Source organism: Littorina saxatilis, linkage group LG8, assembly GCF_037325665.1.
Source record: "Littorina saxatilis isolate snail1 linkage group LG8, US_GU_Lsax_2.0, whole genome shotgun sequence".
Lineage (NCBI taxonomy): Eukaryota > Metazoa > Mollusca > Gastropoda > Littorinimorpha > Littorinidae > Littorina > Littorina saxatilis.
In genome coordinates this window covers 54790222-54861136 of record NC_090252.1, presented here as the reverse complement: position 1 = coordinate 54861136, position 70915 = coordinate 54790222, and the positions used below count along the sequence as shown (strand labels likewise).

At 41.6% G+C, this 70915-nt stretch overlaps 1 long non-coding RNA gene across 1 annotated transcript; it reads right to left on the bottom strand.

Annotated features, from left to right (window-relative positions):
• Positions 1–11577: 11577 nt before the first annotated feature.
• On the bottom strand, positions 11578–38039 carry LOC138972382 (uncharacterized). Its single transcript, XR_011457587.1, has 3 exons — positions 37826–38039; positions 31515–31589; positions 11578–11833 (listed from the first exon to the last, which is right to left on the bottom strand). It is a non-coding gene; the product is annotated as an uncharacterized lncRNA (long non-coding RNA).
• Positions 38040–70915: the final 32876 nt, after the last annotated feature.

Here is a 70915-nt window from a genome sequence, read left to right as displayed (position 1 = left end):
AACAGTGCTGACACAAAGCGCAGAAAATATATATACACGTTATTTTAGGCGCTAGGTAGGGGGTGAGGTGGGGCGGGATGGGGTGGGTGGGGAGATGCTGGAGGGGAAATCACTTGCGCTGAAAGAGGTGTGTTTTGAGATTTGTCTTGAATGTAGTGAGAGAATCTGTGTGTCTGAGAGGCAGTGGTAATCTATTCCAGGTCACAGGGGCTTGATAGGCGAAGGACCTCTCGCCACATGTCTTTGTTTGCACTGTGGGGAGTCGGAAGAGTCGAGTGTCGGCGGCGGAGCGAAGCTGACGAGAGGGGGTGTAGAGATTGAGGAGTTCTGACAAGTATTCTGGGGCAGAACCAGAAACGACGGCAAAAGAAAGAGAGGAGAGTTTGTATTCGATCCTTTTAGTGATTGGCAGCCAGTGTAGAGAGTGAAGAAGGGGTGTGGCGTGTTCATACTTGGAAGATTTGAAGACCAGGCGGGCAGCGTTATTTTGGATCCTTTGAAGTCTATCTAAAAGGTACTTAGGGAGACCGGCCAGAAGAGAATTGCAATAATCTATCTTTGAGAGGACTAAAGAACACACTAACGTTTTGGTTGCATCAGCGGTGAGGTAGTGACGGACTGAACTAATCTTGCGCAGCTCTAGATAGGCGGACTTGCAGATGTTAGAGATGTGTTTTTGGAAAGAGAGAGTTGGATCGAGAGTGACGCCAAGGCTGCGGACAGCCGGAGAGAAAGAGATAGGTAGTTCGTTGACAGTGAGAGAGGCAGGAAGAGAAGGGTGATTGAGAAATTTCTTGGGACAGGCCAGCATAACTTCGGTTTTGTCACTATTTAACTGGAGTTTGTTTAAAGACATCCAATCACTGAGGTCCGCAATGCAATCCTGTGTCCGAGATACCAGATCGTCAACTTCAGCAAGGGGGGCAGACTGATGAAGCTGTGTATCATCAGCGAAACTCTCGTGCGACAACGCATAGCGACTGATAACATCGGACACAGGGGAGGCATATAGAACGAAAAGTATGGGGCCAAGCACGGACCCTTGCGGGACACCGTATTGGAGAGCTGAAGGTTGAGATTTGATGCCGTTGACACAAACGGTCTGCGTCCGGTTAGTAAGGTACGAACGAACCCAGGAAAGGGCCAGATCATGAACACCAAATGAGTGCTGAAGCCTGTGGAGCAGAATTTCGTGGTCTATCGTATCGAATGCGCTAGACAAGTCCAGTAGTGTTAGAATGGAGACCTGATTTTCGTCAAAGCTAAGAAGGATGTCGTTTACAATCTTCAGAAGTGCTGTCTCAGTACTATGGTTTTTCCTGTATGCAGACTGATGGGTGTTGAGAAGGTGGTTTTGCTCTAGGTGAGTGAGAAGTTGTGAAAGGACAATTTTTTCAGTGATTTTTGAAAGGAATGACAAGTTTGAAACGGGCCTAAAGTTTTTCAAGGAATTCTTGTCAAGTGAAGGTTTTTTGATGAGGGGCCCAACTATTGCAGGTTTGAATTCATCTGGGAATGAGCCGGAAGTCAGAGAGTCGTTGATGACGTGAGTGAGGTATGGAAGAAGGTCATCAATACAATCTCACAGCAGAGAGGACGGAATGGGGTCAAGCTCGCACGTTTTCGGACTAGCGCCTAAACACACCTTTTTTACAAACTCGCTGGTGACAGGCTCAAAACGCTGCAGGGCTGGACCACAATACATCCTATCGGCAACCGGTGAAGGCGGGACAACAGCAGAATCAAGCTTCTCGCGAATAAGCGCGATCTTCGCAGTGAAAAAGTCAGCGAACTTCTGGGAAAGCTCATGTACAGAGAACATAGTGGGAAGAGGGGAACAAGTCACCTTGCCTAAGATGTCATTGGTGACACTAAACAGCTGTTTGACTGAGGTGCATGCGAGTATTTTGGATGAGAAGAATGCAGACTTAGCATGGTCGACGATGGCGATGACCCCGTTTCTGGCCGCCATACATACATACATCAGGCAAGAAATTAGCGATTTTTAATGGTTGTTTAATCGGTGTCGGATGTCTGTAGGGAGTTTAAGGCACGGGAGGTAAAAAAGCTCAACCTACATTCTGTAACTACATGGCATAAATTGTACTTCTTTATTCTATGTAAATCGTGTTAACTAAAGAGTTTTGGATAACACACTAAATTCCGTTTTTCCTTCAGTTAAACTTAAAACCGTCAAAAACGGTATGCACCCGATTATTTCAGTGAATGTACAATAAATATGGCGCACATTGTCAATCACAGTTACATTCTATCTTCTTACTTTATATTGACGGGCATTTTGGCGGTTCAAATGCAACTCTTATGAAAACCAGCACTGCCTGAAAATGTAAGGAAAAGCAATTAAAGGCGTTGTTTCACCAAAAGAGACTCGGCACACAGTTATCGTCTCGCGCATACATTTCTTAACAGGTATCTTGATATAATTTGCACCTACGCTTGGAGCAGGCATTTTTCTATATATTAACGTGCATGTTAAGTCCATTACACTCCGCCCTTACCTGTCTTAGTGCCTCTCAAAAGCCTTTCATGACATAACTTTGACTTACAAAATTAGGGGGTGTGCTTCGGAAATGAACTCTCACACTTAGCGTTCATAAGCTATCTCATCAGATGTGCTAAAACTAAAAGCCCAATGAATGCACTTCCCCCTGATATGTATTTCATTATATTGTGGCTTACAAAACGTCTTTTATGAGATTTGACATTATCCAGAAAAATGAAAATGACGTGACGAAATTCAATTTCTGAAATGCAAGGCCTCCTGGTGCTCCTATGTGGTGCACGCAAACAATCTTTTTACTTGCTGTTTAACACCTTCCAATTACTTGATAGTTCACTCAAAAATATTTACTCTGCTGCCTGCGGTTAAGCTGATATTACCGATTTTTGCAACAAAGTGTTTTTTTCTGAAGTGCATTTTTCAAAAAAACTGGGCTACTTTGCCTTAAAATTGCGTATAGCTGCTGCCACTTTTGGGTACCAAGAAAAGTTGTTTCAAAGACTATATGCATTTGTCTGTCAAATGAAACCAAATTTGCTCGGGAGTACCTCCCGTGCCTTAAAATCGGCCTTAGAGCCATGTTTATTACTCGTCTAATAGGCTACACTTACGTGAGCCAAAAACTACTGGACGGATTGTGATGAAACTTGTTTCAGACATTTTTGAGAGCATTTGCTTGAAATATATTTCGCCGAGTTTGGATAGACGTCATATTTGACCGTTAGCAAAAATTGAGGCGGCACTGTCACGGCCACATTTTTTCTTTAACTTTATTGACATTTTTGTTACATGATTTTTGACTTGGCTCGGACTATGGGATTGCATTTCAGCTTATGAACATTTCACTCAAAATCAACAGATTTTTTTTATTTCTGAAAAAATCGATATTTCAATCACAAAGGTGACATAATTGTATTCTGTATTGCCCCCTGTCTCCAAAAATACACAGTTTTGTTGTGTTGGATTGAAAAATGGGCTTAAAATGAAGAAAACCCTGTAATAGCAACTTTCTTTATTGTGAGATTAAAACACAAACAAAATGGTGTTTTTTATAATGAAAACGTGGGAGTAATGGGATAAAAAGCTTACACACCTCGTCCTGAATATCATGCATATTTTCCCTAGGGTCGATTTTCAGGTATTACCGAGCAAGAGGCATACCAGTCACATGTTTCCGAGATTGCGCAGTTCAATGCATTTGATATTGTGCAGTGCCCAAGCCACCACTCCTGTGTATCATCCAGAAAGCTGAAGAGTGACAAACCTTGACCTACATTCAGAGTGTTGGACTGATTATCTTACGATAACATAATCTTGAAACCAAATTTCAAAGCAGACCAATTATTCTAATCCAGAACTTGTTGTCTTCTAAATCATACTGCAGAGATCACATTCCCAGTGCTGTGATGGTTATTCACCACACACACTCAAGGTCCAACGGCAACCCTGAAGTGATAGTCATGAGTTCACTACAGAGCCTTGTTTGAGGAGAGGGGTGTGTGTGTGTGTGTGTGTGTGTGTGTGTGTGTGTGTGTGTGTGTGTGTGTGTGTGTGTGTGTGTGTGTGTGTGTGTGTGTGTGTGAAGGTTAATGTAGATCAAAGTGGGTTCACATTACGTACTGTTTTTTTTTAGACGGAACCAGTGAATAGTGGGTTTAGGCATCATAATTATGAAGTATTGCTTGTTTTAGTACATGGGGATTTTATTTGGAAAATCTTCATGTTTTTTATTGTGGTTTTTTTTCATCAAAAATGAATTTAAAAAAAGGGATGTGATGGCAGAGGAAGTTTCAAAGCGCTCAGATGCATCTCTGCAAAGTGTATTTGAGTCCAAATAGAAAAACCGAAGTTGAAAATGTTATTTGTATGATTTTGTTTGAGATACCCTAGGCATTCACTTTACTTTTTCCCATTGATTTCACATGAAATCATTAATTTGCTTGTCTGTTGATCAGTCAGAGGATTTATTTACTTATTTCAATTACAAACGGTTTGTCAGCAGGTTCATTAAAATTGATTCTAATTATCCTAGAATCATTTAATTATTTATTTGGCATACTTTGCAAGCAGATTTTATTCCGAAATTGTAGGCGGAAAACTTTGATTTTTTATTTAAACGGTTCACTAGTCCGAGGGTTCACTAGTCCGAGGGTCCACTAGTCCGAGGGTTCACTATAGACGCTTTAACAAAGGATATTCAATTTGATTTGTTTTTATTTTGTGTGTGTATGTGTGCGTGGATGTGCGTGTGCGTGCGTGCGTGTGTTTTTCAGTGCTGTGGGAACCAAATCGAAGAATTTTCTCATAAAAACACTGAGTTGTTTTCATTCAAAAAGATAATGTGGTGTTTTATATTTTGACTGAAGAAATCTCAGACTATTTTCCCAAAGAAACTTAGTTATTTATATTTTGACTGAAGAAAGGATATTAAATTTATCAGGATACCGCCCCGACTGGACAATTACGTGATCGACCTGCCTACAGTTTTTAGTCATACTAGTGGTACCCGTGCTACGCACTTTGTGTGCTGCGCATGCGATGTCATTTTGTTGGTTATGTGCTTGTGAAAATGTTGTTTGCACCCCTCCCCTCCCCCCCCCCCGCACATTATCCCGCATATAATGAATTATATTCTCTTGGTGAAAAATAAAATGTTAACCCTTACACCGGTGCAATTCTGTAACACATGTTACATAGCCACTGGTGAATTAACAGAGAGAAAAATAACAAAAAACAGTCATATAGGTTTTCGCATCAATGGGAGGTAATCGGAACTGACCAAAAAGACTGCGCGACCGCACGCGACTATACAAACAAACAAAATAAAATACAGCAGGTATGACGTTTGCATGAATCCATGATTACGTCTACATGAACAACAGTGATAAAAGTGCGCATCTCTTCCCAGCCGTGCAGCGCTTTGAAAGTTGGAAGCATTAAAATTTAAACGGGTAAAAAGCCATCGTGAAGATACGAAAAAAAGTATGACGTCTAAAATACTTAATGATTCAAACGCATAGTATAACATATGTAATTGACAACAGAAAATATATACATGGTTCACACACACAATCGAGTGCACACATCCATCCATGCTTATTTAAAGTCATGTACACACACACACACATACATACATACATGGCATCAAGCAACACACAATTAAATGACACATATGGAATATGGAAAACGTATAATGGACATGAACATGGCAAGTAATTTACACCGTTATCTACTATAAAATTGATGATATATATATACCACTCACTTGCTATTCGCCTAAAAGCTTGCGGTGTGCTGTGACACATATAAGAAACCAGAAGAAAAAAGGACTTTACTTTGGCGAAAAGAGCATATGCTGCTTATTTTTGTACATAACTGCTATAACTGTATTTTTTCCGAACACTTACATGTAAAAAACATAGAGATATATCTTACCATTTCACTAAGACAGCCAAAATAACGGTCAAATTAAGGGGAGATCATGATGACGTACATGTCTATGGTTGAACCGGGGGAAAATATTTAGTCGCTGGAACCTATAAGGTATAACACATGTTACATAGCCACTGGTGAATTAACAGAGAGAAAAATAACAAAAAACAGTCATATAGGTTTTCGCATCAATGGGAGGTAATCGGAACTGACCAAAAAGACTGCGCGACCGCACGCGACTATACAAACAAACAAAATAAAATACAGCAGGTATGACGTTTGCATGAATCCATGATTACGTCTACATGAACAACAGTGATAAAAGTGCGCATCTCTTCCCAGCCGTGCAGCGCTTTGAAAGTTGGAAGCATTAAAATTTAAACGGGTAAAAAGCCATCGTGAAGATACGAAAAAAAGTATGACGTCTAAAATACTTAATGATTCAAACGCATAGTATAACATATGTAATTGACAACATTGACAACAGAAAATATATACATGGTTCACACACACAATCGAGTGCACACATCCATCCATGCTTATTTAAAGTCATGTACACACACACACACATACATACATACATACATGGCATCAAGCAACACACAATTAAATGACACATATGGAATATGGAAAACGTATAATGGACATGAACATGGCAAGTAATTTACACCGTTACCTACTATAAAATTGATGATATATATATACCACTCACTTGCTATTCGCCTAAAAGCTTGCGGTGTGCTGTGACACATATAAGAAACCAGAAGAAAAAAGGACTTTACTTTGGCGAAAAGAGCATATGCTGCTTATTTTTGTACATAACTGCTATAACTGTATTTTTTCCGAACACTTACATGTAAAAAACATAGAGATATATCTTACCATTTCACTAAGACAGCCAAAATAACGGTCAAATTAAGGGGAGATCATGATGACGTACATGTCTATGGTTGCACCGGGGAAAAATATTTAGTCGCTGGAACCTATAAGGTATAACACATGTTACATAGCCACTGGTGAATTAACAGAGAGAAAAATAACAAAAAACAGTCATATAGGTTTTCGCATCAATGGGAGGTAATCGGAACTGACCAAAAAGACTGCGCGACCGCACGCGACTATACAAACAAACAAAATAAAATACAGCAGGTATGACGTTTGCATGAATCCATGATTACGTCTACATGAACAACAGTGATAAAAGTGCGCATCTCTTCCCAGCCGTGCAGCGCTTTGAAAGTTGGAAGCATTAAAATTTAAACGGGTAAAAAGCCATCGTGAAGATACGAAAAAAAGTATGACGTCTAAAATACTTAATGATTCAAACGCATAGTATAACATATCTAATTGACAACATTGACAACAGAAAATATATACATGGTTCACACACACAATCGAGTGCACACATCCATCCATGCTTATTTAAAGTCATGTACACACACACACACATACATACATGGCATCAAGCAACACACAATTAAATGACACATATGGAATATTGAAAACGTATAACGGACATGAACATGGTAAGTATTTTACACCGTTATCTACTATAAAATTGATGATATATATATACCACTCACTTGCTATTCGCCTAAAAGCTTGCGGTGTGCTGTGACACATATAAGAAACCAGAAGAAAAAAGGACTTTACTTTGGCGAAAAGAGCATATGCTGCTTATTTTTGTACATAGCTGCTATAACTGTATTTTTTCCGAACACTTACATGTAAAAACATAGAGATATATCTTACCATTTCACTAAGACAGCCAAAATAACGGTCAAATTAAGGGGAGATCATGATGACGTACATGTCTATGGTTGAACCGGGGGAAAATATTTAGTCGCTGGAACCTATAAGGTTATACGGCGACTTATCAGGTGATAATGTTTCGAACTATTTAGTAAACAAATCTATGGAATATTTTGGAGTTCCATTAACAGATAAACAGATCTATCTATCTTCTTATTATTTTAGGTTCGTCTGGGGTAGAGAAATAAAACACACAGCTAGGTTCGTCTGAGGTGCGGTCGCGTGTTTAGTCGAACCGAAAGTTGAAGAAGAACCAATCACAGATCTCTTTCGCCGCGATGTCAAAGTTCAGGTCAAAGTTCACTGTTGTCTGCTCAAATTTGCGAGACAAACCTCTTCAAACTTTGTTCGTGGACAAAATTGGAAGTCGGGACCTAGCGGAATCGATTTCCTGGGTCACGTTGGCATAGCAACCGAAGGAGAAGGCACAAATCCGCGCGGTTTGGTCACAGGAATCGAAAAACCACCGAAAATCCTACCAGTATTATATAGTAGATATTATTATATAGCACCTCGGGTTACCTTTTGCCCGTGAGGGTCAATTAGTTATCCCACCGACCTGAATTATAGAGAGGATCGAGCCTGGGTTGTGCCACAGCCTCACACAAAATTTCATTGAAATCGGTTCTTAAACATCGGATATCTATTTGCGGACAGACACACACACACACACACACACATACACACACACACACACACACACACACACACACACACACACACACACACACACACACACATACACAGTGAAACCTATATACCGCCTTTTAAGGGGCGGTATAATAACTGGAAAATCAAACGTCTATAATAGTAAACCCTCGAACTAGTGAACCCTCGGACTAGTGAACCCTCGGACAAGTGAACCCTCGGACTAGTGGGACGTTCCCGTTTTTTTTAGTACCTTGAAAGAGATATATAGTATCGTTGGAATTAAAGGTATGGCTTGAAACTGTTGTTTTATGTTAAATTGTTGTGGATATGACTATGCGTGTGTGTCCTGGCAAGAGGTGCCCTGCATGTGACATGCAGAAAACATCTACCATATGCATGTGTCCCAAATGAGGTTTTCATATGATAGTGTCACTTGTAATGTGGCATATATATGGTTTTCATGTGGCAATGACACTTTGATATGGCATTCACGTGGTATTCATGTGACAATGTAACTTGTGATGTGTCAAACATGTGGTTTTGACATGTCATTTAAACAAAAAAGCCAAATGGCTGCCACTCTAAAACCATTTGCAATTTCTCTATGGCTGCCATATGGTTTTTCCATATGATTTCAACATGCCATGTCATATGTTTTCTATATGCCCCGCATATTGCTTTGCTGCCTGGGTACATGGCTTGCTGTGTCGTACCAGATTTACACTCGTTGCTTTTTCAAATAGTGAACAGCTCGCTTTCGCTCGCAGTTCAATATTTAAAACAAGTCGCGTAAGGCGAAAATACAACATTTAGTCAAGTAGCTGTCGAACTCACAGAATGAAACTGAACGCAATGCAACGCAGCAAGACCGTATACTCGTAGCATCGTCAGTCCACCGCGCACGGCAAAGGCAGTGAAATTGACAAGAAGAGCGGGGTAGTACTTGCGCTGAGAAGGATAGCACGCTTTTCTGTACCTCTCTTCGTTTTAACTTTCTGAGCGTGTTTTTAATCCAAACATATTATATCTATATGTTTTTGGAATCAGGAACCGACAAGGAATAAGATAAAGGTGTTTTTAAATTGATTTGGACAATTTAATTTTGATAATAATTTTTTATATTTTTAATTTTCAGAGCTTGTTTTTAATCAAATATAACATATTTATATATTTTTGGAATCAGAAAATGATAAAGTATAAGATGTACGTAAATTTGGATCGTTTTATAAAAAAAATAATTGTTTTACAATTTTCAAATTTTTAATGACCAAACTCACTCATTAGTTTTTAAGCCACCAAGCTGAAATGCAATACCAAACCCCGGCCTTTGTCGAAGATTACTTGACCAAAATTTCAACCAATTTGGTTGAAAAATGAGAGCGTGACAGTGCCGCCTCAACTTTCACGAAACGCCGGATATGACGTCATCAAAGACATTTATCAAAAAAATGAAAAAAAACATCTGGGGATTTCATACCCAGGAACTCTCATGTCAAATTTCATAAAGATCGGTCCAGTAGTTTAGTCTGAATCGCTCTACACACACACGCAGACAGACAGACAGACACAAACACACACACACACATACACCACGACCCTCGTCTCGATTCCCCCCTCTACGTTAAAATATTTAGTCAAAACTTGACTAAATATTTAAAAAAAACACTCGTGTAAATCTGGTACGACACAGCAAGCCATGTAGTATTCTCTATTTTTGTCATGATACCCATAAACAAGTCGCGTAAGGCGAAAATACAATATTTAGTCAAGTAGCTGTCGAACTCACAGAATGAAACGCAATGCCATTTTACTCGTAGCATCGTCAGGCCACCGCTCATGGCAAAGGCAGTGAAATTGACAAGAAGAGCGGGGTAGTAGTTGCGCTAAGAAGGATAGCACGCTTTTCTGTACATCACTTTGTTTTAACTTTCTGAGCGTGTTTTTAATCTAAACATATCACATTTTTGGAATCAGGAACCGACAAGAAATAAGATGAAAGTGTTTTTAAATTGATTTGGACAATTTAATTTTGATAATAATTTTTATATATTTAATTTTCAGAGCTTGTTTTTAATCCAAATATAACATATTTATATGTTTTTGGAATCAGCAAATGATGGAGAATAAGATAAACGTAAATTTGGATTGTTTTATAAATTTTTATTTTTTTTTACAATTTTCAGATTTTTAATGACCAAAGTCATTAATTAATTTTTAAGCCACCAAGCTGAAATGCAATACCGAACCCCGGGCTTCGTCGAAGATTACTTGACCAAAATTTCAACCAATTTGGTTGAAAAATGAGGGCGTGACAGTGCCGCCTCAACTTTCACGAAAAGCCGGATATGACGTCATCAAAGACATTTATCAAAAAAATGAAAAAAACGTTCGGGGATTTCATACCCAGGAACTCTCATGTCAAATTTCATAAAGATCGGTCCAGTAGTTTAGTCTGAATCGCTCTACACACACACACACACACAGACACACACACACACAGACACACGCACATACACCACACCCTCGTTTCGATTCCACGTTTATGTTAAAACATTTAGTCAAAACTTGACTAAATGTAAAAATGACGCAAACAGTCCCGTTTTTGATGGCTCATTCGATCGACACATGCATTGGTAGGAATAGCATAGCACACGGAATACGCAAGCTAGCTAAACAAAATAACCTGTTCGGGGTAGATAAATGCTTTGGCTTTCTTCTGGCATGTAAACGTTGCAAAGTTTTGCCTATTGTGATGTTTTGTCGATTTTTAATCGGGCCCTTCCGTTTTTGTCCTTTTTGTTTTAGGGTACCCTTTTTTGAGCGGCGGTCACGTGATCACAACTCACTTTGCTTATTTTTGACTCACACATTACGAATCCACATGGGTATGCATAGTTCAGCCTGCGCGGATGTGTATGTGCATCTGCGCATGTATGTGAGCTTTTTGGGATTACTTTGTGTCGTTTGATATCAACCATTCTGTTTCACTTTGCGGCCCTATGCTCCACAGGGAGTCTACAGGAATAAGTCAAGTCATTCTGTTTCATTTACAGATATTAAAATATAACGCAATACAATGCAAGTAGTCACATGACATGATTTACAGAGCAACTACGTCGATGCTGTGGCTCGTTAACAACATAATACATTCTCAGTCTTATTCAAATATTTGACCTACCACAAACCAAAAAGAACAAGTTTATGATTAAAACAATCTCAAAAGTTAATGTTTGAATTCAACATAAAACCATCAGAACTGCAATGCTGCATTGTTTAAGATAGATGGAAAATACCTTTGCTTTGACTTTTTGTAGCAAACGAATACCCCGATTACCACGATGGTCAAAGGGATGAAAAGTACGCAGAACGTGACAACGCTCAGGAGGCTTATGACTGTTGGCTGCTCATGGTATTCAGCTGTTGGGAAAAAAGAACCATAAAAATAACTTCCACAAAATTCGCATTCTTTACATATAACACAAATACAGAGACGGAAAACGATGTGGTAAGATGGCTTTCAGTGCTTTTCATTACGTCATTTGATTGTCTGATAGTTATAACGGACAAAACTGAGAAAGAACCCAAAAAGTTAGAAAGAGAGAGAGAGAGAGAGAGAGAGAGAGAGAGAGAGAGAGAGAGAGAGAGATAAAAGGGGAGAGTGCGTGCATGCGTGCGTGCGTACGTGCGTGCGTGTGTGTGTGCGTGTGTAAGTATGTGTACGTACGTGTGTGTGTGTGTGCGTGTGCGTCTGTGTGTGTGTGTGTGTGTGTGTGTGTGTATGTGTGTGTATGGACCGCTGGTCTCAGGGTCAGACAGTAAGACCAAAATCAAATCAAAGGCGTAGTGCGGCGGAAGAACTCGGGAAGACAAAAACGGTGTCAACACATACCCCACACACAGGTTTTGTTTTATCAAATTTGAACAACTAAGCGCCCTAACACTGATTTTAAGGTATTCCTTTGTCTGTTACATAATTACTACTCCAAACAGAAATGAATAGCACTTGCGGTGATGAGAGACAGTTTTTGTTCAGTTCTGTCCCTCTATGTGGTGTAGCTGCAAACATATAAAAGGAAAAAACAATTTAGTAAAAATAATTGTATAATCAAATTTTCAACCTCTAAATAAACCCACACTTTTTACCTGGACGTGTTAAGGTTAATCAAATTGGGCCTATGCATGAAGCTTTAAAGTGGACAAGACTTAAAACTTCAGGTACAAAATGATCAGATGATTTCACCAGATCTACAATATTTTATAATGTGTCACGTTATAGTCCGTGATCTGAGTGGTCCAAATAGGTGAATCGTTATCATTCGGGGATCCTACATATTCTGTGCTGTTAGTGTATCTTTTCTATTCTAAACAGGCCTCAAAAGAGCTTTTTGTGGCACCTTCCATAGTAGGATGTCTCCGAAAGGGTATTACTCTCTGCAAACATGCAAGACAAAGAAATAGCGAGATACTTTTTAAAAGACACGTACTTCACGCTCTTAATGCAATGTTGGTGTACGAAACCGGAAGCGAACATAACGGCATATATATAATTGAAGTTTTGACTGCCTATCAAGACAAGAGTCAATACCGTGCCGTCATTTTGCAAATGACGTAATGATTGTTGCATGTAATGAAAATTAGGAAATCTAACTTGTCCTTTCATTTGCAGTTTTATTGAGGTCCCTCCGAAACACTGATCCCGGAGTTTTGTGCTGTCCGACATGTATGCATTCATTGTCAAAAAAGTACATCGATTTCTGAAAGTCTGACGGAACAGTTTTTCAAAGAATCGTTATATATTTCATGTAAGCAATTAGAATTACATGTCTCAAGCTAAGAATTTCAACTAAAACATTTTTTTCACAACAATATAAGATGTTTGATGGGTTGTTGACAGACCACCTTTTTTTGTCGGTCTGAGGGGGAGCATAATATCGTCTTTTGTTTCATATTTATGAAACAAAAGTCGATATGCCCCCCGAGGACCAACAAAAAAGCTGGTCTGACAACAAACCACCAAACATCGTTTTTGTCATCATTTTGGTAGTGAGAAAATAAGTGCCAAATCAACACAGGGAGCCATGCTTTGAAACACGAGTTCCGTTTTGATAACCACACGAGTTCCGTTTTGATAACCACTCGCAATCAAAGCTGGCGTGTGAAAGCAACTTTCTGTGTTTTTGAGTTCATAAATGAAATTTAAGTTGAGGAGTTTAGTTACAGGTCCCAAGCGGACCGATCCCACTTTATTTTGAGTCCACTGGCCTAGTCCACCTTTCTTGTCATGATAGATTCACTATCAAGGGCAAGGCCACTTCTCAAAAGGGACGCTACAACAGTGGCTCCGCTTGATTGGAATCCGGGCGATCGCCCGGGTGCGCCCGGGTGAAGTATTTTCAATCAAGTACAATCGGGTCATCAACCGGCTTAAGCCGGCGGGCTAGCCCGGGCTAGCCCGCCTCGCCCGACCAAAACACATCGGCTGATGCGAGATCAAAATGGCCGCCACGGGTGGAAAGTAAGTGAATCTTTTACTTCTGAAGAGAAAGTTGTACCTTCAGGCCGTGTTCACGCTTCTGTGCTTAATTATTGGGTTGAATCTAAGTACTCGTGATTGTTTAAAGTGTGTTTTGGGGCTTAGATAGGATTCATTGAAGTAATTTCAAGTGAAGTTGAATGTGAATCGATGACGATTCCATGCAGATGACTTGTCAAATGACAAGATCACAAGATTCGAGGCTTTTGACCAGTCAGCCAGTCCCTTCAATTGGTCAATATCTTGCAAACCATTTCAACCGGAGATCAAACATAATTATGTGTGACTTCCAATATATATATGTGTGACTTCCAAGCATTCACACTCCATATTGTAGGCGTACTCCGCATCACTATCATCACTAAAGAACAACTCGTCCAACAGCAACAAATTGGCAGCCATGTTTATGGCCCGATTGCGCTTGATTGGTACTTTAGATCAAATCGCCCGCGTCACGTGGCGGGCGATCGCCTGGTCGCCCGCTTTGAATCCCAATCAAGCGGAGCCACAGACACGTTTTCTTCGAAGGGGAGATTCGACTTGGTTCGAAGGAATAAGTACTGAATTTGATGTTTTTATGTGGTCAAGTAAAACCTCGTAAGGTTTAGGGGTGACTGACAAATTTTTTTCAGGAAAAACTGTGGTTGATCAGTGTAGTTAGCGTAGGGCCTACACGTTAGCGTTGAGCACAACTCTCTTCGTCCGAAAACAATGGCTAGATCAGCGGAATCTGGGTCACCCTGCAAGTGTGGAAATAGCATGGTGTACGGTCATTCGTTGTGCGAAGACTTAGCGAGTTCGCTGAGAGGGATGGTCTAGTGGATAATCACTTTGGATTTCAGCAATGCATGTGCAAGGTCGGAGGCTGGAAGATAACAAATCTGTGTGACTATGTGAGGCTGCCGACCATAATTATGATCAGTCACTCGACTGATTTGTTGATTTTGTTGAGGGCGGTCGGTCATAGACTCGGAGCATGTGTGTGTGCTATGGAGTCACAGCCGGTGTGTGTGCTGATGACAGGAGACCAGGTATTAGCGATAAGATATTTCAGGGCGGCCAGTCATAGACTCAGAGCATGTGTGTGTGCTATGGAGTCACAGCCGGTGTAAGAAATATCAGGGCGGTCACTGGTCAGTCATGGATAAGTAATTTCAGGGCGGTTGGTCATACACTCAGAGCATGTGTGTGTGCTATGGAGTCACAGCCGGTGTGTGTACTGAGGACATGAGACCAGGTATTAGCGATAAGAAATGTCAGGGCGGTCGGTCATAGACTCAGAGCATGTGTGTGTGCTATGGAGTCACAGCCGGTGTGTGTGCTGATGGACATGAGACCAGGTATTAGCGATAAAAGATTTCAGGGCGGTCGGTCATAGACTCAGAGCATGTGTGTGTGCTATGGAGCCACAGCCGGTGTGTGTGCTGAGGACATGAGACCAGGTATTAGCGGTAAGAAATGTCAGGGCGGTCGGTCATAGACTCAGAGCATGTGTGTGTGCTATGGAGTCACAGCCAGTGTGTGTGCTGATGGCATGAGACCAGGTATTAGCGATAAGATGATTTCAGGGCGGTCGGTCATAGACTCAGAGCATGTGTGTGTGCTCTGGAGTCACAGCCGGTGTGTGTGCTGATTACATGAGACCAGGTATTAGCGATAAGAAATGTCAGGGCGGTCGGTCAGAGACTCAGAGCATGTGTGTGTGTGCTATGGAGTCACAGCCGGTGTGTGTGCTGATGACATGAGACCAGGTATTTGCGATTAAAAAATTTCAGGGCGGTCGGTCATAGACTCAGAGCATGGGTGTGTGCTATGGAGTCACAGCCGGTGTGTGTGCTGATTACATGAGACCAGGTATTAGCGATAAGAAATGTCAGGGCGGTCGGTCAGAGACTCAGAGCATGTGTGTGTGTGCTATGGAGTCACAGCCGGTGTGTGTGCTGATGACATGAGACCAGGTATTAGCGATACAAAATTTCAGGGCGGTCGGTCATGACTCAGAGCATGTGTGTGTGCTATGGAGTCACAGCCGGTGTGGGTGCTGATGACATGAGACCAGGTATTAGCGATAAGAAATGTCAGGGCGGTCGGTCATAGACTCAGAGCATGTGTGTGTGCTATGGAGTCACAGCCGGTGTGTGTGCTGATGACATGGGACCAGGTATTAGTGATAAGAAATTTCAGGGCGGTCGACATGACTCAGAGCATGTGTGTGTGCTATGGAGTCACAGCCGGTGTGTGTGCTGATGACATGAGACCAGGTATTAGCGATTCGAAATTTCAGGGCGCTCCGTCATAGACTCAGAGCATGTGTGTGTGCTATGGAGCCACAGCCGGTGTGTGTGCTGATGACATGAGACCAGGTATAGCGATAAGAAATTTCAGGGCTGTTGGTCATAGATTCAGAGCATGTGTGTGTGTGCTATGGAGTCGCAACTGGTGTGTGTGCTGATGACATGAGACCAGGTATTAGCGATAAGAAATTTCAGGGCGGTTGGTCGTAGACTCGGAGCATGTGTGTGAGCTATGGAGTCGCAGCCGGGTGTGTGCTGATGACATGAGACCAGGTAGCAGATGTAAGAAATTTCAGGGCGGTCAGTCATGGATGATAGACTAAGACCATGTGTGGTTGCTTATGACTAGTAGAGTTAATGGAGACAAGTCTACCAATAAATTACATCTGACATTGACTATTACAGGGAGAAAGCAGTTGGCTGCGGTGCATGATTTTTGGATTTGGTGAACATTTTTAATTCTGTGTTGTTTTTTGCGATGTTACAAGCATTGGTTTTTGGTCATCCCATTTGCAGACGTGTGCGGGAATGCATTGAGTCGGGATGCGATCCTCGCATGCGTCCTGATTTCAAACTTGATAGCCAAATGTACGTTAACATAGTTGGCAGGGGAGGCTTACGCGTCCAGCAATTAGTTGAAAAAAAATGGCGCCGGATCCAACTACTTACGACAGATGTTTCGCACTAGACCTGACATTGTGATCTTACAACTTGGGGGAAATGATTTCAGGTTTTCAGAACCTATGGATGCTGAGGAGTTTGCCTTGTGGCGCCTGATCCAACTACTTACGACAGATGTTTCGCACTAGACCTGATGTTGTGATCTTACAACTTGGGGGGGGGGGGGGGGGGGGATGATTGCAGGTTTTTCAAAAACTATGGATGCTGAGGAGTTGCCTTGACGATGCTGGCATTCGCAAGTTGTGGTTGGTGGCATTCTGCCTCGCTTCATGCCAACCGCCGATTACAGAGGATTGCGGGGCTTATCGGCCACAATAGAGCAACGCTATCACGCCTGGGCTCAAGATATTAACGCGAGGCTGGCAGAAGACAGTGCTGACTTGCATTACGTTACGGTTTGGTGCCATGACAAAATTTCAATTTCAGGAGGAGAAAAGAGGCTTGTTTGCGGCCGACGGTGTACATTTGTCTCAACAGGGCAGTTACCTAATGTATAAATCGCTACGGGGCTGCGACTTCTGGGGTGGGACTGGCGCGTGGCGGCTATTTTTCGCCAGGGCCACGCTACACCTGATAATTTGTGTTGCGTTGCAGGGGGAGATGGACGCTTAGTGGCGTCTGAAGCCAGCGGTCGTCGGGTGCCTGTGGTCGAGCATTACGTGACGGTTTGGTGCTATGACAAAGTTTCAATTTCAGGAGGAGAAAAGAGGCTTGTTTGCGGCCGACGGCGTACATTTGTCTCAACAGGGCAGTTACCCAACGTATAAATCGCTACGGGGCGCTCTGATCGCGGCCAGCAAACGCTGGGGGGAAGCGCCTTTGATTGGCCAGGAACTAGCTATTGCTATGTAGTGTATGAATGGTGTGAATGTACTGTGTTGTACGTCTTGTTTTATTCACGTACCTCTTTTTATCTTCAGGCAAGCCAGTCACATGTATAGTATGTATATTATAAACATTCAGTTTTTAAACTGCTGCGGCAGAACAGATGCCTTTGCAATCTGAACGTTTTTAAAACCAGTGGTTCTGATTTTATCACTTATCTATTGGATCGAATAAGAACTGAACTCTTTTATACCCCATTACCCTTCTGACACAGTATAGGCACAGCAACAATATTGACCACGGGCGTAACTGGTACGTGCCCAATATCGAATTCTTAACAATTTTATCAACGTAACTTTTAACTTTTACAGTCCCTCTCCGTTATCCTCCCGGCCCCACCCCCACACACCCAACTTTTTTCTGGCATATAACCACGTTATGTCCCAAATTAATAGATACTAATTCTGGGGACAAAAATATAAATATAGCATAGCTGGGATGGACGCTTAGTGGCGTCTGAAGCCAGCGGTAGAAGCAACAAACGGAGAGGGCACAAATGTGACTCCAATAGCTGCGATGCAAAATGATGATGTTGTATTTCTAGGGTACTTCCAGCACTGTAGAAGCAGCAAACGGAGAGGGCACAAATGTGACTTTCCAATTACTGCGATACAAATGATGATGTGGTATTTTTAGGGTGACTTTTGTGTCATCCAATTTTGTTTAAAATGGTTTGTTTGAGCATTCGGCGGATGTACATGAGTAAAGGGCTAGTCAGGTACAGCTAGTGGGCTTGGATATGTTCGGTGAAGCAGAAGCAGTAAACGGAGAGGGCACAAATGTGACTCTCCAGTTGCTGCGATACAAATGATGAGGTTGTATTTTAAGGGTGGTACATGGTCGGTAAAGCAGAGGCAGTAAACGGAGAGGGCACAAATGTGACTTTTAAATTGCTGTGAAAGCTGAAACAAAACATTGTGTTGGCTATGAATATGTCCATTACAAGTATTTGGTTATTCAGGGCGTGTAGATATGTACATTATGAATAACTGCCTAGTCAAGATGTTTGGCGTGGATGGGTCCAGAATGGATGAAGTAATCGGAGAGGGCACAAAGGTGACTTTCCAGTTGCTAGGAAACAAACCAATTTTCTTTGTCAATTTGCATAGGTTAGTGACTTGCTAGTTATATGATATGTATATTTGGCATGGGTGTGTAAAGCAGGAGAGAAGCAGTAAGCGGAGAGGGCACAAATGTGACTCCCCAATTGCTGATATTAACAACCAATTTTTAAAAAAGGTGATAGATCTTTTTTTTCTTTTCCATTGATTTGTATAGAACGAGTAAACTGCGGTAGGTCGACGGGCCCTCATTTTCATGGAGTTGTTGTTCGGTTTTAAAATTCTTGGTTTTCTTTTCGTGGCGGTACCTCTCTGCGATGACACCTGAGAATGTATCATTACAGACAGGTGTATGGCGACTTTACCGCCACATTGTGGAGATTGGTTATATGAAAGTACACATTTGGTGTCGGTCTCCGCCACAAGTTGCGGAAAAGTTTTGAAACAAATTTGGAAAAAAGAACATATAACGTGGATGCATACAAATATATGGTATGCAAAAGTCGCTGAAATAAAATTCAGCGGCACGAACAACAACAACAGGTGTGGGCTACATGATGTGTGTGACAGCGTGAGGAATGTGAACAATAGGTTGACATGTGTTAAAACATCATGTACAGGTATCAACATTGCCAACCTAAACTTTGAAACGTAAATGACTTTATGACAAGTCATAAAATGTTGGAATGAATATGTCAGGTTTGAGGATGCACAGTTCTGCTTTCTGTTGTAAATATTAAGCTGAGTGATCGAATGTGGAAACTACGTTGGGTCAAAGGTCACAGAAGATTTGCGTTGTGCAGCGAAGGAAAGAATCGCGATCTTGTTTCCGACTCATTGCCTCTTTGTTTTTCATTAGACCTGTCATTCTGCTTGCTTGGCTTTGTTAGATGCTTGCATATCTTGTTGCTATTTTCTTTGCTTTTATTATTATTTCTTATTTGCGCTTCGTTTATCGATACAACGTCTTGTGCACGGGTCCAAATTTGTGTGTCAGGGGTCAATTTGTTTAACTTGAACTTGACGTTCGTGTTTTTCCGAACGTCTGTGCATCGGAACACAGATACACGCACTCCATGACTTTGTAAGAAGGCAAAACATATCGGTAGGTTTCATTTGTTTGTGATGAATTTATGACCTTTCATGAAGTAGTTTTGTTTTTTGTTTACTTTTGCCAGTTTGCCAGTTCGTTTTTGGAACTTTGCAAAGCAGTGTCGTGTCGTCTGTTTAGGTCTTGGGAAACGCCAATGAAAAGAGCCGAAGAATCCCCGAGCGTTTCTATTGGGTTTGCTTTTGATTATCCATGTATAACCTGCTTCCTGCAACTATGGTAACCGGGGATTTATTGCATGAGGAACATGAGATTTATTTCCCAGGTGCTTGTGAATGAAAACTCGTGAAAATGATGACAATAGTCTTTAAATTGTTAAGAATTAAGAAATTATATCGTTTTTGTAATAATCCCAGCGAAGCTGGAGGTATCCCACGAACGTTATACTGTAATCGACTTGAGAAATGTTCATGCCGATAATACATGACTGTATGATAAAGAAGGATTCTTTGTGCCCGATCAGGGGCTACAGTTGGGGCTGAAAGTTCACCAAAAATTGGGAACATAGTTACTAACTAAAATACGGTGGGTGACATGGGCGCCACCGTTTCTTGAGCCAACGACACACAAGGTCGGGTAGAAATTCCATAGTTTCCAAGTTTATGGATAAAGCTTGAGTAAGAAGATGAGCTTTGACGTCATGCATCATGACGTCATCCCCTCTCTGCGGTCTTTCTCTCTCGCGCGATGTGTGTGTATTTTGTGCACATGTGTTAGTGTTACTGTTAGTGTGTGTGTGTGTGGGGGGGGGGGGGGGGGGAGAGAGAGAGAGAGAGTGTGTGTGTGTTTGTGCAAGTTGTGTCTGTCTGTCTATGTGCGTATCACTACGAGTGTGTGTTTTGTGTGTATGAGATTTGTGTGAGTCAATGTGTGTGTGTGTGTGTGTGTGTGGGTGGGGGTGGGGAGAGAGAGAGAGAGAGTGTGTGTGTTTTTGTGCAAGTTGTGTCTGTCTGTCTATGTGCGTATCACTACGAGTGTGTGTTTTGTGTGTATGAGATTTGTGTGAGTCAATGTGTGTGTGTGTTCGTGTGTGTGTGTGTTTGAGAGAGAGAGAGAGAGAGACAGACAGACAGAGAGAGAGAGAGACAGAGAGAGAGAGAGAGAGAGAGCGGATTTTTCCTTCGCGAGCAGTATGCAGTGCCTTGGCATTGCACTTCTACTTAATTGTCATTTTGATGTAGTGTTCTGGATTCTACTGCTTCTGTTGACCATCCCATTGCTGTTTTGCTGTTGTTTTGTGCTTCATATAAAGGGGATCCGAGACACCACCTTGAAAAAAGTGATGTTTTAGTTCCCTGGTCTTTTTTTTGTTTTCTTTCTGATTCTGGATGTTGAACCTATACTGGTCACTCTGATTAATCCCAGCGAAGCTGGAGGTATCCCACGAACGCTAATACCACAGGCACTCGTCACGAGGTGGGCGGGTCTATGTCTTGGATGTCACTTGACGTGTGATGGACGGTCGTCTTCTACTATGGTTTATAATCAGGGCCGGACTACCGGGGGGGTTATGGGGGTTGCGCAACCCCCCCCCCCCCCCCCCCTAGCCTAAACATGTACCTTACTTATTTAATTTTGTTTATTATTATTGCTTATTTTATGCCGTTTCATGCAAGGAGCGACCATTTCCCTATCTCAGAATATGACCTACCCGTCAGCTTCAGGGGGCTTTGCCCCCTGACCCCCACAACGAGGGGGGGGGGGGGGGTGGGTTCTAGGGTTTCCGGACCCCCCCCCCCCCCCAGCCAAAAAATAAAAATATTGAATGAGGTATGCATTTCTTTATTTTACATTGAGTTTCAATTTTTGGGGTATTAATCAGTGACAAAATCTGCTGCCTAAAACTGGTAATGATCATCCTCAGAATGCACCAGATTGCACCATTTTGCATCCTTTTTTCAACATTTTCCGGGGGTGCATGCCCCCGGACCCCCCTAGCAAGCTAGGGGCTTCGCGCCGTCGGCTCGGCGCTTCGCGCCTTCACACCCATATCTTCACAAAATACTTTTGAAAAAACCCAGTCATAAAATGAACTGATCCGCCCCTGCCGCCAGAGGGGACATCCCCCTGGGCCACCACTGGCAACCCCCCCTCCTCTTCGCCTAGTCCGGCCCTGATAATAGTAGTCTTGAGAGCGCACATGCCCCCCCCACTTTGATCCCGACCCGCTCGTGACGAGTGCCTGTGGCTAATACTGTAATAATGCTGCGTCGCCCAAAACAAATAACGGTTTTGGGTGTGACGAAAAAAAGAACAGGGCCGGAGTGCTATGTTAATTATGAGCAGTTCTTCCACACCCATTTAAAAAATATGACACTACCAGCATGTTCCCGCATATTGAGCCAGAATTTATTTTTTTGGCAAATCGACGTTGCAGTTCCGGAGCAAATGATCAACATTTCTTAGCGAATTTGCGTTCAAACGTGTTTTTCCCATAATGTAACGATGCACAGGTCGAAAATATGTCCAAGAACAAATCTATGGTACTTCGAAAAAAAGAAGAATAACAAAATTCTTGTTCAATACGACTTGCAATTTACCGTGTGCGCTGTAAAATCTCCCTACCTTCAAGTTCAAAGCAGACGGAAAGCAGACATCTCCATTTACTTCCAAAGGAGAAACCGATCGTTGGTCATAAAGTCTTGCAGGACCCAAACATACTTCTGCACGCTTTCTTTTCTTTTCATATTCAGTTGCTTCGCAAAAATGAAGTGTCTTTGGTTTTCTCAACTTGTCAAGTCAGTCAAAACGACCGCAGAACACAGAATTGGGAAATGACACTGATTGAAATTCGAAAGATCTCCGATGACGAAAGTATAAATGACGTCATTTGGTCACACCTATCTCGAGAACTAACCGTCGCTCAAAACCAGCGCCCTTCCATTATATAATCGATTTAAGAAATGTTCATGCCGATAATACATGATAAAGAAGGATTCGTTGTGCCCGATCAGGGGCTACAGTTGGAGATGACTGGTTGGTCCGGTGTCAGAATAATGTGACTGGGTGAGACATGAAGCCTGTTCTGCGACTTCTGTCTTGTGTGTGGCGCACGTTATATGTCAAAGCAGCACCGCCCTGATATGGCCCTTCGTGGTCGGCTGGGCGTTAAAGGCAGAGTAAGCCTCCCGTAAACCATCACAGATACGGTCAGGCTTTTACACACAGTACAAACACCCTTTCATTTAAACACTCACCAATTGAGAACATCCTAGGTGCCCTCCGTAAAGAGCGAACAATTTTCAAAGAATTTATTTTTGCGTGGTTTATCTTACCCCTGAGCCATCGTGAACCCGTGTGATCCAGTTTTCCTTTTTCACAATGCAGTCGTCAGTTAGTCATGAATGCGACTCGATGTGAGCTTATCTACAATAGCACGTTTTTTTTATGCACGAAACAACGGCTGTGGTTCACAAGAACTCTAGCGATGGCTTTTGACTGTTGAGAGGAACGGCGATTTGCACTGATAAACCTTCGTCTGCTACGACCCTTGCGTGACCCTGCTTCCGGGCTTTTCTTTTTTTTTAAACTTTCACAACTTCGAATTGTTCTGATCTTGTCTTGATGAAAAACGAATTCTTTTATGATTAAAGAATGTTTGTGTAACAAGCTGTCAATTTATTATTTAGATTTTAAAAGTTAGGTCTAGCGCAAAAACGAGGCGCCGTTGTTGTTAACGAACAAGTCTACGAAAATAAATTCTTTGAAAATGTCTCACGCTCGACAGAAAGCAGCCAGGATGTTCCCGTTCGGTGAGCGTTCAAATGGAAGTATGCTTGTACTGTATTTAGACGCTCGGGGAGCTCTGTGATGGTTTACGGGAGGCTTACTGTGCCTTTAAGCAAACAAACAAAAAAGTTGAAGATGGAAGTTCACCCAAAATTGGGAACATACAAACCAAAATACGGTGGGTGACAGGGGCGCCCCCGGTTTTTTTTAAGAAAACGCCACCGAAGGCCGCTTTGGCCGAGTAGAAATTCCATAGTTTCCAAGTCTATGGATTAAGCTCGCGTAATAAGATGACGTCGAAAGGCTTTGACGTCAATGCATCATTACGTCATCTCCTCTCTGCGACCTTTCTCTCTCGCTGGGTGTGTGTGTTTGTGTGTGTGTGCATTTTGTGCACATGTGTTAGTGTTACTGTTATTGTGTGTGCTTGTGCGTGTGTGTGTGTGTGCGTAAGAGAGAGAGAGAGAGAGAGAGAGAGAGAGAGAGAGAGTGTGGTTATTTATGTATGTGTGTATGTGTGTGCGAGAGTGTGTTCCGGAGTTTGTGTGTATGTTTGTGTGTGTATGAGTGTGTTTGTGTGTGTGTGTGTGTGTGTGTGTTTGTGTGTATGTGTGTTTGTAAAGGTGTCTGTGTCCGTCTGATTATATGTGTGCCTGAGTGTGTGTTTTGTGTGTATGAAGTTTGTGTGAGCGAGTGCATGTTAGTGAGTGTGAGTGTGTGTGTGTGTGTGTTTGCAAGTGTGTGTGTGTGTGGGTGGGTGTGCACGGTGTTTGTGTGTGTGTGTGTGTGACTTGGGGTGTGTCCGTGACGGTGTGAGAGCTAGAGAGAGTGAGAGAGAGAGCTAGAGAGAGTGAGAGATAGTGAGAGAGAGAGCTAGAGAGAGTGAGAGAGAGAGAAATAGAGAGAGAGAGGGAGCTAGAGACAGAGACAGAGAGAGAAAGCGGATGTGTCCTTCGCTGGGGGTATGCAGTGCCTTTGCATTGCACTTTAAGTATTAAACAATGGCGACTGCATGTGAGAGGGAACAATAAAGAGACCAAAAAGCAATGTACTCACGTTAAAATGACGAACACGGAACGAATAACGGCGACGTTTCGACCTAAGGGTCTTCTTCAGGCACAAAAACACAAAAGTACACACACAAAAAAGAAGAAGAAAGACGATAGAACAAATAAAGAGGAGAACAACTGACAAAACAACTGCACTGCACAAACCGACAAATGACAAAGACAGAGAAGCAAGGGAAGCTACTCGAGGAGAATGAAAAGCGGCAGTTTTGAGGTCTGTAGACCAAACAAAATGTGAGGGGGGGGGGGGGGGTGCGTGAAAGGGAACGAAAGAGGAGACTCGCGTACCCGTGCGGACACACACACACACACACACACACACACACACACACGCACGCACACACACACACACACACACACATACACACAAAGTGGAACAGCGGGAAGTGACTCTGTTGGTTCGATCTTTGCTCAAAAACCACTCTGTGCTTTCAGAAAAGACCGCAGCGTTCGCGACCTCTTGGTGAGATCCCGTCTTCGCAGTCCCACCAACCCCACAGCCCCTGGGACATTTCCTTGTTCCAAACGAAATTGCAAATCTTGTCCCTTCCTCCACCCTGACACCTGCCTCCAAGGCCCTCGTGGCTCCTTCACGGTCAAGAGAACGTTTGACTGTCAAAGTCACAACGTTGTCTATGCGATCGTCTGCCTCTCTTGTCGCCAGATTTATATCGGAGAAACCGCGCGCACCCTTGAGGTGCGTTTCTCCGAGCATCTGGCTGACATCCGTCATTCCCGCAATAGGCCAGTATCCCTTCACTTCACCGCCGCTGGTCACTCACTTGATCATGTCAGAGTCATGGCTCTGTGGCAAGTACGTGGCGACTCCTTCGAGCGCAAACTCAGGGAGTCCCACATCATATCATCCCTCGGCACTACCTGCCCCGATGGAATTAACATTCGCCGTTAATTCATTCATCTCAACCTTCCCCCCGCTGTTCCACTTTGTGTGTATGTATGTGTGTGTTTGTGTGTGTGCACGGTGTGTGTGTGTATGTGTGTGTGTGTGTACGTGAGTCTCCTCTTTCGTTGCCTTTCACGCAACCCCCCCCCCCTCACATTTTGTTTGGTCTACAGACCTCAAAACTGCCGCTTTTCATTCTCCTCGAGTAGCTTCCCTTGCTTCTCTGTCTTTGTCATTTGTCGGTTTGTGCAGTGCAGTTGTTTTGTCAGTTGTTCTCCTCTTTATTTGTTCTATCGTCTTTCTTCTTCTTTTTTGTGTGTGTACTTTTGTGTTTTTGTGCCTGAAGAAGACCCTTAGGTCGAAACGTCGCCGTTATTCGTTCCGTGTTCGTCATTTTAACGTGAGTACATTGCTTTTTGGTCTCTTTATTGCACTTTAACACAAACTCAATCACTTTGTCACACACACACACACACACACACACAGTAAGCGGCATATAGTTAATAGGTGACACTGTGCAAGAAAGCGAGACACTAGATCTAGATCTGAATGGCCGATTTCGAAGAAAAAACTAGTCTCGGCCCGCTCAAAATAACAATGACCGAGACTTTCAGTAATTCCTTCGCGTGACGTCTAACCCTCTTACGTCATAATGTGACGTCTTCAAATGTTGTGACGTCTTCAAATGTTAAAGTTTCTACCACAGACATACATACATACATACGCACGCACGCACAGACAGACAATCCCGCAGTGGGGCACTGCGGTTATGAAATTAAAGGCCCCTCCTGTTTTTGGAACCGCAGGAGCTTTCTAGTTTGCTGTTAGGTAGATTTTTGGTTCCTCTTTCCTGTCATGCTCTCTTTTTCTTCATGAATTCTTTTCTTTTTTCTGCCTTCTTGCTCATTCACCTGTATTTTTTCCAAAAATCTCTTCTCTTGCCGCTTGTCTCGCGATTCATGTATAGTTTAATCTGTTAGTGTTCAGCAGTAGATAGGTTAAGCCTATTTTAACATACTGGAAACTGGTAATCTTCCAGTAGGTATTAATTTAGTTTTACTAAAGCCTGCTGGGACACAAGTAATGGGTTAGTGCATTTGTAAACAGGAATCGCTTGACAAGTGGCCCCCTTCATCCCCCCCTTCCTCGTCCTGATATGGCTCTGCGTAGTCGGCTGGACGTTAAGCAACAAATAAACAAACAAATACATACGCACGCACGCACAGACAGACAAAAGTTAGCATCGCATAGGCTACACTTACGTGAGAACAAATGTTTATTTTTGAATGTTTTATGTATGTTTTATTACGGACACAAAAGCTCAGCAATGCAATTTCTCTTTTAGAGATTAATAAAGTTATTGTATTGTATTGTATTGTATTGTAGCCAAAAACACCACAAAACAGCTCAACAAAAAAAGCGTATGTTTGGGAGTTGATTGTGCGTTGAAACCATCGTCGACGGTTTTCATTGTTAACCAATGGTATTACGGATAAAAAGTTCATTTATTCTCGGTCTAGTTTCCGTTCAAATCGGCCTTACCAGAATGCAGTATTCTTAATGTCTACCAAAACTTACCAAAGGCGAAGTGAAATACCTACGGCTTCGATTTTCCTTAAATGTCTTTCTGGAAACTTCTGTTTGTCGCCAGTTTTGCCCCGATTTCAATGCTAGACACGCAAAGGAGAAGACTATCGGGTAAATTCAATCAGTTGCAAAGGCTCGCGTGGCAGAAGTTAAAATGAAAGCACGACTCGACATCGTCGTCTGCTACGAACGAATAGGAAGATCAAGTTATTGCGCATTCCTGCTCTTCCAGTTCCAGAAGGAAACTTGGTGGGAGACTATGCCGTTTCCCGTGCAGCAGGTAGGATGGAGCAAGAAATCACTATCGATAGTGTACGTGAGAAGCACGTCGTTGCCTGAATGTTTTGAACCAGGACTTGCATTTAGAGCTGCGGAGCGGAATGCGTACGACTAGGACAACCCAGAGTTCGCCAGCTGTGGCAATGAGAAGACAGGCATTTATTCCCCCCTCTGCTTCTTTCTTCTGTAAACTTGTAGGGCTAGTTATTTTTCGGTAACTTACCCAACAACCAAAATCACTTACCCAACAACGGGCCTGAATCCTCGATAGCTCATGGGTTTAGACCCATTGCAGAAACTCAAGTTAACAACAGCATTTCTACTCGGCGCGCGCGGTATGAGAATCACGGGTCGTAACTCTCTGGAATTGGTCATCCGCCGCCATGTTGGATGCCTTGCACGATCTCTGACAGTGCTTGAGCGTTGGGTGGCTACTCGACAAAAGTGAAAATGACACGTTGTGTGGCCAAAAACTGCAGTCAGCAGGCACACTTTAGGATCCCTAAAGTTGTTTACCATCAGGGTGACAACTGGAAGGAAGTTACTGAGCGGAGAAGGCGATTATAACAGGTTATTTTTTGCTGTGTGCAGTGCGCTAATCAACAATTGTCCATCGGTTGTGCCTTTAGAGTGAACACTGTGATAGGATGCTTTGAAAATTATACTTTGCAGTAGTTACCTGAGCTGCATTGTACCTCATTTGCCTGTCTTGAGAGCTTTATCTTGTGAATTTTGGTGCACTGTCTGCATGGTAATTTGAGATAAAGAATAAATAAATGAATATAATAATGTATTCTTGCTTTACTTTTTATGTTGTGCTGTTGTGTTAAAAAGGCAGATCCCCTTTGGACTCATGCATGCACAGTTTTCTTCATTTTGTCTGCATACACAGTGAAATACGCAAAAAGAACAAGAGTGCAATGAAGAAAACTAACAAAGACGGCATCCAATATGGCGGCGCGAAGAGAGTATGAGCGGAGTTGTGCCCCTTAGGGCTAAAGCTAGCCGATCCATTTGATAACGTCATGCCGAGTAAGAAGAATGAATTGGACCTATAGACTGTACACATTGTGGATCTACTTTTTGCGACTCAAAAGTTCAGAACACTCTAATGTACAAAATGTACATTTCTGGAGCAAGCAATACAACCATGCCGCATTTAAACCAGCAACTACAGGCTTGAACACATGAATCTCAATATAAAATCCATGAGTTTGGTTGTTTTCTGAATTCAGATCTGCCGTGCACAATCGTTTATCGCTAGCAAGATTCCAAGGAAAAGTAATCCTCATACTTTGTCTAGCGACACGAGTAGTTCCCCTTCCAGATTTCGGCTGGATCGACAAGACTGCAATCCGACGGTCAGTTTTCAACAATATTTCATTTTATAAACAGATCACACGCAATCAATTGCAAACATTTAATCAACTTAAAGAACATGCAGCAGTTTCATACACTATTTTGCCCAGAAAACTGAACTTCATACAGTTTTTAACGTTGGAACACGGGTGTAAAACTTCGTCTGCTAGTCACATTCGAGGAAAGAACATTTCCTGAGCAAAACCAAAACATGAACAGAACACACACTATCTGCCTTTACCGCCACAGCAGAATGACAACATAACTGTGTACTTGATTTTAGTTCAAAACATGGAAACTGACAAGAAGTGTTAACAGAATTGAATGATTTGCACGGAACTATACAACCGCGCATTAATCGATCGCCTGCGCAGGTAGACTGGTTGAGTGAATATGATTCGATCAAACTTTCGCACAAAAACTCCTCTTTTCTTTGAATAACTGAAGAAAGGAGGAATACAGAGGTTACATACCTCGTCTCAGTGATTATCAAAAAATAATAGTCTCAGTTCGCGGTCATGAAAAAGCTCGCTGAAGCTCGCATTTTTCATGATCCGCTAACTTCGACCATTATTTTTAATAATCACTGAGACTCGGCATGTAACCTCTACTTCTCCTCTCCGAAAAAAAGCAATGTTAACAAACGGCGGAGCAAATGAACAATCAATGCTAAATGACTTTGTTCAGCCATGATACAAGACCATGCATATTCGGTAAGTCTGGTGCAGTTGAATGCTAGCCCAGAGCAGGGAGGATTCCAAGCAGCTGTTGAGTAGGTAGTGTGTATGTTTTCTTTTCTTCTGTCAAACGTTTGTACAAGTTTATACATTTGTGGTGTGTCTGTGTGTGTGTGTGTGTGTGTGTGTTTGTGTGTGTGTGTGGCTCTTTTTGTTGTGTGTGTGTGTGTGTGTGTGTGTGTGTGTGTGTGTGTTATGATGCAGTACAGAATGAAAGTAACAACACCATAGTGCAAAGAAACAGAATAATATGCAAAGTCTGCGCAGGGACTTTGCTCGCCAGCGTCGTGGTACAGCCGTCCGAAAGAAACATGCCCAAGAAGGCCAGGTCTAAGGCCCTGGGTTGACTTAACAAGAAGAACATTGTGGACAAGTAACATGTGGCAAGCTCAATGACAAGTCATTAATGGGCATACTCAAGGCAGAATGCATATTGCTGATGACTTTTTACTACAATGACCTTGAATGTGGCTAAATGCAGAATGCAGTTTTTTTCTTTCTTCGAAAATCGCAATGTCTGTTTTCCCAAAATAAATTTGTTTGACACTTTCTGTGCGAAGTTATACCATTTTGGGGGGCGTTTTGTATTGATATTCAACATCACTCATGTTCATCACTTATATTGTTTGAATGACTGGAGATATAACATTAAAAAAAGCCTCTGATCACATCGTGGAACATTCTGATCATCCATGCCGTATCGCCGGCATAATAAATGAGACCCGACGGGAAGTAACTCATTTTACCTGAGTTCAGGATGATCGTGGAACTGTGCGATTGCGTAAATAACAAGCATCAAAACAAAAGTCCATGCAGTTTTGTATAAGGGTAGGGTTTGAATAAAGGGCAGTTTGAAGGCAATCTTGGATTGCTACAATGGCAACCGATTGTCCTTTTTTACATTTAGTCAAGTTTTGACTAAATGTTTTAACGTAGAGGGGGGAATCGAGACGAGGGTCGTGGTTATGTGCGTGTGTGTGTGTCTGTCTGTGTGTGTGTGTAGAGCGATTCAGACTAAACTACTGGACCGATCTTTATGAAATTTGACATGAGAGTTCCTGGGTATGATATCCTCACACGTTTTTTCAATAAATACCTTTGATGACGTCATATCCGACTTTTTGTAAAAGTTGAGGCGGCACTGACACACCCTCCTTTTTCAATCAAATTGATTGAAATTTTTGTAAAACAATCTTCGATAAAGGCCGGACTTCGGTATTGCATTTCAACTTGGTGGCTTAACAATTAATTAATGACTTTGGTCATTCAAAATCTGATTTTTTTTTAAAAAATTTTTTTTACATAAATCGATCCAAATTTACGTTCATCTTATTCTTCATCATTTCCTGATTCCAAAAACATATAAATATGTTAAATTCGGATTAACAACAAGCTCTGAAAATTAAACATATAAAAATTATGATCAAAACTAAATTTCCGAAATCGATTCAAAAACAAATATTTCATCTTATTCCTTGTCGGTTCCTGATTCTAAAAACATATAGATATGATATGTTAGGATTAAAAACACGCTCAGAAAGTTAAAACGAAGAGAGGTACAGAAAAGCGTGTTCATGCAGCACAGCGAAACCACTACCGCGCTAAACAGGCTCGTCAGTTCCACTGCGTTTTGCACGAGCGGCGGACTACGGTCGTTGTGAAAAAATGCAGTGCGTTCAGTTTCATTCTGTGAGTTCCACGGCTTGACTAAATGTAGTAATTTCGCCTTACGCGACTTGTTTCATTTGTTTTCCACATTTTCTCAGGTGATGGACTTTAATTCTAAACCTTTTTTTGACACAAGAGTTATGAAACACAAAAAATCCCTTGTAAGACTAGTGCCTCCCATTTAACAGAAACATGTTTGTTACCTGACTCCCCACAAGGCTGTTTCAATTGGGAGTTGCTGTTGTCTCCCCTCTTTACAACTGAGCCGGGTGGAGGACCTGGGACAGACAAAACATACAGATTAAACAACAATAATGTACACATATTGTCGTCGTCCTGGAATTTTAGCGTAACTCGATTCTTGGCGATTTTGGTGTATTTGTGCTTTAGACGAAGTAAATCATTCTCCATGAGAAATATTCTCTTAAATACTATTGACAATACATACATGATTAAACATTCTTTTACCTTTCCATCCATACCAGGTACAAATATAAACAATATTCCATAATAAAAAATAATCAGTTTTGGCCTTCTCCTCAAAAGCTGTCCAAAAACGAGTTTCGCTAAAATTCCGTGACGACGTCCGTATATTACAAGGAATGACCATACATTGCAATACTGCACAGTTCAATACCTAGAGTACATAAATAGTCAAAACGTTTATGAGGTGTATATATTTTGCACAACAAAAACAATTCTAGTTTCTCTGTTGCAAGTGTCTGCTCTAAAGAATCTGCCGCAAGTAAAGTTCTCAGCTGATACGTGCAAATACTAAAAACAAAACAAGTTAAGTAGAAGTGCGATAAATTCCTTTGGCACTGTCGTCAACAAGCCAATGCACTACATTCTCTCCCAGCGAAGAACAAATCGGCCATCTCTCTCTCACTCACACGCATCCGCGCGCGCGCACACCCACAACCAGACACACACACATAAACACACAGGTTCTGGGAATATTATCTGTAAGAATTTGTAAGTAAACTTTCATGAAGATATCAGTCCAGTAGTTTTCTGGGATTCGCTCCACACACACACACACACACACACACACACACACACACACACACACACACACACACACACACACACACACACACACAGTGACTCACACACACACGCACGCACGCACGCAAACACACACACACACACACACACACACACAACTACTACCCTCGTCTAGATTCCCCGTCTGTGTAAAAACGTTAAGTCAACACTTGACTAAATGTTCAAAGTGATACAGACAGTTTGGTGAAGTTACATGACAGGTAGCGACTTTACGGAAGGGATATCAGTCCTCTAACTGTACCGCTAGGTAATACTCTGGTAAGTCATTATCAGGGTTTCATAAATCCCAGTCAGCCGACTTATCAAATGTGTGGGAATTTACCGTCTGGTACATGAGTTCAAGATGTTTCATGAACTCTGTCCCAAAACTTGACCCAACTCAAACCTTGGAAGTTGATGAGGGTCTACCAGATTTCAGTCATGACTGAAGGCCATCAAACCATTAAAGTATGAGAAATGTGAAAGCTCTAGCTTCAAAAACATTCAAGTATATGACAATTTCCGTACTTTGCTTTTCAGCATCTATAAAGAAGTTAAGCCCGCATTGTAGTGGCTACATTTTACATCAAATTAACTCAAACCGCCGTCAAATATCCTTAAGTTCAAAATGAACTATGATAATGCATTTCATCCACAGTAGGCCTACTTCACTATTTGACAGTAAACGTCAGTATCACATTCTGATCTTTACTGTCATATTGTCCCAAAATGTATGAGACATACATTTACAACATTAACACTCTTCATTAATCCAAAAATAATCATTTTCTTCTTGGTAGCCAAAAATTGAATCCAAAACAGTGCAAGAGTCTCTGTCAACAAACTTTGACGTAACAAGAAGCAATGTTAGCCTGCATATGATACGGACACGTACAAGCTGGCGGTGTCCTTACGAGTAAATCCCCACTACCGATATTAGTAAGTCATCAATACAAGCGTAATTCTCAAAACATCAAGCACGTACAGACATTTTCTAACGGGGCTGATAACAAGAGTGTTTGGTAAACACTGATACCATTTTCAAATGCTTCATGTGACCCCATTCTACTGGGAGTTTTCTTAATTTTGGTACCGTTGTGTTTCTGATAACCTACACTTTTTGGGGATAACATGCTCATTGTGGGTAGTGAGGTGAAATATTTGAGAATGGCTTATTAAAGCATGTAATTAATTTTAACCAAAGAGGTACATAATGTGAGTAGTTAACTGCTCTATGATTAAACATGTTTGTCCTGTAATTTCCTTGTGTACTGTTGCGACTTTCTAAACTGTTGACCCTTTCAAGTCTACTTCCGGTTCAGATATATCAATCCATATAATTTATAAAATTAAACAGTCACACACAAATACATGTTTTTTGTGATAAGTAAAGGTTTGTTTTCATCGATAAGTATAAAATTACAACCATACATTATACATTATAATCACAGTGACCGTATAACACATAAGACATAAGTCATAAGACATTATAATTCATTACAACTACGTCACAAGCAAATGATAACCACAAGTAAGTATCCCCCTTCATTGGCTCTGTTGACGCTTGCCTTCTTTTATATTATAAAAACCGACCATAGGGCCACGTCGTCCCGAACTAAATCCTTTGTATGTCATCAAAAATACTGAATTCTGTCCAGTAAAATCCTTTTGAGCAATGGCGTCAGAGCCTTTCGGCGATTGGTCAATGCATTTCGGAGCCGAACTACAAAATAATGTCGGTCACACTTGAAATTAACGCAACTTAAAATTGCTTTCCTTACGAAGTAAACGGGCGCATAGGGTCATTTATCAACTTAAGGTAGTTCACTAGACCCGTTAAATATAATTTGGTTTCTCCCAAAAGTTGGTTATTTTTTAAGTTCGATCTGTCTGCTATGCATTCAGCATAAAAAAAATATAGGGTAGTGGGTTCGTTTCGGAGCTATGAGTCTCGGAAGACAGTGCCCGTTTTGAATTTTGGACCGAAAAATCGAAAAATGGGTATGTTTTGAAAACGGCCAATTACACAAACATCTGCATAGGAATAGTCATTTAAAAAATATCACCCAAAGCAGCAATGGGCAGGTAACGAAGTGCACTGGTAAACGAAAATGTTGCGCATACTCAAACTTTGTGACGTCACGTCTTTTGCCAGAGTTTATTTTAAATTTGTTCCTCATGTTGAGGTATTTTATTGCTGGTAGCCTGGAAATAAATTACGATTTGATGAGATGGGTTGTAAACGCAAGAGCGATCAAAACGGCATTAAAAAACCCACAAAAACCGAGAGGTTGGTAGTGTTTTTAGGGGGGGTTCACTCCCTTGATTAACCCCACCCTTTGCACTATTACTGTCCAGTGTGCCTCAGAAAAATATGTGTCACGATAATGGAAAGGGCTGTTGTCCGATCATTTGTCTCAGATATATGAGCCAACTAAATTATGTTTTTAACAAGAAGAGCAAACGCTCGATCGAGTCACTTTCGCAGTTCTGAATATTATATGAGGCATCAGATGGACAGGAAGAAATTGCTATTCACAACACAATGAGTCACGTTCACATAAAATTTGAGCCCGGTCACTTTTATAGTTTCCGAGAAAAGCCCAACGTTAAGTTGTGTGTTGCCGAACAGAAAAGGCTAGTTATCTCCCTTGTTTTTCTGATAACGTTCGTAAAAGGCTACAGATGTAAATACTTTGATGTAAAGAATAATCCTACAAAGTTTCAATCACATCCGATGAACTTTGTCAAAGATATAAAATGTCTAATTTTTCCTTTGACGCTGACCTGTGACCTTGAAAAAGGTCAAAGGTCAACGAAACCATCGTTAAAGTGTAGAGGTCATTGGAGGTCACGACTAAACAAAATATGAGCCCGATCGCTTTGATAGTTTCCGAGAAAAGTTTGTCAAAGATATAAAATGTCTAATTTTTCCTTTGACGCTGACCTGTGACCTTGAAAAAGGTCAAAGGTCAACGAAACCATCGTTAAAGTGTAGAGGTCATTGGAGGTCACGACTAAACAAAATATGAGCCCGATCGCTTTGATAGTTTCCGAGAAAAGTCCAACGTTAAGGTGGTGTCTACGGACGGCCGGCCGGCCGGCCGGACGGACGGCCGGCCGGCCGGCCGGCCGGACAGACTAACACTGACCGATTACATAGAGTCACTTTTTCTCAAGTGACTCAAAAACCACTGTTACATATGACCTCTGTTGAAAGTCAAAGGTCACCGCAACTTTGAAAGGCCACAAGTCCGATTCAAATGTAATAAAAACGCCAATCAAAAGGTGGAGGTCACTTGTTTGATACAAGTGTAATAATAAAAATTAATAATCAAGGCTTGGTTTATAATTTTGCTTAATAGTGCGTACTGTTATTTGTTACGGTTTGAAGGCTGGGACTTTTTGAGGGTGGAATTAAAGCAATTTTTCGCCTTATGGGCCCCTTATGCCTCGAAGGACTTCAATTATTGTATTATCTGCTGCCAGCGTACAGTAGAAAGAGGGCTGCATACACAAGACACTTGTTCTTAATACTACTGGCTGTTATTCTAGTTCAAACACCGGTTTTAACATGTGGTATTCTGATGCAATCACGCTGTGAGCATCACGGGTTGGGAGACACTCTCTTACCTGCTACCGGAGCTTCAATGTTAGCTTTGGTGATTATTACGATGTCACTGGCAAAGAGAACGGCTTTGTACCGATTTCATTAGATGCCCACGTGTTTTTGACCTCGTGGTTGGGAGGCGTGTCGCATTGTTTTTATTTCTGGCGGTGTCGTCATTTTCTGACGTCATTCACTTACGCTGCCTGAAAAATGTGACGTTTGTTCTATTTACGTCATTCGAATGTTCGACGTGTTCTTCTTCTTCTTCTTCTTCTTCTTCTGCGTTCCCTGTTCGATGTGTTCGAATTCCCAGCCTGCCAGGAAAAAATGGCGACACAACTCAGTGGCTTCCCTTTGTGTATGAAGAGTAATATCCCTGTCTCCATTTGACCTGCCTTAACTGACCTTATCTCGAGTGGGATCGACAGAACGTACAGTACACAAATACGAACGAACAAACTCGGAAGCCGAGGAATCAACACATGCTGGAGAACTCAGGTGTAATGTTCGAAGTTGAAAATTCTATTTTCACCCCGAGATCTGTGTGCCAGATTGGCTTAGTGGTAATGTGTTTGCCCACCTAGTTGGAAAGATTTTTTTTTTTAAATTAAATTTTTCAACTTTTTGGTAATTTCTAAACTCGTAATTCTTGTATTTTATTCATTTTATTTAATTCCAAAGGTTTGATTGATATATTGAAGATCCAATTTATCAAAGGGTGGTATAATTATCGAGTACCTCGTGTGAACGATTTCCCATAATTACTCATTCTATTTGTAGTAGCGTCGGCTTTTGGGGAAATCGCGATGGGTGATTGTATCAACGCTGGTCGACTGGATAAAATGGTGGTTGTCCGCTTCTAGTTTAATCCACTTCTGACCACGTGCAATACTATAAGATGTTTGGTGGTTTGTTGACAGACCAGCTTTTTTGTTGGTCCAAGAGGAGCATATCGTCTTGTTTCATCTTTATTGACCAATTAGGGCCGAAGTCCGAGGACCAAACAAAAAAAGGTGTTCTGACAAGAAGCCACCAAACATCGTTTTTGTCATCATTTCGGATGAGCAAAAGTACGCAAAATTATAGACATGGATCCCAATTCTGAAAACAAATGTTTAGAATGCAATGCAGGGCCTCAAAACGCGTCAGAAGTTTGAGATAACACATCGATTAATGCATACTCGTCTGTGGCGTCAAATGCAACGTTTTCGTTGCTTTTCTTCCAGTCTAAAAATGCACAGAGCTGCCATCATATTTGCGAGTTTATTACGTTTTTGGTATATTCCTTTTCTTTTAAGTGTTTTGAGACTTTTCATTGTGCATTTTGCGATTACAAAGATAAGTTGCAAATTGACCATGAGTCGCCGCGGTAATCATCAACCTTGATTGGGTCTTTAAGAGTGAATGTTTACAATCGTTGTACTCAGAAACACGAATCCAAAGCTGCAAGGGTTTCACACATCAAATAAAGCCTGCTTGACTTTTACTTTGACAATCCAAGTTTTACATGAAAACTCGATCCCACTTACAACCTCGATTTGTCACATATGAACAGTGATTTTTGTTACACAGCTGGTTATGAATGTTATGAATGAAAACTCTTGAAAATGATGACAAAAAGGAATGTTGCTTTGCTTGAGTATATCCAATACATTCAAACACAACAAAATACACAGTGCTCACCAAATTGCTTACACACACACACACACACACACACACACACACACACACACACACACACACACACACACACACACACACACACACACTCACTCACACACACACGCACACATACGCACACATTCCACATTATACCGCATTACGTCACATAATAGTGATATCTGAACAAACTCTTACCCTGCACGATTAGGTTGCAGACGTTCTCTGGTATAGCCGCCTGGTTACTGTTTGCTGAATTAGTCTGACACCAGTACTGTCCTGCAAAACGTGCGGTGACTGCACGGATGGCTACTGTGAACTGGAGCGAAATGGAGTTGCCCTTGCTGTAACCCTCTTCCACGTCGCACAGAACTCCACCACGGATTTTTTTAAAGCAAGTTACGACCGCTATCCCTGTGAATGAGAAAATATCAACCTTAATGTATTCATACATTAGCTAGTAAACATTTGTGATGTGGTAGTTAATAGACTCTGCATGTATGGGCACGTTAATTTTAATCGTACGACGCAGCCAAATGATCGAATCGAGGCAATCCTCAGTTATTTATCGTTTGTAGCAGCGACTCAGGTGTAGCTACAGGTAGGTAAAGGGTGTGAATGTTTTAACCACGTCAGTTTACAGAAATGTTTGAGATGGGTGGTCCGTCTCTGGCTCAGAGGCTGCTCTCTCAAGGCGATGGCCGCCTGGTTAAACCAGTAACTGCTCTCGCTCCTCGATCGCACTCTGACGTTAATGGTGGTTATAGCATTTTGTGTATTAGCATTTTGGAGTGAACGGCCTAGGTCATTTAAATTGCTGATTTCATTTTGCCCACGTTATATATGTTGTCTAGTACAGTTCCGCAGTTAAAGATTTGACTTGTCTTCTGTCAGCCGTCCAAGGCCGCATCCATCCAGACGCTCTTCCTCCGCTAACTTACGCAAGGCAGACCCAATACGTTTATAGAAATGGTTACTGCATATTAGAATAAATATCACAGCCTGCTCAGTCTTCATGCTTAATCCTATCGTGTAAATGCGTTCCTTACACCGTTTTGTACTAACAAGATTGACTCACGGATCTTTATACATCACTCGTTTATTGTAACGAAAACGTTATCATACCAATGAATGTATGATTTTGACTTAGCTAAGACTCTGATGTTTCAAATAGTGTACAATACGATGGCCAAACAAATCTCGACTCTGAATACAATGACGTCAATTGGTCGACAGAAACGCTGCTGTGTTTATTCATTTTGTCGATCGAAAGAGATTTCCGTACGTTATTTAGCAAAAATGACTTCATTTCACAATTGTGTTTGGGCCAGAATTTGTTCAATGGGTGACTGTGTTAATGAACGACACTGTTAGCTCAGTGCAGTATTGTGGATGGTTGTCTGATTTTTTTGATGTGAAAGCCGGGATTCGTCAAGGGTGCCCGTTTTCATGTTTGGCCTTTGTACTGGCCATTGAATTGCTGGCATCAAAAATAAGACAGTGTAGACGTATTAAAGGAATTTCGTTAAGGAATAATGTTGATATTGGAACCGTTATTAAAATTGCTTTGCATGCAGACGATATCACCCTTTTTTTAAAGGATGAGATTGATATGTATTATGCACTTGAAATAATGAATGACTTTTCTAGCTTTTCAGGCTTAAGGATACATAAGAGAAAGTCTGAGGCGATGTGGTTGGGTAGTAGGAAACATTGTGATGAAACATTTTATAATTTTGTTTGAAAGAAAAAGTTGAAGATTTTGGGTATATATTGTTGTAATGATAAGAGTGCTTCTTTGGTAGAAGATAACTGGACTGGAAGAATAAGGAATATTAAGCGATTGGTTTGTGCATGGGAGAAGCGAAATTTGAGCATTGTAGGGAAAATATGTATTGTGAAAACGTTTTTAATTTCACAATTTGTGTATATTATGCAAGCGTTTGTATTACCTGACTGTGTTTTGAATGAAGTCAATACCTTATTGTTTAGATTTTTGTGGCGAAAAAGAGATTGTAATCGGAAGGCCTTTGAAAAGGTGAAAAGAAGCGTTTTATGTTTTGAAATTGAAAAAGGTGGTTTAAAAATGATCGATATTAGGCAAATGCAAATTTCTTTTTTATTACAATGGGTTTCACAACTGACTACATCAAATGAAAATGATAATTGGAGTTTCACTCCAAAGATGATGTATTTGCGTTTTGGAAAGCATTTTGAATGTTTCTTATCGAATGTAAACAGTGCAAGATTTAAAGGGTTAGACCTAGTGAAATCACACTTTTGGAAAGCAGTATTAAAATATTGGCTGGATAATAACCACTACGATCGTGGGACAGTCCGACTTTATTATGGAATAATGCATGCATAACGTATAGTGGCAAAGTTTTATTTTTTGAAAGTTGGATACAACGAGGTGTATTGGTATTAACTGACATTGTACGTTCGGGAGACATATTATCATATCAAGATATATGTGATTTGATTGGATATTCGCCAAACCGAATTCTTGAATATAATGTTGTTAAAGCTGCTGTGTCATTATTTATGAGGAAAAATGTTGTAAATATGACTGATGATGTTTGTATTACCTTACCACTGTTTAACTGTTTAACAAAAATGTGTTAAGTGCCAGAGAATATAGGAAAGAGATTATTAATATGAAAACAGATGTACCATGTTCCGGAGGATTTTGGAAGAGAAAGTTTAATGTAGAAATTGATGAACGATCTTGGATAGTTGCCTATCAGTCAACACAAGAGACTAGATTAAGAGTTTTACACTGGAAAATTATGCACAACATTTATCCGACCAACATTCTCCTGTGTAAAATGAAAGTAACGGAAACTAATAAATGTAATTACTGTTGTGATGTAACTGATTTCATTGAACACTTCTTTTTTGAATGCCCGGTTGTATACACATTCTGGAAGTTTATTGAAGAATATATTTTTTGTACTTTAGAAATTAAGATTGTTTTGAAAGTTAGTGATGTTTTATTTGGTATGCATTTTGTAATGGTGAAAAAGGCAACTATGTATAAAGTGAACCACATTATCTTAATCGGAAAGATGTACGTTAGTACCCGTAAAATCCCTAGCATAAGCCCACCCCCCCTGTGCACAGATTTAGGGCAAAATTGGGGGGTGGGCGTTTGCTAGGGATAGACCCCTTTGCACAAAGTAAGTTTTGTGCTCAACCGTGTAATTGAGTGAATACAAACCCCGAAAGCATGTAAGTTAGGTCGTGTGAGTAGAAGTGAAGGAAAAAAGAAAGAACAAGTCGCGTAAGGCGAAAATACAACATTTAGTCAAGTAGCTGTCGAACTCACAGAATGAAACTGAACGCAATGCCATTTTTCAGCAAGACCGTATACTCGTAGCATCGTCAGTCCACCTCTCACGGCATAGGCAGTGACATTGACAAGAAGAGCGGGGTTGTAGTTGCGCTGGGAAGGATAGCACGCTTTTCTGTACCTCTCTTTGTTTTAACTTTCTGAGCGTGTTTTTAATCCAAACATATCATATCTATATGTTTTTGGAATCAGGAACCGACAAGGAATAAGATGAAAGTGTTTTTAATTTGATTTGGAAAACTTAATTTTGATAATAATTTTTATATATTTAATTCTCAGAGCTTGTTTGTAATCCAAATATAACATAATTATATGTTTTTGGAATCAGAAAATGATGGAAAATAAGATAAACGTAAATTTGGATCGTTTTATAAAAAACAATTTTTTTTTACAATTTTCAGATTTTTAATGACCAAAGTCATTAATTAATTTTTAAGCCACCACGCTGAAATGCAATATCAAAGTCCGGGCTTCGTCGAAGATTACTTGACCAAAATTTCAACCAATTTGGTTGAAAAATGAGGGCGTGACAGTGCCGCCTCAACTTTCACGAAAAGAAGCCGGATATGACGTCATCAAAGACATTTATCAAAAAAATGAAAAAAACGTATGGGGATATCATACCCAGAAACTCTCATGTCAAATTTCATAAAGATCGGTCCAGTAGTTTAGTCTGAATCGCTCTACACACACACACACACACACACACACACACACACACACACACACACACACACGCACATACACCACGACCCTCGTCTCGATTCCCCCCTCTACGTTAAAACATTTAGTCAAAACTTGACTAAATGTAACAAGTCGCGTAAGGCGAAAATACAATATTTAGTCAAGTAGCTGTCGAACTCACAGAATGAAACTGAACGCAATGCCATTTTTCAGCAAGACCGTATACTCGTAACATCGTCAGTCCACCGCTCATGGCAAAGGCAGTGAAATTGACAAGAAGAGCGGGGTAGTAGTTGCGCTAAGAAGGATAGCACGCTTTTCTGTACCTCTCTTCGTTTTAACTTTCTGAGCGTGTTTTTAATCCAAACATATCATATCTATATGTTTTTGGAATCAGGAACCGACAAGGAATAAGATGAAAGTGTTTTTAAATTGATTTCGACAATTTAATTTTGATAATAATTTTTATATATTTAATTTTCAGAGCTTATTTTTAATCCGAATATAACATATTTATATGTTTTTGGAATCAGCAAATGATGGAAAATAAGATAAACGTAAATTTGGATCGTTTTATAAAAGAAATATGTTTTTTACAATTTTCAGATTTTTAATGACCAAAGTCATTAATTAATTTTTAAGCGACCAAGCTGAAATGCAATACCGAAGTCCGGGCTTCGTCGAAGATTACTTGACCAAAATTTCAACCAATTTGGTTGAAAAATGAGGGCGTGACAGTGCCGCCTCAACTTTCACGAAAGGCCGGATATGACGTCATCAAAGACATTTATCAAAAAAATGAAAAAAACGTATGGGGATATCAATCCCAGGACCTCTCATGTCAAATTTCATAAAGATCGGTCCCGTAGTTTGGTCTGAATCGCTCTACACGCACGCACGCACACACACACACACACACATACACATACACACACACACACACACACACACACATACACACACACATACACACACACATACACCACGACCCTCGTTTCGATTCCCCCTCGATGTTAAAATATTTAGTCAAAACTTGACTAAATATAACAAGTCGCGTAAGGCGAAAATACAATATTTAGTCAAGTAGCTGCCATTTTTCAGCAAGACCGTATACTCGTAGCATCGTCAGTCCACCGCTCATGGCAAAGGCAGTGAAATTGACAAGAAGAGCGGGGTAGTAGTTGCGCTAAGAAGGATAGCACGCTTTTCTGTACCTCTCTTTGTTTTAACTTTCTGAGCGTGTTTTTAATCCAAACATATCATATCTATATGTTTTTAGAATCAGGAACCGACAAGGAATAAGATGAAAGTGTTTTTAAATTGATTTGGACAATTTAATTTTGATAATAATTTTTATATATTTAATTTTCAGAGCTTGTTTTTAATCCGAATATAACATATTTATATGTTTTTGGAATCAGCAAATAATGGAGAATAAGATAAACGTAAATTTGGATCGTTTTATAAATTTTTATTTTTTTTTACAATTTTCCGATTTTTAATGACCAAAGTCATTAATTAATTTTTAAGCCACCAAGCTGAAATGCAATACCGAACCCCGGGCTTCGTCGAAGATTACTTGACCAAAATTTCAACCAATTTGGTTGAAAAATGAGGGCGTGACAGTGCCGCCTCAACTTTCACGAAAAGCCGGATATGACGTCATCAAAGACATTTATCAAAAAAATGAAAAAAACGTTCGGGGATTTCATACCCAGGAACTCTCATGTCAAATTTCATAAAGATCGGTCCAGTAGTTTAGTCTGAATCGCTCTACACACACACACACAGACACACACACACACACACGCACATACACCACGACCCTCGTTTCGATTCCCCCTCGATGTTAAAATATTTAGTCAAAACTTGACTAAATATAAAAAGGACTTTGAGGCAAAGAAGGCCAACCATGAGAGAGAGAGAGAGAGAGAGAGAGAGAGAGAGAGAGAGAGAGAGAGAGAGAGAGAGAGAGAGAGAGAGAGAGAGAGAGAGAGAGAGAGAGAGAGAGAGAGAGAGAAAAGGACTGCCTCTTCTGAAAACAACACGAGCATAGTCATTCATATAAATGTATAAAGTAAAAAGAAAATCGCCAGACCTTTGCAAGGACAAACAATAACAACACAATTCCGGGAAAAAGAAACTTGATGAAATGTCGAAATGTCAACACCAATGAAGCCCTTTCTTTCTGTACAGGGAAGAAATTACACGATCGTCTTTGGAAATGAAACGTTAACTGAACTTGGATTTTGTCTTCAAAAGGCCCAATCTTTCTGAGAAAGAAAAACCCACAAACTCAGGGAAAAAAAAAGAGAAGAGAAACTCGAAAAAAACATGAACGATGGGTGGGAGTGAGGAGAGGGGACAAAGAATAAGAAACAAGTCGCGTAAGGCTAAAATACAATATTTAGTCAAGTAGCTGTGGAACTCACAGAATGAAAGTGAACGCAATGTAATTTTTCAGCAAGACCGTATACTCGTAGCATCGTCAGTCCACCGCTCATGGCAAAGGCAGTGAAATTGACAAGAAGAGCGGGGTAGTAGTTGCGCTAAGAAGGATAGCACGCTTTTCTGTACCTCTCTTTGTTTTAACTTTCTGAGCGTGTTTTTAATCCAAACATATCATATCTATATGTTTTTGGAATCAGGATCCGACAAGGAATAAGATGAAAGTGTTTTTAAATTGATTTGGACAATTTAATTTTGATAATAATTTTTATATATTTAATTTTCAGAGCTTGTTTTTAATCCGAATATAACATATTTATATGTTTTTGGAATCAGCAAATGATGGAGAATAAGATAAACGTACATTTGGATCGTTTTATAAATGTTTATTTTTTTTTTACAATTTTCAGATTTTTAATGACCAAAGTCATTAATTAATTTTTAAGCCACCGAACAAACAATGCAATACCGAACCCCGGGCTTCGTCGAAAATTACTTGACCAAAATTTCAACCAATTTGGTTGAAAAATGAGGGCGTGACAGTGCCGCCTCAACTTTCACGAAAAGCCGGATATGACGTCATCAAAGACATTTATCAAAAAAATGAAAAAAACGTGAGTGAATGACATTATTTTTGGATCGTTTTATAAAAGGAATTAAATTTTAATTGCAATTTTTCAGATTTTTAATGACCAAACTCATTTACTAGTTTTGAGGCCTCCAAGCTGAAATGCAATACCAAAGTCCGGCCCTTGTCGAAGATTGATTGATCAAAATTTCCATCAACTTGATCGAAAAATGACGGTGTGACAGTGCGGCCTCAACTTTCACAAAAAGCCGGATAAGACGTAATCAAAGACATGTATTGAAAAAATGAAAAACACGTCTGCGGATACTATATTCAGAAACTCTTATGTAAAGTTGCATGAAGATCGGTCCAGTAGTTTTCTCTGAATCGCTCTACACATACACACACAAAGACACACACACATACCCCACCACCTTCGTTTCGATTCCCCATCTGTGTTAAAACATTTAGTCAAAACTTGACTAAATGTAAAAAGAAAACACACGTTGGACAATTACAAAACACAGGACAAAAAGTAGAAATAGTTCCGTCGGCAACATTCTGTGCAATAAAACATGTCGAAAAATAACTTCTTACTTAAAGGCATATGTACGCGCTCCCGTGTTTACAAAGTGTAGTTTGCCCATAATCGATGTCAAACGCACCATAAGACCATATAATGACGATATGTCACCATGCGCGGACCATAATACATGCATTACAGCTTGTTCTAGCCTCTGAAAAAGTGAGGATGTCAACAAAGCCGCGGTGTTAGCTCCCTTGCATCAACGTTACATGTGTTGCCAAATCTATAAATAGGACGATCCAGATCAAAATGAAAATTAACATATCTCAACATTGAAGGGGTCCTAGACCACAATATTTTGCAGGGAACTTAATTTAGCATGTCTCCAGCTGTTGGTGAAGCAATTAGCGTGTATAGTCATCGAGTACATATGCCTTTAACAAACAATTCACAGAATCAGACCATTTTTCAATACATTTTGGGACAGCCACATTTTCAATCAAATGTTTGTAAATAAATTGTGTCTTACCTTGACAAATACCTTTCCACACAATGTGCTCTGCCATAATAAAATGTGTATCGAAATCTAAGCTAATTTTGTTCTGATATTTCTTAACAGGCTGAATTACACCTTCGTACAATACAAAATCTACTCGCACATTCGGATATTTAATTCTAAACGCAGAATAGGATAATTATTCAATTTGTCCCAAAATATGACCATCTGCACGATTTTATCATCAATACAATTTTTAATATACAATGTCTTTTTATCTCTGCGAATATTAACATTATCATGTAAACATTCTGATACAAAATCGTTAAAGGTTGTAGAGTCACATTTTTCCATGTAATTTCTTATAATGTTTAAATACATTGGTCCAAAATGGATTATCCATTTTGCAGTAACCCCTACAACTCTTTTGAACCAAACAATTTTCAGAGATGACAAAAAACATCTCACGTCAACCATTTTTATACGTCTTTACCCCATCTTCATAGGGCTGAGTGACCGTAATTCTTTTAATGTTTATCTCTTCCAACAAATGTATAAAACATCTTATCTAACTTTATTATAAACTGTTTATCAGGATCTGGTAAATTCGCAAACAAATGTGTCAATTTGGAAATGGCCAAGGTTTTTATTAACCTGTTATCTTACCAAATGGTGTAAGGTCCCTTCTGGTCCATGAATTCAAAAGTTTTGGAATTTGTTTTAAAGGACCCCAACAGGCTTTTTTTGGTGTCAAAAACGCGTTCATTTGCGTTTTGCGTGACTTAGGTTAACCAGGCATATGCATGCCGTAGATGTTATCTCACCTTCCCGTCTGCGCGCCCCGTGATTAGTAATTTTTTTTTTACAAATCACGTTAATGCTCCCGATATTTTCTTGTCATCTCCAAAGTCAAGGCACAAAAACAAAATCCCTTGACTTTTGGGGTAGCGCGACTGTTTATGTTTAGATTTTTTTTTTCATTACTAGATTGTCCCGTCGCTGGGAAATTCGGGTCACTTCCTCCCACTGGAAAGCTAGCAGCAACAAAGTCGCGCTATCCCAAAGTCAAGGGATCTATGGGATTTTTTTAATTTTCTTTATTGTCCCATCACATTCCACAACTTGGACACATACCACAACTTCAACACATTACCACGTCTTGGACACATACCACATCTTGGACACATACCACAACTTGGACACATACCACAACTTGGACACATACCACAACTTGGACACAAACCACATCTTGGACACATACCACATCTTAGACGCATTCCACAACTTGGACACATTATCACATCTTGGACACATACCACAACTTGGATACATACCGCAACTTAGACACATACCACAGCTTGGACACATACCACAACTTGTACACATACCACAGCTTGGACACATACCACAACTTGGACACATTACCACATCTTGGACACATACCACAACTTGGACACATACCACATCTTGGACACATTCCACAACGTGGATACATTCCACAACTTGGACACATACCACATCTTGGACACATTCCACAACGTGGATACATTCCACAACTTAGATACATTCCACATCTGGGACACATACCACATCTTGGACACATTCCACAACTTGGATACATTCCACAACTTGGATACATTCCACAACTTGGACACATTCCACACTTGGATACATTCCACAACGTGGATGCATTCCACAACTTAGATACATTCCACAACGTGAATACATTCCACGACTTGGATACATTCCACAACTTGGATACATTCCACATCTTGGATACATTCCACAACTTGGATACATTCCACAACTTGGACACATACCACATCTTGGACACATTCCACAACGTGGATACATTCCACAACTTAGATACATTCCACAACTTGGACACATACCACATCTTGGACACATTCCACAACGTGGATACATTCGACAACTTAGATACATTCCACAACGTGGATACATTCCACAACTTGGATACTTTCCACAATTTGGATACATTCCACATCTTGGATACATTCCACAACGTGGATACATTCCACAACTTAGATACATTCCACAACTCGGATACATTCCACATCTTGGATACATTCCACAACGTGGATACATTCCACAACTTGGATACATTCCACAACGTGGATACATTCCACAACTTGGACACATTCCACAACTTAGATACATTCCACAACTTGGATACATTCCACATCTTGGATACATTCCACAACGTGGATACATTCCACAACTTGGATACATTCCACAACGTGGATACATTCCACAACTTGGATACATTCCACAAAGTGGATACATTCCACAACTTGGATACATTCCACAACTTAGATACATTCCACAACTTGGATACATTCCACATCTTGGATACATTCCACAACGTGGATACATTCCACAACTTGGATACATTCCAGAACGTGGATACATTCCACAACTTGGATACATTCCACAACTTAGATACATTTCACAACTTGGACACATTCCACAACTTGGACACATTCCACAACGTGGATACATTCCACAACTTAGATACATTCCACAACGTGGATACATTCCACATCTTGGACCACAAGCGCGACTCTTGTTGCTACTAGCTTTTCACTGGGAGGAAGCGATCCGAATTCGCCAGCGATATAGGACAATAGGACATTGGGGTGTGCACGTTAAAGATCCCACGATTGACAAAAGGGTCTTTCCTGGCAAAATTGTATAGACATAGATAAAAATGTCCACCAAAATACCCGTGTGACTTGGACACATACCACAACTTCAACACATTACCACGTCTTGGACACATACCACATCTTGGACACATACCAAAACTTGGACACATACCACATCTTGGACACATACCACAACTTGGACACATACCACAACTTGGACACATACCACAACTTGGACACAGACCACAAATTGGACACAGACCACATATTAGACGCATACCACAACTTGAACACATTACCACATCTTGGACACATACCACGACTTGGATACATACCGCAACTTGGACACATACCACAACTTGGACACATACCACAACTTGGATACATTCCACATCTTGGACACATTCCACAACTTGGATACATACCACAACTTGGATACATTCCACAACTTGGACACATACCACATCCTGGACACATTCCACAACGTGGATACATTCCACAACTTGGATACATTCCACAACTTGGACACATACCACATCTTGGACACATTCCACAACGTGGATACATTCCACAACTTAGATACATTCCACAACGTGAATACATTCCACGACTTGGATACATTCCACAACTTGGATACATTCCACATCTTGGATACATTCCACAACTTGGATACATTCCACAACTTGGACACATACCACATCTTGGACACATTCCACAACGTGGATACATTCCACAACTTAGATACATTCCACAACTTGGACACATACCACATCTTGGACACATTCCACAACGTGGATACATTCGACAACTTAGATACATTCCACAACGTGGATACATTCCACAACTTGGATACTTTCCACAATTTGGATACATTCCACATCTTGGATACATTCCACAACGTGGATACATTCCACAACTTAGATACATTCCACAACTCGGATACATTCCACATCTTGGATACATTCCACAACGTGGATACATTCCACAACTTGGATACATTCCACAACGTGGATACATTCCACAACTTGGACACATTCCACAACGTGGATACATTCCACAACTTGGATACATTCCACAACGTGGATACATTCCACAACTTGGATACATTCCACAACTTGGATACATTCCACAACTTAGATACATTCCACAACTTGGATACATTCCACATCTTGGATACATTCTACAACGTGGATACATTCCACAACTTGGATACATTCCACAACGTGGATACATTCCACAACTTGGATACATTCCACAACTTAGATACATTCCACAACTTGGACACATTCCACAACTTGGACACATTCCACAACGTGGATACATTCCACAACTTAGATACATTCCACAACGTGGATACATTCCACAACTTGGATACTTTCCACAACTTGGATACATTCCACATCTTGGATACATTCCACAACGTGGATACATTCCACAACTTAGATACATTCCACAGCTTGGATACATTCCACATCTTGGATACATTCCACAACGTGGATACATTCCACAACTTGGATACATTCCACAACGTGGATACATTCCACAACTTGGACACATTCCACAACTTAGATACATTCCACAACTTGGATACATTCCACATCTTGGATACATTCCACAACGTGGATACATTCCACAACTTGGATACATTCCACAACGTGGATACATTCCACAACTTGGATACATTCCACAACTTAGATACATTCCACAACTTGGATACATTCCACATCTTGGATACATTCCACAACGTGGATACATTCCACAACTTGGATACATTCCAGAACGTGGATACATTCCACAACTTGGATACATTCCACAACTTAGATACATTCCACAACTTGGACACATTCCACAACTTGGACACATTCCACAACGTGGATACATTCCACAACTTAGATACATTCCACAACGTGGATACATTCCACATCTTGGACCACAAGCGCGACTCTTGTTGCTACTAGCTTTTCACTGGGAGGAAGCGATCCGAATTCGCCAGCGATATAGGACAATAGGACATTGGGGTGTGCACGTTAAAGATCCCACGATTGACAAAAGGGTCTTTCCTGGCAAAATTGTATAGACATAGATAAAAAATGTCCACCAAAATACCCGTGTGACTTGGAATAATAGGCCGTGAAAAGTATGATATGCGCCGAAATGGCTGCGATCTGCTGGCCGATGTGAATGCGTGATGTATTGTGCAAATAAATTCCATCTCACACGGCATAAATAAATCCCTGCGCCTTGAATATGTGCGTAATAATAAAAACAACACAAGAGGCGAAGCCATCAAGGCTCACGTAAGAAATCGACAAACAGTAACACAAACTCAATCACTCCGTCACACACACACACACACACACACACACACACACACACACACACACACACACACACACACACACACACACACACACACACACACAGAGAAAGAGCATAGGTGAAACTGTGCAAGAAAGCGAGACACTAGATCTAGATCTGTCTGTCTGCATGTAGCCTACTTACAAGGACACGACTGCCAACTAGTCTCGGCGCGCTCAAAATAATAATGACCGAGACTGTCAGTACTTCCTTCGCGTGACGTCTAACCCTCTTACGTCATAATGTGACGTCAATGTAATGTGACGTCTTCAAATGTTAGAGTTTCTACCACAGACATACACACGCACAGACGCACGCACGCACGCACGCACGCACAGACAGACAAAGTTACGATCGCATAGGCTACACTTACGTGAGCCAATGAACTGTACCCACGGAATACGCGCGATATAAGCCTCATATTGATTGATTGATTGATTGTCACGATTAGGTGACATGGATCAAGTGTCACTCGGTGGGGTGCCTTCTCTTGGTCAAATTATGATAGAAAGCGCCTGTGCTTCTGTCAACGGTGGTGGGTTTTGCCGACAGCGCACAACGAACACGGATATTTTTGTGGTGCACGGATTTCACGGGGGTGATTTCTGCTGTCGAAGCAGAACTCAGCTATAGCTGAACTTGATATGTGACAAGGTTAGTCACGTGTTTTCGTCAAGGTTGTCTGTCTGAGACATGATAACTGGACACTTGACAATCAGCGGCAAGAGGAGAAGGGTCGATGTCTGCGTCCTTAGAGTATGATGGTTTTCATCACGACTAGATATTTCACTTCTATCTACGTGCCGGTCTGCTAGCACAGTTAGGGCTCTAAAGGAACTTCAACGAGATACCACCTTTTCGCTGTTACATGTTTGCTGAGGATGAGTCGTCAATTTCTCTTCGCCGTGCGGGGATGGTCTTCACCGCATAAAGTATTCGGCAAGAGGTTGGATGGTGTGTCACTGTTGACGAACAGAGGCCATTCCAGGGAGGAAGCGGTTTTTGCTTCCATGAGAGTGCTACATTCATAGGCTTTTTGAGGTAATAAATCATTATTTAACGCTGTTGACGAGTCTGTGTTTGTGGAATGAAATACTCTCTGTTGTTCTTTCCAGGTTAGCGCATAATTTGCTCTTTGTGACGCTAAAATACTAATCTGTATATGGTTTTTGCAGATATGGAGAGAAGGACGGAAAATGGCTGATTTGTTGTTGTAAAAAGTCCGTTTGTGCAGGCCCACGTGCTCGATGAAATATGTCAGGGTGACATGTTTAAAGGTGGAGGTTGTTGGGTAGCTTGACATGTTTAGTGTACCGAGGCTTTTTGTTGCAGCCTTTCTGTCTTCATTTTTCACCGGCTACTGGTGCGGGCTGTTATCTGCGGGACGCTACGGGGAGTGATGTAACCAGCTAACCGGCTAACCAGCAAACCGGCTAACCAGCTAACCAGCGACTGGGTGCGGCGCCTGATGTCTCCACAGTTCCCTGCTTCGTCACCACGCTAACCAGCACTTCATTCGACGGAGCAGTTGTGGAGACTAAAGACAAATTACAGGCCGTCCACTCAGTGGCAGCAGAAAAGCTAAGTTGCACCATGTCTTAAGCACCCTGTTTACCACCGTTGTCATCTTTTATATTTGTGATTATATTCGAGTGGTGACAACGTGGGGTGTGTGACCCCTGCATTAACTAGCACTTTTGACAGACAGCTATATTTTCCTAGCTTTACACGGGATCAGCGTGTTACTATAATTTTCTATATTCTAACTGGCATTTTGTCAGTGACCGTGTTATTTACGTTTTGAACGTAAAAGAACATTTTGGGAGTGAAGTCTCGAGGGAGGTGGCGAGTTATTACATAAACAGGCGTCTGAAACTTATACTTTTGTTGTTTCCATTAATTGTATGACTGCGAGAGTGGATCGTGGTGTGGTTAGTTAGTTAGAAGTAACTAACCGTTTCATAATCACCTTAAGTGATATACTGAAACGTGACACATGGGGGCCAAGCTGGGATTTACTCAGTTAATTTCCAACTGATAAAGACCCACCAATTAAGGATAACTAAGAGCAGATAATCTCGTCAGTGCTCGACTTATTTTCTGCTTGGTGCTACCCTTTTTTGTATAGTTTTGATTATATACCACACTTTAAGCGATTCACATCTTGCAGGAAATGTCAATTGTGAGCTACTGTATGCGCTAACTGTGATTACTTCCCTTTCCTTTGTTTGTGAATCTTTGTTGTTGTACGATCAGAGTTTTTCGTTGCAGAGAGCTGAGCGGGGTTAGCGGATTTGTTATTCGTTTGGCTCAGTGTTCTCTACTTTATTGTTTGCATTCTGTAACAGGTTACATTTTCTACCGTCTTGTTTTACTTGGATTTTTCTCCATATTTTTGACTTTGTTGGAATTTGGGGGGGAAGGGTCCGAGGACTTCTGTCCTAACCACGGCTGTGGGAAACACTCTGTTTCACCGCAAAAAGCAGCCGATAAAGTAGGCCACGGCTGTGGGAAACATTTTGTTTTACCGCAAAAAGCAGCCATAAATTAGGCTACGCGTTTTGTTCTACACCGTTTGGATTTGTCTTCTGCGTTTTCCTGTGGCTGGATTTTGGTATCCATCGTTTCATCTTCGCGGGTTCTAGCTTTAGGTGCGTTAGACTGACCTTTGTGATAAAGCTTTGCTAAACTAACCATGGCTACAGGGGGATCTCCTACGAGGAGAATAACTTTTGAGACTCCTGGCAGTGAGGAACAGACAGAGCGTGACGCACGCGTTAGAGCGCGTAGTTTGGTTAAACGCAAGGAGCTGGAACGTAGGGAAGACATAGAGCGACAGACGAGAAAAGAAGAGCTTGACAGACAAGAACGACAGGCCGAACGTGACAGACAGGACAAACAGGCCGAACGCGATCACCAGCTAGAGCTAGCTAGGCTACAGGCCGAGAAGGGTACACCTACTCAGGCTAGCGCGCCGACGTTTGTTGCTGACCGTACGAGACTGCCGACGTTCGACGATGACAAAGACGAGCTCGACGACTTTCTACGCAGGTTTGAACGTATTGCATCTGACCAGAAGTGGGAAGAAGCCACGTGGGCTAGCCGCCTCAGCACTTGTTAAAGGGACGCGCATTGCAGCTCTACAACGCTTTGGATGACGAGGAGGCGAGGGACTATCAGGCACTAAAGAAGGCGTTACTCCAGCGCTTCAACCTGACTGCTGAAGCCTACCGACGACGTCTGCGGAACAGCAAGAGACTGAGCGGCGAGCTGAGTCATCAATTTGTGGCACGTCTGAATCTTTACCTGCGGCGCTGGGTGGAGATGGCCGAGAAGAACTGGACCGTCGACGACCTTGCCGACCTCATTGTTATGGAACAGCTGATGTCCAGCCTGCGACCTGAGGTGGTGACTTTCGTGCAGGAGCACCAGCCAAAGACTACTCAGGAGGCGGCAAACTGGATCAGGGTTCACGAGGACGCCCAGGCGATCTCCGGCAAATCTTCAGGCTCACGGCCGGGAAAATCAGGAAATGCAGGTTCTTCAGGACCCAAGGACGGGAAGGACCATCAGGGACACAAGGGATCAAGTTCCAGAACCGACATTCAGTGTTTCTACTGTGGCAAGCGGGGCCACGTGAAAAAGGACTGCCATAAGCGACAGGCTGACCAGAAGGGCGTACATTTTGTTGGCAGTGAAGAGTTCAGGGACGTCACGAGCACATGCACGATTCCACAACTCTGCGTTCCGTGCTCCAGGAAACATTTCCAGCCCCATTGCAACGTCTACGTCAACGGAGTGAAGGGCGAAGGTCTGCGGGACACCGGGGCAGACATGATAGTGGTCCGGGCGAGTCTAGTTCCAGCTATGGCCTACACAGGAGACAGTATCAGAGTGAGAATGGCCGAGGCATCTCACGCTTACGACTTGGACACAGCCGTGATCAAGGTCGTAACACCGTTGTTCACGGGGACCATTGTGGCCGTCGTCATGGACGATCCTCCATGCGACCTGCTTATAGGGAACCGTGTTCAGTTTGTTGACGGCGTCATCAGGGAGGTTCCCGTTTATCGGTCTCCCGACGTCATTTCAGTGCTCATGCGGGCACAGGCGGAGCGAGAGAACAAACCTCTCAAACCCCTACCTGCCGCACGAGCTGCCCTGGGGAACGTGACCCCCGCGCTTCTCTCGAAGGCTCGGGATTCATTAGCGACTCCTCGTGAGCACGCGAAGTCGGGGAAGGTGAAGCTGAGCGGGAAGCATGGTAGGTCAAAGTTCCTCAGGGAGAAGAAGTTGCTCTACCGTGAGTTCAGCAACAGAGAAGGAGCTTTCAAACAGGTTGTCGTGCCTCGCGAGTTCCGCGAGGGTGTCATGGCAACGGCACACGACTCGATTCTTGGAGGTCATCTTGGCACCAAGAAGAGCACGGACCATGTGTGGCGCCACTTCTATTGGCCAGGCATCTGTACAGATGTCCGACGTTTCTGTGCGTCATGCGACAAGTGCCAGAAAGTGGTTGCCAAAGGAAGGGTGAGGAAGGTCCCCTTAGAGAAGATGCCGCTCATCGCCGAACCCTTTCGTCGGGTGGCAGTTGACATCATCGGGCCCATCTTGCCTGCGTCTGAGGACGGAAACAGATACATCTTGACCATGGTGGACTACGCCACTCGATACCCAGAGGCGATCCCTCTGAAATCGATCGAGGCTACGCGAGTAGCTGAAGCACTGGCTACCATGTGGTCCCGGCTGGGAATTCCATCGGAAGTTCTCACCGACAGAGGCACTCAGTTCACGGGAGGAGTGATGGCGGAGGCAGCACGACTGCTATCGCTGGAGCAGCACTTCACCACTCCTTACCATGCTCAGTGCAACGGACTGGTGGAAAGGTTCAATGGTACCTTGAAAACCATGCTGAGGAAACTAGCTCAGGAGAAACCCCGCACGTGGGACAGGAACATCCCAGCACTGCTTTTTGCATACCGCGAGGTTCCTCAGGAGAGCTTGGTTTTTTCCCCATTTGAGCTGTTGTACGGCAGACAGGTACGCGGTCCCATGGCTATCCTACGTCAGGCTTGGACGGACGAAGAAGCTGACGAGGAGGTGCAAACGACAGCGACCTACATCGTAGAACTCAGGAACAGGATTGAAGAGACCTGCAAACTGGCTCAAGAGAACCTGGGAAGAGCAGCACAGCGTTACGCGCGAGGATTCGACCGCAAGGCACGGCCGCGCAGCTTCAAGATTGGAGAACGGGTGTTGCTACTTCTACCTGTCAAACACAACAAGCTACAACTGCAGTGGCAAGGACCTTTTGAGGTGACAGCGAAGGTGGGCCAGAACGACTACAGGATCGTCATGAACGGGAAAGCACGCCTGTACCACGCCAACCTGCTGCGCGCCTACATAGAAAGGACTGCCTACGGGGAGAAGAACAAAGACGAGAAGGGAAAGGACAAAGTGACAGAGACAGTAATGTTGCTGTCGTGATGGACGAGACAACGGAGGAACAGGGAGGAGGACGTGTACCAGTTTGTCCGCTGGAGGCTAGTGAGGATCACACGGACGTGCACATCTCACCTGATCTTGGGGACGACCAGCAGGCGGACCTGCAAAAGATCCTGAAGGATGCAGCACGTGTCCTTACAGATATACCACTTCAGACGCATCTAGAGGAGTTTACCTTCGACTTGCTAGAGAAGCAGCCAGTGAGGACGAAGCAGTATCCCATGCCTCATGCCCAGAAGGAGGTGGTCAGGAAGGAAATCGCCGACATGACGAAGTTGGGCGTCATCGAGCCAGCGAACTCTCCCTACAGTTCACCGATTGTACTTGTGAAGAAGAAGGATGGACGCGTCAGGTTCTGTGTCGACTACCGGAAGCTGAACAAGATTACGGCGTTTGATGCGGAACCCATGCCTGATGTGGACTACCTCTTCAGTCACTTGGCCAAGGCCAAGTATTTTTCCAAACTAGACCTCACCAAGGGATACTGGCAAATTCCGGTTGCCGAGGAAGATCGCCCAAAGACTGCATTCACCACTCCATTCGGCCAGTTCCAGTGGACAGTCATGCCTTTTGGACTACAGAATGCAGGTGCCGTCTTCACTCGCATGATGAGGAAACTTTTGGAACCATTGAAGCGCGAGGACATCAGCAGTTTCATCGACGATGTGCTGATCGCGACTGAGACATGGTCTGAACATCTCGACGCCCTGCGCGACGTGTTCGGAAGGTTGAAGGACGGAAATCTGGGAGCTAAACCGTCCAAGTGCTACTTGGGATTTCGGGAATTGTCTTTCCTGGGTCATGTTGTCGGCGAGGGATTGCTCGTTCCAGAGGACGACAAGATCCAGAAGATTCGGGAGGCGGAGCCACCACGCACGAAGAAAGAAGTCAGGTCTTTCCTGGGCCTTGCCAGCTTCTACAGACGCTTCATCCCGCACTTCGCCGAAATTGCACTACCACTGACCAACCTTACCAAGAAACTACAACCGACCGTTGTAGTGTGGACTGAGGAATGCAGCTCCGCATTCAACACCTTGAAGAGGCGACTCACCAGTCAGCCTATACTCCGGCTACCAGACCTGAACAAGGACTTCGTGCTGAGGACAAACGCTTCAGGGAAAGGACTTGGGGCAGTGTTGCTTCAGGAGACAGAGGGGTTTTTGCACCCTGTTTGCTTTGCCAGCCGCAAGCTGACCTCGGCCGAGGCAGCATATGCAACGGTTGAACGCGAGTGTCTCGCCATTGTCTGGGGCATCCAGAAGTTCGAAGCGTACCTGTACGGACGACCTTTCTGTCTGGAGACGGACCATCAACCTCTGCAATACCTTCAGGTTGCAAGGTTGGCAAACGCCAGACTTATGCGCTGGGCGTTGATTCTCCAACCGTACCAATTCACGGTACGCGTCATTCCGGGCGCCAACAATGTTGGAGCTGATTTTCTCTCTCGGGCTGTAGAGGAGAACATGACTGGGAGCGAAACCGAGGTTTCGTCTTGAAGAGGGGAGGTGTGTCACGATTAGGTGACATGGATCAAGTGTCACTCGGTGGGGTGCCTTCTCTTGGTCAAATTATGATAGAAAGCGCCTGTGCTTCTGTCAACGGTGGTGGGTTTTGCCGACAGCGCACAACGAACACGGATATTTTTGTGGTGCACGGATTTCACGGGGGTGATTTCTGCTGTCGAAGCAGAACTCAGCTATAGCTGAACTTGATATGTGACAAGGTTAGTCACGTGTTTTCGTCAAGGTTGTCTGTCTGAGACATGATAACTGGACACTTGACAATCAGCGGCAAGAGGAGAAGGGTCGATGTCTGCGTCCTTAGAGTATGATGGTTTTCATCACGACTAGATATTTCACTTCTATCTACGTGCCGGTCTGCTAGCACAGTTAGGGCTCTAAAGGAACTTCAACGAGATACCACCTTTTCGCTGTTACATGTTTGCTGAGGACGAGTCGTCAATTTCTCTTCGCCGTGCGGGGATGGTCTTCACCGCATAAAGTATTCGGCAAGAGGTTGGATGGTGTGTCACTGTTGACGAACAGAGGCCATTCCAGGGAGGAAGCGGTTTTTGCTTCCATGAGAGTGCTACATTCATAGGCTTTTTGAGGTAATAAATCATTATTTAACGCTGTTGACGAGTCTGTGTTTGTGGAATGAAATACTCTCTGTTGTTCTTTCCAGGTTAGCGCATAATTTGCTCTTTGTGACGCTAAAATACTAATCTGTATATGGTTTTTGCAGATATGGAGAGAAGGACGGTTAAATGGCTGATTTGTTGTTGTAAAAAAGTCCGTTTGTGCAGGCCCACGTGCTCGATGAAATATGTCAGGGTGACATGTTTAAAGGTGGAGGTTGTTGGGTAGCTTGACATGTTTAGTGTACCGAGGCTTTTTGTTGCAGCCTTTCTGTCTTCATTTTTCACCGGCTACTGGTGCGGGCTGTTATCTGCGGGACGCTACGGGGAGTGATGTAACCAGCTAACCGGCTAACCAGCAAACCGGCTAACCAGCTAACCAGCGACTGGGTGCGGCGCCTGATGTCTCCACAGTTCCCTGCTTCGTCACCACGCTAACCAGCACTTCATTCGACGGAGCAGTTGTGGAGACTAAAGACAAATTACAGGTCGTCCACTCAGTGGCAGCAGAAAAGCTAAGTTGCACCATGTCTTAAGCACCCTGTTTACCACCGTTGTCATCTTTTATATTTGTAATTATATTCGAGTGGTGACAACGTGGGGTGTGTGACCCCTGCATTAACTAGCACTTTTGACAGACAGCTATATTTTCCTAGCTTTACACGGGATCAGCGTGTTACTATAATTTTCTATATTCTAACTGGCATTTTGTCAGTGACCGTGTTATTTACGTTTTGAACGTAAAAGAACATTTCGGAGTGAAGTCTCGAGGGAGGTGGCGAGTTATTACATAAACAGGCGTCTGAAACTTATACTTTTGTTGTTTCCATTAATTGTATGACTGCGAGAGTGGATCGTGGTGTGGTTAGTTAGTTAGAAGTAACTAACCGTTTCATAATCACCTTAAGTGATATAGTGAAACGTGACATTGATAAAGAAATGAAAAAAGAAAGAAAAACAAATCTAATGGATCCATTGACTTTGGGGTAGCGCGACTCTGTTGCTGCTAGCTTTCCACTGGGAGGAAGCGATCTGAATTTCCCAGCGATGGGACAATAGGCTGAATAGAGAAATGATTTTTTTTTCTTTTTTAACATTTTTACAAATCGCGGTTTTAGGTTCGACGTAATTTGTAAAATATTTTTTACATTTTTACAAATCACGGGTTAACAGCTCAGTTGGAGGTTTAATTGGTGTCAGTGTGTAGACATACAGGCTGGGGGAGTGGCTTAGGAGCCGGCGAGCAAATAGCTGTACCGTATCAGCGTCTGTTGCTAGAGATCGTTCTTACTGCGGCGTCCGAGTTGAGACGGAAGTGTCCCATCTATCTGGGTTGATAATCGGGGATTAATGTAGAGTTGTATCCTCTTAGTCAGATTTGTTTGAGGCACAAAGTTTACGAGGAAAAACCATTCTCTCTGAAGGGTGGAAGTCAAATGTCTGACAGACTCAGCAAATAGATTAGGCAGCCCATGATCACTGTTGAGATTGTAGTTGAAGTTCTATCGGATTTGTTGTTGGTTATGTTGTTGAAGACGTTACAGGCATTAGGTGAAACCAGGCATTACATGAAATGTTCAGGCATTACGCGTAATGTCTGTGACCACTAGGCATTACACGTAATGCCTAAAAATACCAGGCATTACGTGTAATGCCTGAAAATCATTGTCAGGCATTACACGTAATGCCTGGAACCAGGCATTACGTGTAATGCCTGAATATCGTTTGATAGAATCGGTCGAACAACAACACCTTTGACTCTCGCTCGTTTCTTCTTCTTCTGACACTCTGCGCACAAAGATTTGTAAAGTGGGGTTCACGTTGGACAGGGTCCAGATTGCATTCATCTTGCTAAAACAACAACAACATGTCAATGAACCCGAGCGCTACATTCAAACTACTAACAAGAAGAGAAAACGCTCGATCGAGTCACTTTCGCAGTTCTGAATATTATATGAGGCATCAGATGGACAGGAAGAAATTGCTATTCACAACACAATGAGTCACGTTCACATAAAATTTGAGCCCGGTCACTTTTATAGTTTCCGAGAAAAGCCCAACGTTAAGTTGTGTGTTGCCGAACAGAAAAGGCTAGTTATCTCCCTTGTTTTTCTGATAACGTTCGTAAAAGGCTACAGATGTAAATACTTTGATGTAAAGAATAATCCTACAAAGTTTCAATCACATCCGATGAACTTTGTCAAAGATATAAAACGTCTAATTTTTCCTTTGACGCTGACCTGTGACCTTGAAAAAGGTCAAAGGTCAACGAAACCATCGTTAAAGTGTAGAGGTCATTGGAGGTCACGACTAAACAAAATATGAGCCCGATCGCTTTGATAGTTTACGAGAAAAGTCCAACGTTAAGGTGGTGTCTACGGACGGCCGGCCGGACGGCCGGCCGGACAGACTAACACTGACCGATTACATAGAGTCACATTTTCTCAAGTGACTCAAAAATCGTGAACAACTTACGTCGAATAATGATAACAAATCTTCCTTATGAGAAAAAAACCCGTTTACATAGTGTTTCTCAAGCAAACATTGATAATAATTTGATATCGTAGCTTTCAACAGCCCCGGTATGTAAGATAACACAACGCAATTTTCTTATTAGCTGTTTTTGTTCCAGCAAGAACGATACAGTCAGTGTACTAAGCCTTTTTTGTTACCTCCCTTTCACATTATAATTATGTGGCAATTACTGTATTAGAGACAGCATTGGAGATAACCCCGGTTTCAGTAATGTTTCACGATAGACGTAGAGCTAAATACCAACACTCAAATCTGTTTTTGACAAACACCACACATCACTTACTTTCCCAAGAGATGATACTCATGACGTGACTTTTTACTTCTTCGATTGTTCTGAAGTACACAGCTTTCGGGAGCAACTTTCTGCCGTCCTTTTCATAATGTTCAAACAAACGTCGAGTAAACAATTGTTCTTTTTCATTATCCTCCATGGTGACGAATAAGCAACTGGTGAAAACTCGACTGGAAATATTGGACCTCGGCTTTCCATTGTGACATGCACTCACACTTACGTGAAATTCAAACTGTGGTGAACACTATGTCAGAAATACATTATTTTGCATTGCGAACCATCACTCATAATCGCAAAATAAAATGTGCATTCATTTCAAAGCTCACTTGATTGAATGTCAGTTACTATATTTACACCATGACATGTTGTCAACACTTTGTCATTAAAAAATGTTCTCACAGTCATCCAAGAGGTAATGTGTATTGCCTGAATTGCTTCAGGCAATAAGCGTAATTTTGAGAGTAAAATTTAAGCATTACGTGTAATGCATATTTCAGGCATTACGCGTAATGCCTGAACATTTCAGGCATTACGCGTAATGCCTGGTTTCACTAAATGCCTGTAACATATATAAACTTGGCCAAAAAATTATTGCAACAAATTTCAAACCAAAATTAAAGCATTAATCCCTGTGTCATTTCATTAAAACTGCATATGCCAGTTAAGGCCGTTCACTTAACCTTCCGAATCACCTTTTGGATTAAATATTTCTTTTACAGGGATCACGCGACCGCCGCTCAAGTAAGGGTACCCTCAAAATCGACCAGACAAAAACGGAAGAGCCGAATGAAAAATTGACAAAAAATCACAATAGGCAAATCTCTGCAACTTTGACATACGAGAGGAAAGTCAAACCAATTATCTACCCTGAATAGATTGTTTTGTTTTGCTATCTTGCGTATTTCGCGTGCTATGCTATTCCTACTGATGTAGGTGTCGATCGCCGGACTTTGGTATTGCATTTCAGCTTGGAGGCTTACAAATTAATTAATGTCTTTGGTACCCCCCGCGGGTTAGGGGGAGTCCCATATTGGTTGGGACGAGAGAGAATTTACCCGATGCTCCCCAGCATGTCGTAAGAGGCGACTAACGGATTCTGTTTCTCCTTTTACCCTTGTTAAGTGTTTCTTGAAAAGAATATAGTCAATTTTTGTAAAGATTTTAGTCAAGCAGTATACGGGGACTGGGTGGCCGAGTGGTAACGCACTTGCGCTCGGAATCGAGAGGTTGCGTGTTCAGGCCTGGGTCAGGCCGCAATTTTCTCCCCCCCTTTCCTAACCTAGGTGGTGGGTTCAAGTGCTAGTCTTTCGGATGAGACGAAAAACCGAGGTCCCTTCGTGTACACTACATTGGGGTGTGCACGTTAAAGATCCCACGATTGACAAAAGGGTCTTTCCTGGCAAAATTGAAAAGGCATAGCTAAAAATGTCCACCAAATACCCGTGTGACTTGGAATAAAGGCCGTGAAAGGTGAATGCTCGCCCTAATAGGCTTGAGGTTTGCTGGCCGATGTGAATGCGTGATATATTGTGTAAAAAATTCCATCTCACACGGCAGAAATTAATATGTAAATCGCCGTGAGCTCTTGTGAGAAACGGCGATTAATAAATGTCCATTATTATTATGTAAGAAATGTTAAGTCCTTTGTACTGGAAACTTGCATTCTCCCAGTAAGGTAATATATTGTACTACGTTGCAAGCCCCTAGAGCAAATTTTTGATTAGTGCTTTTGTGAACAAGAAACATTTAACAAGTGGCTCTATCCCATCTCCCCCCTTTCCCCGTCACGATATAACCTTGAACGGTTCAAAACGACGTTAAACACCAAATAAAGAAAGAATGACTTCGGTCATTAAAAATCTGAAAATTGTAATTAAAATTTTTTTTTAATATAAAACGATCCAAAAACGTGCATCTTATTCTTCATCATTTTCTGATTCCAAAAACATATAAATATGTTATATTCAGATTAAAAACAAATTGAAAATTAAAAATATAAAAATTATGATTAAAATAAAATTTCCGAAATCGACTTAAAAACAATTCATCTTATTTCTTGTTGGTTCCTGATTCCAAAAACATATAGATATGATATGTTTGGATTAAAAACACGCTCAGAAAGTTAAAACGAAGAGAGGTGCAGTAAAGCGTGCTATGCAGCACAGCACAACCACCACCGCGCTAAACAGGCTCGTCACTTTCACTGCCTTTTGCACGAGCGGCGGACTACGGTCATTGTGAAAAAATGTAGTGCGTTCAGTTTCATTCTGTGAGTTCCACAGCTTGACTAAATGTAGTAATTTCGCCTTACGTGACTTGTTTGTCATTGCAGGTCAACATCAGTCAAACAAACTTTCAAAACAAAACGAGGATAGACTTTTAGTGAAATATTATACGTGCGCCAAGCTACAAGGGTCCAGGCACAAACACTGGTTTGGAAAAATATAATTTAGTCTAGAAAATGTTCAGAGACAGGTCGTTTATCTTCCTTACGTTTGCAGGTGTTAAACCTTGTCAGATGACTGAGGTCGTTCTAATGTATTAACGTCCGAGGGTCATCAGAAGCTATAAACTAGTCACGTTTCTTAGCTCTAGCTTCAACAAGAAAAGCGAAGAGCTCATGATACGACTCAACTTTGTCTTACGTTATGTGACCAAGAAATAATCCGGCGCTCTCACAGAATAAACACTCCAGACAAGTATAAATTGTTACTGAACATGATCTTGACATTGCGGTCCTCATATTTGAACAATATCAACCAGACTTTTTACAGATCATTAAACACTGGAAGCGTGTGAATTTTCAATTATCTAGCTTCAACATATTCAAGTACATGATGCTTTTCATTGTTTCAACCAGGTAAGGACAGTCGTGCACAAAATTCGACAGGCTCAAAAGCTACCGCCTTATAACTTTGAAAAAAAATTAAAAACTCACTTCACCTTTTAAAACGATGGTGTCTACTTAACTCAAATAAAGGGTGGCGGAATGGTCAGGACACAGACTTTCTATCTTGGATGATTTTACACATGTGATTGGACCTCACAACGATCTCTTTTTTTATTTAGATCCGCGTGAGTCATTCGCCTATCTTCTCGCCATAAAATATACCAAGACTGCCGCACATCTTCTAACCCTTTGAGAATAGGAGAAAAAGACATTCATGTACATACCTGTTTCCTTTCCCAAGGCGTTCAAAGAATGCTTTACGATGTAGATTGTAGTAATGTTTTCTCTGTCTTTTTCATTCAAGTAACAAGTCACATGCGCAGTCTGTCCTTCAGTAAAGTTTCCAGAAGTACATAGATACACCTGTGTTTCAGGTTGGGTTGCAAAAACAAGTGTGATAGCCTGCGAAAAAATCAGGACCTCCAGCATCACCATTCTGTCTTGATTCTCTGCCTGCACAATGTACAAGGCAAAAAATAGAGTTGATCAGATATCAACAGGGCCCAAGTACTTTGTAGAACAGTGAGGGCAGGGGGGGGGGGAGTGTGGAGGGGAGGTGGGGTCCAGACTCAATATTATTATGTTCAGTTATCTTTGAGTCTGCTAAAAGAAGCTGTGATCTCAAAGGTTTTAAAGCCTGTTATCCTTCCAACGAATTTCTTCATTTTGAGAGCACACACACACACACACACACACACACACACACACACACACACACACACACACACATACACACACACACTGATTTACGCACACACTGACTCACGCTCACACTCGAACGGACACGTACATTCACGAAACACATCGTGAAATACCCGTTCCTGGCAGTTTTTAGCGACAAATTGGGTAATGAACCTAATCTGAGCTAAATCATTGATTGTGTTGCTGGGTATTTTCAAACACGGAGGCAATTTTTAATATCAAAGCGTTGTGGAGGTTCGCTACCACTGCTTCATTTCTTCTTGAATTTTAGCCAAATCCAAGACGGTTAAAATGGTTATATTTTACATATCAACGCAGGGTACATCAATGAACAAAATTGTTTGGCTTGGTAGACTATTTATGGACAAAAAGCCGAGTAGGATGGGATGAAAGTGAAAGAACATGCTTGAATGTGGACACATCTACAGCAAATCGGTTATATGTTCGTTTAGTGTATACTAGCAGTATGTATTAACAGGTTTTTTTCAAATTCTTAATGCATTGATTTTTATAAAAAAAATCTGCACTCTAAAACAATCTTTTTGTACTTGACATGAGTTATCTCCCTTCGTTAAGAACATACTAGATGCTTGAGCAGCTCAGACCTGTTTACCTTCCCGGATTGTCCTGAATTATTACGGATTTGGGGTCTAAATTACGGAAATCTACCGGAAATTCCAGTCGCGAGAGCCTTTTTCATGCGCGAAAATTCGAAGTCAAAATTGTGGTAGTCACCAGGACTGTGATTTCCCGAAAACCTTTTTAGCACAAGGCCGACCGGAACAGCCTTGTCTGCGCATGTGCACAGCAAGGTATTTGTCGGTCAACACGCGGTTTTGTGGCATTCACCATCCCATCCATTCGGTCCGATCGACATGGGTCCGAAGTGTAAGGCCGATCTCTCTGGGGACGAAATGCCAACTAAAAAAGCTAAAGTTGTACAGAGATATCGGCAAAACTATCAAGTCAAGTGGCGGTGTCTGGCGAAGTCTAAGAATAGCGAATCACATGCATTTTGGTGATCGAATTCAAGTCTCTTTGAGTCTAAAACTGATCTCCATTAATTTTTCTCCAATTTAGCAAAGATCACAGTTCTTTAAATGGAAAATCTTAAAAAGAAAATGTTTAAATAAAATAAGCGAATCGGTCCTCAAAATTAAAGGTAGCTTCTGGGGAGTGTTGTTATGACTGGTTTTAATGCAGTATGTCTAATGTGACCGAATGTGAGGTGGTGTTGTTGACATGCATCTTGACTGTAAATACTGTTAGTTTTTGTGTGTGGATAAAGTGTACTTGTCTTTGTTAACTTGCACATAATTATATGTTGTGTGTGTGTGTGAGCTTCTGTGTGTGTAGTACAATAATGTTAGTGTTAAACATGGTTATCATCAAAAAATTTTAAAACTTGTTTTGCACGGTAGCGCGCGTTCAAACATACCGTTTAATCGTTTTCGAGCTGGTTTACGGTTGATAAAAAAGATTACTTAAAGATGCCTCAAAATTACTCAAAAATACATTCCTGATTTCCATTTGGAGGGGGGGGTCGTAAACAGGTCTGGCAGCAGGTCTAACTTCGACTCAGTACATGTTGTGAGAATGAAGACACAGAGCGCCAATCTTAGAGATCGGTTTAACTGATGACACACTAGTACTGGCGCACACACACACACACACACACGCACGCACACACACACGCACACACACACACACACACACACACACACACACACACACACACACACACACACACACACACACACTCTTTCTCTCTTTCTCACGCGCACACAAACGCACTCGCATGCACTCTGCCACGCCCATTTACACAGACACACAGACAGACACACAGAAAGACACACATACTTACATCCATTCTTGTTTATATTAGATTAGATAGATTTCTCGTTGGAAATCCACACGTGTCCTAGATACGTGGCTCAAAGAGACACATTATCACATTTTGCTTTGAGTTGAGGACACATACCGTGATGTTGGCGGGAACACTTTGTTTACACCGAGCTCACAGGCTCACACACACACACACGGCGGAAAAACAGTCTAGTTATTTCTTTATCTAACAAGAAAAGCAAATGCTTGATACACTTCTAATATACACACTATTCAACCATTTGGGTGTTGGGGTTTGCGGAAGTGAGAAATAGGTTTTCTGTGGTCCTAAAACAAGGGCTCCAATGTACTGTGTAGCAAAGACACCTGGCGGAAACAAATAACTACTTTGATTACCACGAAACATCTCCGCGCTCTCCTTTGGTTTAAACTATTTCCTTCCTTGAAATGTCGTATAGTCGGTCATTAATCTTTATTAAATGAATATATAACGTAAACTACCTTGTAAGCGCCCAGTAACAGTATCGAGTAACCCCCCAACTTTGTATCAAAAACTGTGTATAGGGTGTAGTACCTTGTAAACACCCACCCCCAACATTTGGATCAAGGATGGCATGAGAATAATGATTCTTCGTTTGTGACTTGAAACTCCGCACGCAATACGCACACAGGATTCCGAGATGACAAGATGCTACGATAGGGTCATACCGTTTATTTCATTCATTTGTCCCTGCAGTCTCTGGATAACCATGCCAAAACAGTATGAAGATTTAGGAGACTCATCTGAGGTTGAAGAGGTCGACCTGGGGTAATGTTGGGGGACTTACATTAATGTCACTATTCATATATTGTACAAGTGTGTACTTTCTCCTCAATACCGGCTATAAAAAAACTTATCTTGAGTAATTACCATTTAGTTTAGTGTATATTCAAACAAGTCGCGTAAGGCGAAAATACAATATTTAGTCAAGTAGCTGTCGAACTCACAGAATGAAACTGAACGCAATGCAACGCAGCAAGACCGTATACTCGTGGTCCACCGCTCACGGTATAGGCAGTGAAATTGACAAGAAGAGCGGGGTAGTGGTTACGCTATGCTGCATAGCACGCTTTTCTGTACCTCTCTTCGTTTTAACTTTCTGAGCGTGTTTTTAATCCAAACATATCATATCTATATATTTTTGGAATCAGGAACCGACAAGGAATAAGATGAAAGTGTTTTTAAATTGATTTCGAAAAAAAAATTTTGATAATAATTTTTATATATTTAATTTTCAGAGCTTGTTTTTAATCCGAATATAACATATTTATATGTTTTTGGAATCAGCAAATGATGGAGAATAAGATAAACGTAAATTTGGATCGTTTTATAAATTTTTATTTTTTTTTACAATTTTCAGATTTTTAATGACCAAAGTCATTAATTAATTTTTAAGCCACCAAGCTGAAATGCAATACCGAACCCCGGGCTTCGTCGAAGAGTACTTGACCAAAATTTCAACCAATTTGGTTGAAAAATGAGGGCGTGACAGTGCCGCCTCAACTTTCACGAAAAGCCGGATATGACGTCATCAAAGACATTTATCAAAAAAATGAAAAAAACGTATGGGGATTTCATACCCAGGAACTCTCATGTCAAATTTCATAAAGATCGGTCCAGTAGTTTAGTCTGAATCGCTCTACACACACACACACACAGACAGACAGACACACGCACATACACCACGACCCTCGTTTCGATTCCCCCTCGATGTTAAAATATTTAGTCAAAACTTGACTAAATATAAAAATAGCCCAAGGGAACTAAACTCGGTTCATAGTTTATGACTCACAAGGGTCATCCGTAAAACGCCATCGCGGAAACATTTATCTATCAAAACGTTTCCATTGCTTTTCATTTATCAAAACTGAGTATCACTGTCAATGACATACACTGCGCACAAAACGTTGTGTGTTTTTTGAAGAGGTATGTCCCAAACGTTAAACAGAATTGTTTTGGCCAAAAACGTATTTACATTAGATCTGTTTTTCTTCTGCTCATTAAAGACTCGCCTTCGCCAGAAGTATTATGAATTAGATTTGCCGCTATAACGCAATAGACATCGAAGAACGTGACAATGTAATACTGTTTTACTCAAACTCGACCCGTCCGTGGAAATATAACCAGGACCAACCAGACTGAAGTAATGTAAAAACAATCCTAAAATCCTAAATCCCCCAAACCGATCGAAGTTTCAAGATCTAAGCATCAAACTATTTTATTACAATTTCATTGTTGTTACCCAAACGTGTCACCACTGTGGCCTTGACACTAGTCTTAGGCAAGTCAACCAGAACTGATTCGTGTCTGGAGGTCATTGATAAAACAGAAGGGTTTGTAATTTCAAAGCTGTAGCTTTTAAAACTTTTAAGAAAGTGATACTTTTCCTAATTTGATCCGAAAACATGACTCCGCCCTGACCTTGAAATTTCACACTTTGGTAATGTTGGGATGTCATCCTACCCTAGAGCTCTAGTATCATTTCTTTCTTTCTTTATTTGGTGTTTAACGTCGTTTTCAACCATTCAAGGTTATAATTATCGCGACGGATCAAAATGTTCACGAAATTGATCATTTGCATTGAATGACCCCATATGGAAATTTAATGATAATGTTACGCCCTAAATTTGACAGCAGTGACCCTGAAGTTTGACTAGGGTCAACCAAACTTGGGCTTTGGCAAGGAGTCACCTAATCCAATAAGTGTGTTAAAATTAGAAGCTTTAGATACAAACACATTGATAATCTTCTAGTTTGTGACCCATCTGACCCTTGAAATCTAACTAAGATCAGCCAGATTGGAACATGTTGGGATGTCATCAAACCATAGAAGTGTGTCCAATTTCAAAGCTCTAGCTTCCAAAACATTCGAGAAGGCATCAACGTTAAGTTTTAATAATGACTCGAACATGACCTTGAAATTTGACAATGGTCAACGAGATCTTGGTCATGTTAGTAGGTCATCAAAACCAAGAAGTGTGCAAAGTGTTAAAGCTCTATTCGCACGGACACTGCTGCTAAGACTCAGTGATTAGTCAAAAATGGGTTTATTTGATTTCAGCAGTATTTGGGCATGACGTCACGTTTTTCTAGCCCACGCTTACCATACAAAAATGCGTTGTTTTTACGGTATGATTCTTCATCAACTGTCAAAACGGCTTACAACAGCGATGTTTTACAACAGTTATTTATGGTGAAGTATTATATCAAAGGTCACAGCCATTTCGTCGTAGTGAAAGAGAGCGACCGCAACTTTTGAGAAGGGCCAGAACCCAACTTTTGATGGCGTTTGTGCTGGGTAGATGTATTTGAGAAGAATGAAAGTAATTTTCAAATGTACATGTTTCTGTTGCTATTTAAGCAATTACCATTGGGGAAAAAAACTTAACTTTTTGTGCCTAGTTTATGTCGTTATCCAGTATTTTGCGCATCCAGCATGAAACAAATTTTCTCCTTCAAAATATTGTGCAGTCAATTTTTGATTGCTTCCCGAACAACTCGTGTAAGTATAAACATTTCCTATGTTTGATGGCTGTGTGTGTGTGTGTGTGGGGGGGGGGGGGTGGGTGGAGGGGGAGGGCTGTGTCCTTCACTTTTTGTTGTTCTTTTTTTTGCAACAAAAACACTTCAACAATAGTTTTGAATGACATCGTACATACTGAAGCAAACATAACACATCTTTGCGTTCTTTCATTTTGACTATGAAATGCTTTTAAATGCTGTTTACTTGACACAAACGTAAAGCTCTGGTGTTATGTACGTTAAGTTGTGAAAAAATTAACAATTTTTGTTTTTGGAGTGAAAAAAAAAGAGACTTGAATAAAATGTGTAAAATCTTCTGCTTGAGAGTCTGAATGACTTTTATGGAAGTGTGATGTTTTCAGATATCGGTGCAATAATCAGCATGTCGTATTAATGTTTACTTGACCCATACAGCATGTATTTACGTTTTGCATGGGTGCTGCTGTAGAGCCTTTATCATGCAATCGGATTAGATAGTATATATATATTTTTTTTATTATGTTTTGAAATCTTAGGTCTGGGAGACTACGATGATGAATGCAGCAGGACTGATGGCCTTGCTATCGACTTTGTGTGTCGAGACAACTACTCCTACCACGTTGAAAAAACTAGCAATCTCGTGCAAGGCTATACAATTTACTTTTGAACAAAGTGCATCTGTA